The sequence below is a fragment of the Polypterus senegalus genome, chromosome 1 (assembly GCF_016835505.1).
Source record: "Polypterus senegalus isolate Bchr_013 chromosome 1, ASM1683550v1, whole genome shotgun sequence".
Lineage (NCBI taxonomy): Eukaryota > Metazoa > Chordata > Cladistia > Polypteriformes > Polypteridae > Polypterus > Polypterus senegalus.
The window spans coordinates 127,902,894-127,974,982 of NC_053154.1; the positions used below are offsets into that span (position 1 = coordinate 127,902,894).

The 72,089-nt window shown below is 37.2% G+C and overlaps 1 protein-coding gene across 1 annotated transcript; it reads left to right on the forward strand.

Annotated features, from left to right (window-relative positions):
- Positions 1 to 12,923: 12,923 nt before the first annotated feature.
- On the forward strand, positions 12,924 to 47,232 carry LOC120535958 (probable G-protein coupled receptor 149). Its single transcript, XM_039764232.1, has 5 exons — positions 12,924 to 14,128; positions 14,558 to 14,750; positions 15,869 to 16,332; positions 21,053 to 21,620; positions 46,550 to 47,232. Exons 1-5 carry the CDS (start codon positions 13,157 to 13,159, stop codon positions 46,675 to 46,677), a joined length of 2,325 nt encoding a protein of 774 aa, XP_039620166.1. The 5' UTR covers positions 12,924 to 13,156; the 3' UTR covers positions 46,678 to 47,232.
- Positions 47,233 to 72,089: the final 24,857 nt, after the last annotated feature.

Consider the following 72,089-nt stretch of genomic DNA (forward strand, 5'->3'; position numbering starts at 1 on the left):
TGTGTATGAGTATTGTGGAGAGGAGGGTGCTTTGTACACTGTGTAGTCAAAATAAAAATTATATTTGGACTTTTATCTGGTGTCTGGCGTCTATCCTGAGGGTTCAAGGGGACGACAGCGCTCCCTATCTGTCACAATATATGATATGGTTTGCATATTTGCAGCTGGAGATTCACAAAGGTGAGAAAATGAATCACGTATCATAAAGTAGTTTTTATTCTTGAGCTTTCAGCCCCTGCCAGGGGCCTTCATCAGAGGATAATGCTTAGACTTACAAGAATCAAAGGCAATATACAGAAAACATTACGTATGGAGGGCGGGGAGGTGGCTAAGTCAGTGTGATCAGGAAGGGGGGTATTGGATGTAAACTTTTATTTATTATGAACATGTTCTTCTTAAGTTTGCATATACTGGGTTTATATCCAAATGTCTGTTGATGGCGTTTTCGTTTGATATAAACATACCCTTTTAAAGCATACTGTATTTCATTGTAATTTACTAATTATTATTTTTATTTACAGTATGCTACATCAACATGGCTGCACAGTAGTTGGCAATGCTGCTTCACAGCTGCAGAAGACTTTGGTCTTCCTTTTTATGTAGCGTTTACACATTTTTTCTTTGTCTTTGTGATTTTTTTCTAGGTACTTCAGTTTTCCTTCAAATCCCTAAGAAATGTAGACTATGTTTATAATCATTTCTTATCTGCAAGGCTCAAACCACCATCAATGAACTTGGTGTTGTCTCTCCAAACTTGTAATGGACAAAAAGCTTCAGGAAATGGATGGATGGGTGGATGGATATTTTAACAGAGATGGGAAGTGAACCTCATTAAAAAGGGATGCATTAATGTCAACAATCTTTCACTGAAGAGTGATAGCATCTTCCAGATCTGCTAGAGTCTGCCTTACTTTCAGATGTCTATGCAAACTGTTTCTTTACTCAGTAAAATGTCGGAAAACCTATGCAGGCCACATACAACCTAAGCAAGGGGAATTATATCTCACAGGTCGTCTGGAAATACATTTTTTGTTAGTCTGGCTGACTTTATGTTACATTAATTGGGACTATCATGAAATTAATGTCTGCATTATTCTTCATCTGGCACTTGATCTTAGACCAAGAGGATGGGTTTCCAAGGTTGTGGTTTTGTTCCATTTGGTCATTGTGTTTGTGAAGTGAGACTGGTTCTCATACTGTTGGTGTTAATTTTAGTCAGTTCATTGTGAATATGGGAAACCAACAAGTGGATAACCAGGTGAAAGCCTGGCTTTTTTGATACCTAAAGGTTGCATCCTTGCTCTTTGTACTCTTTGTACTTTGCCGCAACAATTTTAAGTAAAGATGGAATCAGAATCACAGTATAAAGCTAAGCTTATAACTGGGATCCGACGGCATCTCCTTAGTGTGCGTTCAGTCGCACCCCCTTCACAATGCGAGCAGTGTTATACGTCCTGCAAGAAAGAGATGCAACCATGCCCGGAGCTGGAAATAAAGTATTGTTTTTACAAAAGTTTTAAAATACAGTAAAAGTGAAAATAATGCATATGTAACAATTCCCATGTAACTAACAATCTTTTTTAATTGTATTTCCGGTAAACAAAACTCGGGGATAGGCGAGTGAAGCAAGCAGGCGGTGGAGCTCCCTAGTATATATACATATATATATATATATATATATATATATATATATATATATATATATATATATATATATATACTGTATATATATATATACTGTATATATATATATATATATATATATATATATATATATATATATATATATATTGTGGCCCCGGAGGGCGTGAGGAGGGCTTGTGCCTCCTCCAGACCGCGAGGCGTCCGTCCTAGTTCTGTTGGGGCCACGGGTTGAGGGCATGGAAGCCCTTCCCTGTAGGGGCCCGTGGTCACCGCCAGGCGGCGCCCGATGCCGGTTTATCCGTGCGGTTGCCGGTCGGGCAGGAGCCCGGCCGGGACGCCTTGGAGGACCGGAGGAGGGCGAGTGCCTCCTCCAGACAGAGTGGGGCGTCCGTCCCGGTTAGGCAAGGGGCCTCGGGTACAGGGCTTTGAAGCCCAGCCCTGTAGGGACCGTGGCCACCGCCAGCGGCGCCCGTGCCTAATTATCCGGGAGCCCGGCACTTCCGCCACACCAGGAAGTGCCGGGGAAGACTTGTGTGGCGCCGGAGAGCTGCCAGGAAGGCAGCCGACACTTCCGCCACGCTGGGGCGTGGCCAAGGAGCAGATGGCGGAAGCACCTGGGGCTCATCCGGGAGCCTTATTTAAGGGGCCGCCTCCCTCCAGTCATTGGTGGAAGTCGGGAGGCAGAAGGACTGAGCTGGAGAGCGGACAGGAGGCGGCCAGGACAAAGGCACAGAGACTGTGGGCCCTGGACTTTGGGGAAATCACTGCAAGAGGCTCTGGGGTTCGTGAGAGCACGTGACATTTTATATGATTGTAAATAGTGTAAATAAACGGTGTGTGGGTGCAAAAATGATGTCCGTCTGTCTGTGCCGGGGCCAGGTTTCACAATATATATATATATATATATATATATAACCTAGTGGCTATACTGGGTAGTCTTAATGAGGACTCCGACAGCATTTCAACAACACAGTATGTCCTCCGTATCCACAGGGATTGGTTCCAAGACCCATCTGTGGATACCAAAATCCACACATGCTCAAGTCTACTCAAGTCATGTAACCTATGCACATCCTCCTGATAACTATAAATTATTTCTAGATTACTTATAACACCTAATACAATCTAAATACTATGCAAATAGTTGTAATACTGTATTGTTTAGGGAATAATGACTTTGGGAAGCAACATGCCACCTTTCAAAAGATTTTTATTTTCTTGTTGAGAGATAGCATTTTACATTCCCTCTTAGACTTTGAGGGATAGCATTGATCACTTAATTGCTTTTTAGAGCTATTTTTTCACCAAAACAATTGGTTCCAACAATGTGAAGTGTAAAGATGGAAACCGTATCCCACCTTGGCAATTGGTAGTGCTCAGAACCCAAAGCAGGACTGGTGAGCCAGAGACTACTTTTATTTTATAAAGGTGGAGAATGATGGAGAATGGGGTTGATTGATCTACATGGGTGTTTCGTATGACCATAGCAAGCTAACTGAAGAGCAGTGTGATGGCTCAGCAAATGGCTGTATAGGAGGTTAAGTTTACTCCTGTGAGCTATTTTATTCATCTTCTATGGCTGGAGGCTACAACAGGGTATGCCTACAGATCACTTCATTCGCATGGTTTTAGCGTAGTACTTGGTACACAGCAAATTCATGTTTTTCTTTTTAGAACTTTCTGGATTTTTTAAAAATATTTTTGCTTCATGGTTGGTTGAATCTGCTGATGCAGAACCCACAATTATGCAGTACTAAGTATATATAAAAATATTTCACAGAAGTGGTAAAGAGATCTTTCAATCGGCATCTCAGAAGTGGAACTTAGCCATGCATAGAATACACTCTAGTTCTATATGCACCAAGATTTTCATAATTCAATTAACAGCCTTTCATCAATTACATTTTTGTCATTTAAAACTAACTAAAATGTAGCCAGGGCAAATTCCAACCTGTGAGCGCTGCCAGCTAGCTCCAGTTTCACTGGCTATATATTCTGGGAATGCACTAGATTAACATAATTTTGGACAATAATCTTTACATTCTTCTCAGACAGTCTTGATATCACAATCATTGTTAATGGCAATATTTGGTGCATTCCTGGATGGAGTTAAAGTGCATAGAGAAATTGATTGTAATAGCCAATACCACACTACTAATGTGCACAATGGAAGAATCCCAACCCACCCTCTCTACCCTCTAACTCGGTGATTAAGTGATATTCTGTATTATTTCAAATCACAAAAAAAAAGTAATTCTTTTTTTAAAGAATTTCTCCATATCTTTTTTACATGTCAAGAATTGATTAATATTATTTTAGACTAGATTTTTTTTTTACTTATATCTCTCTTGTTTTTCTCTTTCTCATAGGGGGGTGAATCTTGTTTTGCATTTTTTCCATTGTATTTCTATTTTTCCTTTGTTTTCTCTGTATGGATTTTGAACTAAATGGTTGTATATTGTGACAGATACGGGGCAGTATCGCTTCCTTAAACCCCAGTCCACGACTCCAGATACCAGGTAAAAGTCCACAAATTGACTTTATTCAAATGCCGCAGTGCACAAAACACCCTCTCCTCCACTATATTCATACAAATCACAAATACTACAATAATACACAATCCTCCGAGTCCCAGACATGTTGCCACCCTTCCACCCAGCTCAGCTCACCATCTGGGAGCTCCCACAGTCCTTTTCTATACCCTGACCCGGAAGTGTTCCCAATCCCCAGTCCATGTGATCCTGTATCACTTCCGGATCAGGAAAAAGTTATTTTCTTCACCCTGGAAGCCCGTCGCTCTTCCTTTGACGAACTTCCGGGTCATAGGGCACAAATAAGTCTTTGGTCCTCCCTGCAGCTCCCTCTTGCGGCCCCTGTGGTATCCAGCAGGGTCTTGTATAAAAACTACATAGTCCATGAGTCCCTGCTGGTCTTTGGGGCACCTCCATACTGCAGGGAGGGCTCCATCTATTGGTATTGGCTGGGATGACAAGCTGGCCACATCTCACAATATGTTATTTTATTATTGTAATAAATATTTTGTAATGTATTGGTTTTTGAAAATAAAATATTTAAAAAGAAAAAGAAGAAGAATGGTGTGTCCGAACCTTCGCTGGCTGTGCTAAAAATCTAGCGGGTTTGTTGTGTCTCGTGTCGCAAGTTCAGTGACGCAGTAATAACGATTTTCTCTGGCCAATCAGTGACCAGCAGAGTTTACACGTCACGTTTTGGTAACGGTTCGGCGCGCTTGGAACCTCGGCTGAGGTGATACTAAAAAAAGGACCAGGTACCAGGTACTGTTCCCAGTGGAAAACCCCCCAAATGTGAGCTGAACTGAACCGTGTCGTGCCGTACTATGCAGTGGAAAAGCGCCATAAGTGCTATGACTGCAACACAGCAATTGCAGAGCTGCTTCTATTCCAGCCTCTCAAGGAATTTCTGTCCTCCTAGGATAGGTCTCGACCACCTGTGGCATGTGGTATACTATTATTTCCACAGAACACCTGGTTAACTCTCACAGCACACTGGATGAAAAACACTGGAAAAATGTCACATACAGGTATTGTGATAGTTGTTCATCATTGTTGTAGTCATAGCATATTTCAAGTTTCCTCCAGTTAATACTTGGATGTTTCCTAAGCAAACAATCTATTCTCTGTAAAATCAATGTGATCCTTTTCTTTTAAATGTTATGTAGCAGTAAACATTTTTAGCCATTGTTTTATATTTTATTACATTTCATGCTCTGTACATGCTCTCAACTTTCCTTGCAATATGATAAAACAGGAATGGTTGCAAGAAAGGGTTACAAATTAAGTATGCAATAAAAGCAAATGATGAGCAATAAAACAATAAAATGTCATTTAAAAGCTAATCTGAAAAATATTTTAAAATAAATTCTAAAATAGATACCCTACTCATCTTAGATTTGGGAGATAATTCCACTGCAGCAAGGCCCACATATAAAAGATTTATTGCCTTAAGTAAAGCCAGAAAACCCTGAGGGGATGTTCTCTTTCAACTTTATGGTTATAAAAACTCTGCAAATCTGTGAAGAGCTTTAAAGTGAGAAGAACCTATTTGATATAATTTATAAAGACAAAAGAAGGCAAGAATGGGAATGATTTGCATTATTTTGCTAATCTTTATTAAAAAAGCTTGTTTCTGCAAATTTCCTAATAACCTGAAGAAGATGACACATGGCTGATCAGTTTATGCAAGGATGCAATGAGATGCAGTAATTCAGACTAGAGAAGATAAATGTTTGAATTAACTTTTTCGATTCTCCTTAGGCTAGGAATTGTCATATTTTAACCACGTTTCTCGACTTCATATAACATGATTGGACTCACTTTCTAACACAAACCTCAAAGCTTAGGCTAGGATCAAAAACTACCCCCAGGATTTTAGAGGATGATTCAGACAGTTCTAAAAGTTAATTTACTTGGTTACCTTGGTTTTTAATTCGGTATAATTAATTCTGATTTTTCATTATTTAACTGTTGAATTTTCAGGATATACAAAAATTGAGATCTTTTATACTATTATGTGAAGTACATAACTCATTAAATTATTTTCATTTATAGGGTAGGAAGGGCGTTGCTGCCCACTTTAACACTACTAGTTTCAAAATGAACTCCTTTGAAGCCTTACAGCATGTATTTAGATATATGATTGCATTTGTCTGCAGATTTTTAATGTATTTTTAGAGGATATGCAGGTGGTGAGTGTAACAGAGCAAGATTTAAAGGACAGAAAGATATGGAAAAAGATGATCCGCTGTGGCAAACCCTAATAGGAGCAACTGAAAGAAGAAGAAGAAAAGGGTATTCTTAGTATGGAAACCTACACATTCAAGAGTAACTGTTAAGTAATAGCTGCACTTTTACATTTAAATTAAATTGAATTTAATTTAAAAGGGCATGGACCATTAATTATTAAAAAAGTAAATAAAATTACAAAAGACACACATTCTTTACAATTAAAATAACTATTATAAGACTAATATCAATGGACAGCACAACATTGAGAATGGTGTAAGTAACAGCATGGACCACAGACATATTTTCCAAAAGTGAAAAAATCAATAAGATGGGTAAATTCAACAGCAGAACAATTTGAAGGATGGTCAATATGAAAGTAAAAATCAACAAACTGCAATTCTGGGATTTCCTCACTGAAGGAGCTGGTGGAAGGTATTTGGCACAGAGTTGCTTGGTAAGGTTATTTCAGTGTGTTGCCACAGTGATCCACACCAGGAATAGCTTGAATGTTTATGAGGATGGTCTTACTGACCTTTCATAGTAGTTTTCCCCAACCACCATTGACAAAAAGTCTTCAAGAAAGCATTAATTAATATTCAGCAGACTATACAATGAAGCATACACAAATGTTGACTAAGCATCTAATTTTAAGTTTGTTAGGAGAAATGGCAGCTGCAATTTGACACATTTTGTACAAAAACCAGCAAAGAAACATTTTACTTGTTTGTTAACATTTTTATGATGCCGCTCTGTAGCTAGCATCATCACAAGAGCCCTATTCAAGTTCAGAGGTGTGGTACACTTGTCCACATTGCCATGTACATGCACAAAGGGGACAGTTTAAAGGTTCTGGTGATGGTCATTTTCCACCACTCCAGGGTCTGGCACTCTTTTCCTCCATCTGCAGACGTCAGTGATGGAAAAATTGTCAATCTTGTGGATTCTGGAGGTCTGGACCTGCCCCTTCCAGCCAGAAACCAGAAACCGCCATCTTGATCAATCAGAATCAGACTCCTGTCTGAAAAGTTACGCTGTTTAATGTAAATATCATTATGCATATTTTTCTACAGCTGGAAAGGGATATGTGCGTTACACAATTAGAAAACCCAGATGAAGGGATGAAACAAGTATACAATTTAAAGTTTAATTTATCCACTAAGCCAGTGGTTCTCAATCTGTGTGGCGGGCACCCCTAGGGGCGCTCGAAGTAACAAAAAGGGAGGCATAAAGATGTGAAAAAAAGAAAACAAGAATCGAAAGTATGAAAAATGCATCTATTGAAACCAAAACAAATTAACTTAAACTACATTCTGATACTAGAAAAATGAATATAGAGTTAGATAAATGTCGATAAAGGTTAAGTAGGTATAATAAAATATGCATCTATGATATATCATTAATTAAAAAAGAACAAATTGGTATTAGTGGGCTCCTTGCAAAAAAATGTTAGGGGAGCAAATTAAAACTGTTATGAAAACTCGGGTCGCAAATACTTAAAGGCTGAGAAATGCTGCACTAAGCATTTCTCTATAGGGGGTTTCCTCTACAAGGTAATATAATTTGGAAACTTGTTTCTTTTACATTAAATGACATAGATGCCCTTTCTCTAAAATCTTCACATTGTTCTTATGGCTTTCAGAAATTGTTTGCTAGTATTGCATTACCTGTCATCATCCAAAGACAAGCCGGTAGACTGACTGTCAATTTTAAACTGACTCAGCTTGTGTGAGTGACTCTATAAGTGTATCTGGGATGGCACATATGTCACATCCGAGACTACCTGCCTTATGTCCATTGTTGCCAAGGTAATATCCAGCATCCCAAAAACACTCAGTTGAAAACATTTTAATGTAAGTGTAATGAATTGTGTGAAATGATAAAAACAAGATGACAACAAGATATTAAGTGGATGTACAATATTTGGGAAAAATATATAGTCACTTCATTTTCTGGTTATTACAGTACAAACACTTTGGTTTCATAGTAAAACCAACTATTTTATAAAAAGAGGATGTTAAATGAATATGCTGATCAGACGTTGAGTCATTTTGTAACATGTATATGACCTATTGGCAAGGTCAAGTAGGCCTGGCACTAGCATGGTCCACTGGGAGAAAACTGAGGATGAACAACCTGGACATGTTGAATGGTCTTTCAGGTGGTTTGTTTTTTTCTGGGAATTCTCCAGGAGGAGCAGATGGAGGAAGCTACTTCATGTATAGTAGCCTAGTAAACACACTTTAATGTGTTGCCACAGTGACCCTAAACAGGAAAAGATTGATGTATATGATGACGATTTTACACACCTTTTGTAGTAATCTTCACTACAGCACATCCGCATCCCCGGCTCTTTATATTCTCCTGGGGACCTCCTTACAAAAGCTCTAATTACCTTCCTTTGAACCGCAAGACCTCCTATTAATGACAGTCCTCCTATTTAGATCCACTTTCCTTTCTCCAATGGTTTCTGCTATATGCAATCTATAAATGCTTTGGTGTGCCAGCCACTGTTGTATTATGTCATTTGTTGTATAAAACAGAGCAAAAGTCTTGCAGGTAAATGCATACTCATAAGGATTTTTACAAAACAAATTTGGAAAAGGTCATTGCAATGGCATACTAATCGGTGCTACTGCCTCATAGTTTCAGGGTCTTCAATTCCAATTTCTGTACATTTCTACTAGGGATCATAGGAATTTCCTCTACTTCAACTTATACACTTTCAGGTTGGTCATTTGGCAACTACTGAGTATGACTGGCATTGACTGTGAATCTGTGCCCCTCAATGAAGAAATGGCCTGCACAGGGCTGGTTTTAACTTTGTAGTTGATGCTGCTGGCATATCCCCCTGGATTTTATAACCCTGGTTTGGAAAAGAGCTTTGTGAATGTTGACATTGTATGAGGTACCAACCTGCCTCAATCAAAAGAAGTTCTAATAATTTGATTGTTGACTCAAAATTAGATTATGTGTGAGAAGGTGAGCACATGAGTGCACCATGCAGGGCAGGTTTCAATGCTGTTTTTAGTGTTTTGGATTAAAAAAAGAGTTTAGGATTAGGAAGAAGGTGACAGTCTTCTGCTGATAATACCAAGGTGTAATCTTCCAGTAGTTTACTCCTTTTCAGTCATTTAACAACAGCTCCACCAATCCATCTATCAGTTCCCTGAACCTTGTAATTTAGTTTTGTACTTGTAAGAGTTTAATTTCACCAAAGAAGTATGCAGTGCAAGGCATTAACCAGTCCTGGATGGGGTGCCAGTCTATCACAAAGTGCATCCATTTATAACAGGCTAATTTAGAAATCTGAATATCTTTGGAATACAAGAGAAAAACCTGGTGAAAAACATACAAACTGGATACAGCCAGTGACCAGCTGCCAGAGTCCGAAGGCTGTGTACAGCAGCAGTGGTTACTACTGCGGCACTCCGGTGTAAATGTTGAAAAATGGAAAGGTCTGCTCTGCTAATATGTAATGACTAAAAAATATATAATTTTATAAGTGGTGGTGCAGCCAGCAGTGGCTTGCACTGCTGACTCATGGATCCAGCCTCTGGGGTTTTGTGCTATGCTGTCTGCGAGGTGTTTTTACATTTTCCCTCATGTCCACATGGGTTTTTCACCAGTTATTCTGTTTTTTTTAAATGGCAGTTCTACATTGGCTCCTTGTATGTGTGTGTGTGGGCACTGCCATGCAATAGATTGCCATCCATACAGGGCAGGTTCCTTCTTTCCTCCCAAAGCTACTGCCAAGGCTCCTCTCACCACCCACTACACTCTTAAAGTTAATGGTCCTTTATGGGAGCTTTCCTGGGTTGTGTGGTTCCTCATTGAACCATTACTTCACAAACAACCATTTCATTCTATGAAGGGATCTTTGGATAGGAAATTACTTCTTTGGGCTTTGATAGGCACACAAAACTGAAATATTTAATGCATAGTGGGCTATCTAGCAGGATATTAACAGATCAAGAAAACCTAGACTTAGCATTACTATGAAGGAGGAGGAGAGGCATGTATAACACATCGCTGCACCCACCACACAACAAACCACCTGGATTTGGACACAACTGCAGTGGGTGACACCTCAGCACCATATTGGAAGAGTGTGAGGTTTTTTATGGTGGCTGGAGTGCCAAACCTGTAAGTTGGAGGACCTGGAGGATATGCAGCAGCAGTTCTTTTAAAATCAGAAACCCATTGGTATTTCAAAAATCTCTTATAATCTATTCATGGCTGTTTATGTAACTTGTTAAATACAGTATCTAAATGTATGAAGGTTCTTTCGGTAACCTGATAGTTGTTTTGGGAACCAAAAATAGTCTTAAGATGGCATTTCAGGGGGTGCTACTAAAAGAAGGGCTGTGTTGTGATTCACCAAACTTAAGTGAGGTGCGTGATCCAACTTTATTGTGTTTCAGTCGGTGCCTTGCAGTGTGCGTCATTTGTAGGTCATTTGTTATTTAGTGCTCCTGTTCTATGATATGAAAAGCATCAAGTACTTTGCTTGCAATGGTCACTTTCAAATGAGCCATATAAATGGGCAATCTAGCAAGTTCCTTGCTTCAGGCTTAGCGGTTGTAAGGGTGAAGAAATTTTTTTAACAGAATGGAATTTGTACTTTGCAATGATCTATAGAGAAGGTTGAGGTCTGGTATTGATTTCTGTGCAAGCATTGATGGTGAAATGTCACTGATTTGGAGGTGTGATCAACCTTTTTGCCAGGGTTGGACAAGTCAGGCTGTTTAAACTGTTTTGGATCAGCAGTGCAGGTGTTATCAGTGGACAAAGCTTGTTGGCAGTGTGTCATTACTTATTTTGGCATACTGGCACCCGACGTTTTATAGGGATCTCCAATTCTTCAGACCCCTTGATTGTTGTATGTCACTTCCTCAGAGCACTTAATACTTCACGGGATACCCCAAAACCTCCAGATCGTCAATCGAGTGTCAACATTTTACAGGGGATACATTTCAAGATTATTGACATTTATAAAGCTAAATTGCTCAATTTATATTTACATTTTATGCATGGAGTTAAAAGCTATTTTTTAATTCAATTTGTTCACCTAAAGTACTATGGATCAATAAAAATCAGTTCTTTGACTTCTTCATCTTCAGATGACATGTGGCTGTTATAAGGGGTGTGAACATGAATCAGACATTTTCTAGGGGTGTGGGACATAGAAAAGGTTGGGAACCACAGCTCTGTATCATCCTTCTGGAGAATCTTTAACACTTATTCTTAAGCAGATATGTGAATCTTAAATTGTAAATGGGGTATTAAAACATATGATTTTTGTCTTAGTAATGTCATATAGTTTAAAAGCTATAGAAATAACTAAAATAAATATATAACTTCATCATTACTATCATAATTTGTATATGATGGACATTCTTTCAGTTGTGGATACCTGAAGAGACGAAGGAGATGTTATAGGAGCATTTACTGACAGAGCGCTTTGCCGCACCCACCACATGAGAAACCACCTCAGGATCCCTGATTAGGACCCAAGTGCAGCCACCTCAGCACCAGATGCAATGGAACAGTGCGAGGTTTTTTTTGTGGTGGCTGGAGTGCCAATTCTGCCACAAAGACACCTGAAGAACTGAAGTAAATCCCATTTTACCAGTCTTGTTCCTTTATCAAAGTGTGCACTGACTTCTGGTTTATTATAGGAATATGTGATAGGTGGCGCAAAGAAACCCATGGTGGTCGGACATGCAAGCACTCATTTCACTGTACTCGACACATTTACTACTACTGCTACTACCACCATAACCAGATGAAGAAATCTTTGTGTGAAAACGTACACTACACGACTTAGTATTCTGCAGTGTGAAGCTCAAATAATACAAATAAAAAAACTTTAACTGTTCATCCTTAAGCTATAATCCTGGATCAACTGAAAACGCAACGCGCAAACCTAGAAGAGAGTTAGCTACTCTGAGAAGGTTTTTAATGTATTTTCCTTATTCCGCCTGTTTTATTATTCGGAATAATCAGCGACCATGAACTGAATAAAGCGAGTTAGAAAACAAACGAACCTACACTCCAAACACTACGTACGGCGACAGGGTATTTTATCATTACTATTTGTACACAGAGGATCTATCGTTAATCAAGCAAAATGATTTAGTGAACAAAAGACAAAACTCGTCTGCGGCAGTTTACATGACACGACTGTCAACAGTATCTCTCGCCTGTTCTCTCAGATTAAACTGGAGACTGGGGGCGGGAACGTCGAGATTTCATTCCGCCTCCTCCCATTTGCAGCTTCAGGCACAGGGCAGCGGCAGATCGCGATCCCATTCATTATTCAATCTGTGATGTAAATCCAAAGAAGCATCCGCTCCCCTTTCTTGCTCTTCTCTGTATTCGCGTGTGGCTAAGACGATAATCCCAATGATATGTTTCAAATTCTAGAGGTCTTCTTCCTTTACTACCTTCTTTTTTTCTTTTCTTTTTAAACAGGAGAGCTTCTTTGACACAAAGGCATCCGATTCATACTCGGCGATGAATCCTTTTTCCATTGCCCGGTATCAGCTGGGTACCTTGCCATCAAGCGAAGTGGAAAGGAAGATGAAAGCTTGTTCTGTAAAACCGAACTCCATAACACGCTCTCCGTAGGGGGCGAACTTAGCTGCACTGCCAGAAAGCCAAAGGCTCAACTTGTGGGACACTAACGTGAGGGCGGTTGGCTGAAGCAAACGGTGCAGAAGAAGGAGAGGGGAAAACAACTTAAAAATATGTCTGCAACATCCAGTTCTGTGTTTTTGAACAAAACTACATTTTTTACGGAAATCTACGAAAGAATGGAATCAAATGATGCCCAAAGGCAGAGCAGCGTACTTTTGTTTTGCGTGTCATTTATTATCGTCTTACTAACTTTGGTGGGCAGCATCTATCAGTTATTATCTTTGCTGAGAATTCGGACTAAAAGCTCTCTGTCTCTCATCGTGGCTGCGCTGTCCATCGATGACCTTATTAGTGTGGTGCCAGTATCGGTTTTTATGTTTATGCAGTGGAAGGAGAATCATCAGACAAATACACTGTGCACTTCATCTGCACTTTTGTTCCTCTTCCAAGGATTATCTAGCAATTTAAAGGCAGGTTTGATTGCAGCGTACACTTTCTATGTGACCAAATTTTTCGGAGCTTTTCAAGCGGCCAGGCGGCCGCTTAGGATCCTGTGGGCCGTCATTGCGATATGGATTATTAGTCTTACTGTCAGCATCTTACCTTTATGTGGCTGGGGCTCATTCACTCCAAAGTCCTGGGGTTGCTTCCCAGACAGCCTCAGTTCCTACGTTTTACTCATTTTTGTTTTGTACGCCTTCAGCTTCTGCCTTGTGGCTATTTTTTCAGTCCCTCTCTCATATCGGCTGCTGTGTTCGGACGACCAGCAGAAAGCCTTTGATCCCAGTTATTGTGAGATGACCGGAGTTCCGACGTCTGATGGGGTCACGCCGATTAGCAATGTGTCGATTTTTTCTAGGGAAGACAGCACTGAAAAAAGTTTCAGGAAGGAGAAGGAGATTTTCAGCCTTGAACCTGGACTGTTAAAGAGCAACATCGAGAATCATGCACGTCCGGGGACAGATGCCGCCAGGCTTCAAAGAAATGATCACATCATGACCAAGTCTCCTGTTTTCTTTGCACAAAAGAGATTTGCCTTGATTCTGTGCATGGCCAGAATAATTTTATGGATGCCCATGATGGTAAGCAATCATACTGGGTGCGAATGCACGCAGCGCCTCGGAATTCTAGGTTTTTGTTCTGTCTTAACTGAAAAAGTCAGCTGAGTTTTATTGACTATATTTTTACCAATGGAATTGTAATTTTTTAAGCCACTTTAACTGAACCTAATTTAAAATCAAAGACATAGTTAATTACACAATATAACGTAGACAGATGCAAAATATAATGATGTTATCTCTTGGTTCCACTTTATTGCTTTAATGTGGCATTTTGTGTCTGCAGGCTGGACTCACTAACATTTTTGCCCCCAAATGAAATATCTATTAGCAATATTTTCATCCAGAGACTTGCCACCTTTTCCAGGTCAGCATTGTCGTTGAGTCGAGCTCTTACTGTTATGTAACTAAATCAATGAGTGCTTTGCATTATTTCTTAATGCTGTTTTGCAGATACAGTTGCTGGTTGGTCATGTCATTCATTTCAGCAGCTCCTCCTTCGAGACGCTGAGTTTTGTTCTGACTCTGCTGTCTGCGGCGGTCACGCCCGTGTTTGTTCTGTCTGAGCGTTGGATCCACCTGCCCTGTGGCTGCTTTATTAACTGCAAGAGGACAGCATACACAATGTCTCCAGACTCAGCTCGGGGTAAGATTCCGGCAGTCAAGGCTTTGCGCTCGGTTTCTCTGACGAACATTCAATTCCCCCTTTCTCCTCAGGCTGTATGAGTTAAAGTAAGGTCAGGTTTTGTGTACCGCACACTAGGAAAACTAATGGCGAAGACCCCATAACGTACAACCACTACAAACCCCCATCCTGCCACCCAACATGAGCTTTACTGTATGATTTCAGCAGAATGTGTTTGCAAAATGAATAAACGTAACGATGCAACTATTTGATTCACTTATGTCAACAGGTTGCACACACAGATGGTACAATTTATGAAAATAAATGTCACCGATAAACAAACCCACGCTGTTTATTAAGATTAGCTGATTTTATTTTTAAGTAGTTTTGACACTGAATGTGAATTAACTAATAACTACTTACTATGCTACAATGTTTTTGTAATATATTCGTTACAAGTCTGAATTTACACATATTCAATACTCCTACTTTATTTGTTATACATATGCATAAAGTGGCAGTGACGGTCGAAACCCAAATGAAGCCCAATTGGCTGTTGCAGGAATAGGATGATAAATGTCCCTCAGTGTCCGGAGCCCGCACCCCTTAACTTACCTAAACGGCGCCTTTCGTTGTCCGGTGCTCAAAGTCAGTACATTGAAGGTGTGCGCAGGGTCTGACCCCCTTGGTGTCCGGAGTTCGAGCCCTTCAACTTACCTAAAAGGCGCTCCTCACATGACGATAGCCGCCGTTGTCACCCAATGGGCTGACTTGCTTTGTAAGGTGGGATAAAGGAAATTCAATTAGTACTTTAGCCACATTACTAAGAAATCCGCCTTAAATGTCTACACCTTTTCATGCATAATCTGGAACACGCTTCAATGTCTGCAATATAGGGTTCAGTTTTCATTTTATTGCCTCAAGTGCAAACAATACTGTATGTGTTTCTTTATATTGATCAGCTTATATATTTTGAAATTATTTTTAATATATATCATTTTGTACCCCCCACCTCTGCCATGCACAGATATATTCACAAATAAACACGGATTGTTTTTTATTTTCATTTAAATTTAAATGTTCAAACATTCTGTCCAAAATATCCGCTTTCTTATCGCATTCTCTATCTTGCCTTTCAGTGAAAAAGCGAGGATTTCAGTTCAATCTGTCATTCCAGCAAGGGCATGGGATTTATAAAATAACTGAACCAAATAATTTCAGGGCTGAAAAATGTCCGCCCTACTTTAATCTTACGAACCATAACTCAGAGAAGCAAAAATCTTATCAAATCGAGGCCTGTCGACTGTCCAGACAAGGCAGCCTTGAATTCAGAACCACGGCTTTGAAAGACAGCTCCTTACAGACAGACTTTCAGAAAAGTCTAACAGTGGAGGCGAAACCTGAACGCGTGAGAGAAAGGGCTGGTGGATCTCACAGCTTTCACTTTAGCATGACTGGATCATCAGTCAAAGAAGAAAACAGCCTGGAGGACTCTCCTGTATTTGAGGGTCCAGACAGGAGATTGTCCCACGAAGAGTGTCGAAAACTGGAACTCACAGACTGGGAATGGTGTCGAAGTAAATCGGAAAGAACTCCTCGACAGGTAACGCTTTTAGCTAGTACTCTTTCATTAGGATGTTATACCTGAGGTCTTGGTCAAAACAAAACCTAACTGCAAATGTCAGAAAATGCATCAATGCACCGGTTTTTTTTTAATAATATCTGCTTAAATCATGTCATTAAACTTTGTTGTCCGTCTTCATTTTTCTTGTGTTGGGCATCTTAATTAAAAATTGATATTTTTTATTGTGCAATTATTCTTAATTATTATTAAGTACTTGTATTTTTGGTCAAATTTAACGTTACTCATAACATCTATATATCTGTGTATTAAGGTATACATAACATTTACTGTAATTATAATTGTATTGATAATGTGTTACTCTTAAGTACATCGATTTTTTTCTCCATTTAAGATAAAGCATACTGAAATGTCAACTACATGTTTACTTAATTTATTGAACATGAACCATGATAAGGACAAAGATATGACTTTTTATATACAACACATTATAATGTCCTTATTATGATTAAGATGAAATATAATACGTAAAATACACATTTGTAAATTATAATAGTAAAATAATTTGGAATCATGTCATAAGTGTAACATGTTTAGAGTGTTAAAAAGAAGTCTTATATTCCAAATCAAAATGAAGTAAAGGTCCTCCCTATCTCTTTTGCTTTCTGAAAGTGATTTCTACTTTAGGTATAACTATACTATTAAAGATATATAATGGTTATTTTCATGCTGAAATGGAAAGAAGGTTAAGGACACAGTGTTTCGGCTGTACATACCCATACAAGCATATAGATAGATAGATAGATAGATAGATAGATAGATAGATAGATAGATAGATAGATAGATAGATAGATAGATAGATAGATAGATAGATAGATAGATAGATAGATAGATTGTAATTGCTGTGGAACTGCTTTATTCAAAAAAGTGTATTTTCTTCCATCACTTTACAAAAGTCACATAGACTGCAACATTCTTCCATTTTCTTGGCTTATAGTTGATTCAGTAGGCCTCAATCCAAAAGCAAAAAATTACTCCAACTTGTACATGGGGATCAGTTGGAAAGACCTGATGAAATTAATACAGTGTGGTTAGTTGGGGGTTTTATTTTGTGTTAGATCACAGTATTTTTTTAAACTTTTTTTTTTTTTTGCAACTGTATAGGCAATGTAGCCATATTCAATATGAGCTGAGCATATTGCAGTGGGGTTTTATTATTTCCCTGAAGCCCACAAGATGAAAAGATGGCTGAATTGATGGCAATTTAATCACATGATATTCAACTCCAAGGTTATATCATGGATGTAGCAGAAAGTCAAGAGTGAAATTCTAGCCTAATGGTTAAATCAAAGCTGTGCTACTGCACAGTTTGTTTTGCAGTCTTTTTGGACCTATCTTTCCATAGGTAACAGGGAGATTTTAGATTCAAGTGACTCTTAGCCCAAAATATCCACTACATTAATATTGAGTTGCTGTATTAAAACCAGGTGGCACAGTGGCAGCACTGCTGCCTCGCAGTAAGGAGACCTGCGTTCGCTTCCTGGGTCCTCACTGCATGGAGTTTGCATGTTCTCCCCATGTCTGCGTGGGTTTCCTCCCACAGTCCAAAGACATGCTGAGGGTTTGTTCCTGCCTTGTGCCCTGTGTTGGATGGAATTGGCTCCACCAATGACCCTGTATTAGGATATAGTGGGTTGGATGGATGTATTACAACCTGCCCATTCCAGTTTTCTGTGACGAAGGTTCAAAAGAATATAATTGTTAATTAAAGTTTGTTTAGATTTGCTTGATGTTTTGGTTGAGGGCAGTGGTACAATAGTATACAGTAAATGTTTATAACTTATGTGTGATATGTCATTATGTACCCAGAATCAGCTTTAATTTCATTAGCACTTCATTAGATTAGAAATACTTCAGCACCCAAAACTTTCAATGAAAGTATTTTTATTCCATCAGTCCATTTGTTGGATTTGCTTTCAAATTAACAGTCATAGGGAACCAATTCCAGTATTATCAGGTACAAGGCAGCAGTCATCCTTGGATGGGGCAGCAGAGCATCATGTGGCACACTTACACACAGACACACTAACTTACACACACATTCACTTACAACAAGACTGTTTAGAGTTGTAAATTAGCCTAACTCAGAATTTTATACTTATTTAATCGGTACACAACAAAAATAGACAGATCTTGGGCCGAGATCCTTCACCCGCTTGCTCTCTGTGTGATTTGTGTGCATTCTTCCCATGTCTGCTTGGATTTTCCTGAAGTACTCCAGGTTTCCTCTTGAATCCCAAAAAACATACAGGTTATGTTAGTTGGCAATTCTAGACTGGCACTCCCAAAGGAATGCATTTTAGGTCAACAGGTGACTCTAAATTTGTCTCTGTAAATTTCCTGCCATAGGCTGCTATTCCACTTTCAATTGTTTCCCTCCTGTCCAGTACTACCAAGACAGGTTTGACTGCAGTTTATTAAAATAGCAAGATTTCATGATATTTTAACATTTGTTTTTAAAAGATATTTTTAGTTTTTCTGTTACAGTGTGGACAAATACAGTAACTGGTTTCACATGTGTTGATAGAACAATATATTTGACACAATTAATGGAAACTGTGTGCACTTACTGTATATTTGAGGAAGAAAATTATCATAATATGTCTTCAGAAGTATACGCTAAATAGAGTTTCTGTTTAGCATGAGAATAGTCTTCACTCATCTCATGGTGATAGTCTACTTCTATCAGTGTAGCATTCTGATTTTGAAGTTTGTCAGAAATAACAAACTGTTAAAAAGCATACAAAGTTAAAAATTACATAGAAAATAAACATTATTTACTACAACCTGAGACAAAGTGAAATACTGAATGCTTGTTTTTAGGACTGTATGACAGTAATAATTTTAAAACCCAGTCTGTCCTGTGTTTTTTTTTTTTCATATTGAACTTGCAGAATTGAGTATTTCTTTCTTATTCTCTTTCTGTCACCCTCACTCATCCAAACTTAAGCTCCATCCTGTTCCTCCCAACTCCAGCTCGACTAATGGAGTGAGGTGGCCTCCAGGTGCTTCATGATGATCTTCTGACGGCACTTCCTGGTGTGGCGGAAGTGCCGCATGAGCACCCGCACACTGGGTGTGCCTGGAATCTCTTCCGGCAGCACCTCCGGTTGTGGTGTAAGTGCTGCAGTCCAGGGCTCCATAATCCTCCAGGCACCCCCTGGTGGTGGCCATGGGTCCCAGCATGGTTGAGCTTCTAAGCTCTGAACCTTTAGCCCCCATGCAGACCAGGGCGACGGTCCTCTCATTGCCCAGTGGAGGTATTGTCCCTCTCCCGGTCTTTCCAGGCATCCTGGCTGGGCAGGGTCTCCGGCCATCCGCCACACCAGGTACCACTGGTTTCCACCCACATTACAAGAACAAGTTATTTAGGTTGTATGGAATCTCTAAATCAGCCCATTGTGTGTGTGTGTGCTGTCCATAGTTTGTTGCTGCAATATGCCCAATGCTGCTGGCATACGTTCTTGCCCTCTCACTAACCCCATAACCCTGAATTTAATTATGCAGGTTAAAAAAATCTGTTTTGTTCTCACTTTTCTGATCATATCCTAATTGTTGTTTTCTGGTGTAACCATATGAAGATGAGAACAGATCAATAACTTTATACTTATAAGTTTCATATTCTGATTTTTCTATTTAATTATTGCATGTCTACATTTCATGTTTTGCTTAGAGTACTTTTTAGATTGCTCTGTTTCCTTTTAGCTTTGAGCATTTTACCTTATTAAGTTGTCGGCAAGATTTTAGCCTAATAATCACTATGTATTTGAAACAATATATGATATCTCTATTAGTCTTAAAATGATCACTGCATATAAGGATATTTTAAAAATAACTACCCGTTGATAAAAAGCCCTTATCACCCAGAATTATCAAAATAAATGTCACATATGACAACAATCAAATTGTGAGCAGTTCTTAAAATAATACATCCAGGAAAAAATAATACAGTTTGAATATAACAGATAAACCAACACCTCTGTTTTAAAAGACTGACTGTAAAATTAGGTAAGATGGCTGTGGTTCAATAGGACAGAATTAGAAAAAGGTCCTCACAAAAGGTACTTCAAGAATTGCTCTGAATAGCTTACAGTTTAATATGCTTTCACTGCTGCTCTGTAGCTAAGTACAGTATATCTATTATGCGCTCTGTGTGCAATCTTTAAAAAAATAAAAATCATTTTCCTCCTTGATATACAGTAGGTGTGCCATAGACAGTATGCAGAAGGGATATTCACATGGCATATATCCTTCAAATTTAAAAGCAAATAGCATGACTTTCATTTGTTGAATTTGAATACAACATTTGAAAGTTACCTTTACATTTATTTATGTATTTGTCATACTCTAATTTACTGTATATGACAGACTGAGAAGCCATTTTCTAAAAGACTAATACAATATGGAAAACAATACATGGATAGACAGGCATAAGTATTCTGAAGAGAACTATAGACAAGAAAAATAATAAAGCATACAGAGAGATTTGCAGCTAGCTGGAAAGACAATAGATAGATAGATAGATAGATAGATAGATAGATAGATAGATAGATAGATAGATAGATAGATAAGGACTAATTTAGCTGTTATGAAAACAATAATGTGTAATAATGTTATATAAATGCTTCAGTTTTATTTACTTTTTTTTTTTTGCATTGATTTGTTTGCTTGTTTTTTACAGAGATCCACTGGAGGATTAGCTATACCTCTTTGTGCATTCCAAGGGACAGTATCACTTCATGCACCAACTGGCAAAACTTTGTCTCTTTCCACCTATGAAGTCAGTAGTGATGGACAGAAAATTACTCCAACGGCTAAAAAAATTGAGGTTTACCGTTCCAAGAGCGTGGGCCATGAGCCAAACATTGATGAGACTCCAAATGGCGCTATGGACACAAACGTAAAAATCCATTTAGAAGTACTTGAAATCTGCGACAATGAAGAAGCCATGGACACAGTGTCTATAGTTAGTAATATAAGCCAATCCTCAACCCACGCCAGATCACCTTCTTTGCGTTATTCTAGAAGAGAAAATAGATTTGTCTCCTGTGACTTGGGTGAAACTGCTTCATATTCTCTTTTTATCCCCACAAACAATCCTGATACTGATATCAATATATCAATTCCTGACACTGTGGAGGCTCACAGACAGAACAGTAAAAAGCAGCACCGGGATAAGTCTGGTTACCAAGAGGAAATACAATTACTTAATGAGGCTTACAGAAAACAGGAAGAAGACTCGAATAAATGTAGGCAAGAGGTCATTTGAAAAGCACTATAGCACTGCATGCACCAGAGCAACATTGTTTAGATCTATTTGTGACCCATCAGTTCAATAGCTTTTTCATCATTGAATATTAACTGCTAATGGGCCTAGTTATCCTCCATAAAATTGTACACATTGTTCACTTTGTTCAGGTGGTTCACAGGTAGCCTGAAATACTTTAATAAGAGGTTAATATTTTTAAATATGTACAGTATGTGAAAAAGAAAATTTGATTCCATTAGGTTTATTTTCACCGTTTCAACATTTAACCTTTTTTAAGTTGTCTGCACATGTGTAGTCTGTTTAAATAACACTTATAAATAATAAGAATTTTTATGAATTTCATCTCTCATTCCAAACAGAAGCTCAACAACAAACAAAGAACTCTATTGCAGGCCTTAGGCTGTGCATCATTTCTTAGTTAAGTTCTGTCATAATTTCTGTAATCAATGTTACAGTTGTCACTATGTTCTTAGAGCCAGTTGCAAGTATTAATACAGCTTACACATCATGTCTAAGGTTTGTTTCAGCGTGGTGCCCAATGCTGCTAGAACAAAGGTTAGATGGGAAAATTAATGAATAGCACACAGTACTGGTGTCACTGTGGATAATTTTGTGTCTTCACGGTTCTAGGTTTGATTCAGTGCCTGTGTGGAGTTTACACAGAGTAAGTTTGTAAGTTTTCCTCCCTTCTCCCAAAGAAGCCGCTAATTCTAAACCGTGTTCAGTGTTCATGCATGTGTAAATGTGCTATACATCTTGTTGGTTCCTGCCTTTTGCCTTGTGCTGCTAAGAAACAACTCCCTGTGACCATAAACTGGAGAATTAGGTTAGAAAACTGATGGAAGGTAAAACATGTACAGTATAACACATCTATAAACAACTAACATAATCATTTAGAAACATTTCAAGCACCATTCATCTAAAATTATTCATTTAATAATAACTGTTTAATTATTGTTTTACTCTTCTCCCCCTTGCCTTTCATGATTCTTTAACAGACTAAGCAGGTTAAAAAAATGGGTGGCTTTTTGTTTGATTAACTTTTAGTTTTCATTGTAAAAATGCTTGCAAAGAATTTAAGGAGTCTACATTCCAAAACAAAATGAATACAAGAAGGCATAGGTCATCCATAGTTAAACCCGATATAAAAATACCAGCAGATAGTGAAGAACAGTATACCCAAAAGTAGATCAGAAAACAACCAAGACAGATTTGGATGAACATATTTTAAATATCTAAACATAAAATATTAATACAAATTAATATTAATACTTTAAAAAAGGAAAATAATATTTTTACATCTATAATATAAAAAATCCTGAGACGAGACAAGACTTTTTTCAAGATAATTTTTCAAGTCCCACGAATCAAGACTTTGGCCATGAGATTTTTTCCAAGTCACTCCCTCTTCTCAACCATATTCAAGCATACAAATGGTATTCTCACCCCTTATTTATGTGTATGCTTTTGACAGAAACAGTTCTTGCTCTCTCAGCTCTTATAAATTTTAACGTTTTCCTCACTTTAAGTTCCCAATTAAAGAAGACGTATTATGTCCAAATCTTATTGAAGAATTTCATCATGAAGTGTTATCAACAAAAGAAGTGTGTACACGGGCAATCCTAGCACCTAGAAATGATGAAGTCAAATGAATTTACACCAAAAATGTCGATCGGTAACACGGCAAATTGATTAAATGTGTATCAATAGACTATGCTGAAACAATTGTTAATGTATTAAAACGTTAACAGTTTCCCATTAGAATAGCTTTTGCAAAGACAATGAACAAATCTTATAGACAAACATTTGAAAAAGTTGTTTTATTTATTAGAAAGAAATTAAATTCAATCATGGGCAGTTATACATTGTGTTCTCACAATGTAAGTCCAAACACAGAATCAAAATTCAATGCGATATTGACAAAAATTTAATTACTTTTTACTGAATTTTTACAGTAAGACTGTAAGCTTAAAAAGCATTTGCTTGTTCATTTCAAAGCCAAACAGAACAAATTTGTATTACACAGCAAATAACTAACGCAACATAAAACATAATTTACTTTGAAATTATTATGTTTTACTATATTTTTAATATAGTTAATTACTCGCTGTAATGTAAAATAGTTAGTTCTATTATGCATATGTAGCAATTCCAATGAAAATAACAATTTAATTTACAATTTAAATTGTACAACAACATCCCCATACGCGAGCGGTAGAACTGCAAAGAGGCAAGCGCGTAGCATAGGCCCAGGGGTTGGCAAGCGTAGTGAGCAGAGTGCAAAGCTTTTTTTAAATTAAAAGGTCATATGTTTGAGCAAAAGTTGTATTGACAGTAGTGTGATTGAGATTAACTATCCTTGGCTCTTTGTAACCTTAAGCTTGATATTATTTATTTATATTTTTGAGAGCTTTGGTAAAATATTTATTTAATTTTGAGGATGAATAAAGTATAATCTATCTATCTATCTATCTATCTATCTATCTATCTATCTATCTATCTATCTATCTATCTATCTGATCTGCCTGTGTGCTCAGTCTAATCATGTACAGCAGATCATGCTTTAGCAAATATATCAGAAGAGCTTTGGAATGGTTGTTGACATGTAAGAAACTGTAATTGTGTGTTGGTGCGTATGTGTATACTGAATAATAATGGAAAATTTCTTCTCTCCATGGAAACACTAAGTAAATTATTTTTAGAAAAGTTTAAAAAGAAAAATGTTTAGCCACAAATGGATGGTGTGTTTGCTTGCTTTTGCTTGACCTAAGGTAAACATGAAATATAGATATTTTATATTTATTAGCAAAACAGGTCTGTAGAGGATGGCTACAAGGCCCCAGGAAATTTATTCATGATACTACTGTTTAAAATTTCTTGCTTTTAAATTATTATATATGATCGATTGAGTTCAACAATATTAAAAAAACATGAATATGTTCTTGGCAGAAAGCATAACATTTACTAAGCTGTTTAATATCTGATTATCTTTCTTTAAATGTTGGTTGAATTTTTTTGTCCAGCAGATTTTGGAAAACTAATATAAAGCCATATAATATTTTTTCCCAATTGTCCATTTGTGGAAATGTCTATATGTGGGACTATAACAAATGCACATAACAGAAAAAGTACCATTTACTTTTAGCCTTGATTGCATAGTTGTGGAATTTAAGTTAATCAGTTAATAAATGTATCAGTTTACTAAAAGATTTCAAAAAGGTATGGGAACCCTAGAGCGAAATAACACTGTAAGGCCATCCATCCAGTTATTTCACTTGATTTTTCCCAATCAGACTTGCAGAGCACTAGAGTCTTTTCCAGGAAGCTTGAAAAGGCCAAAAGAAGGAATCCATCTGGGTAAGTCAATTTCACTCACTTATACACTTTATCTTATTAGATCAATGTAGGGTCACCATCATGTCTCTGGAGAGAAAGACGAAGGAGAAAATGCAAACTGTACCCAGATGTCACCTGTGATTTGAATCAAAATAACATTTAAGGCATTATTAAGCTCCATGCCATTATGCTGTCTGCTTTTTACTAGCAGTTCCTTAACTATTTTCCTACCTGCATATACTGTACTGCAATTTTATAGTAATTACCACAGTATTTCATTAATGTTTCAGGGAGCAAAAGAGAAAAAAAATACTTATTGTTTGAGACACCACAGATGGAAAAACACCTTTTCTTGAGCTGGTTTCTGTCTTGTGTGGCATGTTGCTAGGATAATCAAGGGCCCTTACAATCTTGTACGTTGTATTAAGCTAGTTAGACAATGGATGGAAGTGCAAATGGATGTGATTCAGTCTAGTGTTAGGTGAATAGCAAATTGAAAATCAAAGTAGATAAGAATACATCATAATAATTATGTGTGAACGAGGATAAAATTGGAAATAATTTCATGGAAGCCTGGGAGAGAAAATCTGGGACCTGGCCAATGCTATATTTTTTCTGTTTCTGTTTTTGTCAATGTAAATAACAGTTTCTGCGTAAATATGCTTATTTTTTTCTATGTTATTGAATTTATTAAAAGCAAGTAACATCCCATATAAGCATATCAAACTTGACAAAACTAAACATCTTTAAATTGTCAATGTTAATTTCTTTCTATTTCCTTACATATAGTCTTTTGGCTACATGAGTTCTTACATCAGTGATACCAAAGCAGAAATGTAGCAAACAAGCAGAAATTTTAGCTGGTAAATGATTATTATCACTAAACAAATGTGGAGACGGCCACTCTATGGCACTTTGGATATGATTGAGCTGAACTGACAGCATTTGCCAGGAAAAATAATATTATACAAAACAAAACTAAATCCACAGGACACTACAATAATCTCCAAGGCTTTGTTAAAATAACAAGTACATAATTTTCAGTAAACATAATTTTCATACCATTGTGCCCTTCGTAAACATTAGTACGCTGTATATAATGTTGCCCCCTGCCATCTCTTAAGTTGGATAAGGCCATGCTGTAACATAAAGGCTGCAGAGGTATTTTTGAATAAATTAGGTTATTTAAACCTAAGTACTTAAAATATTCAATCTGTCTATTTTTCTAAATCCCATACTTTATTACGAGCCTTGTTTCTTCTCCTATTCAGTGTAGGAAATGTGAGAATTTAATTTAGTTAATTTATTATCAGTTTTAATTTCAGCAGTGTCAGTAATTACTTGAATAATTTGATAAGGCTCCTAGTTTACTTACTTTGCCCACTGCACACCCCACCTACAGTACCTGGAAAAGGGTCTCTCTTTGAACTGCATTTCCCAAGGTATCTTCCATTTTTTCCCTAAAGGGTTTTTTTGGGAGTTTTTCCTTGTCTTCTTAGAGAGTCAAGGCTGGGGGGCTGTCAAGAAGCAGGGCCTGTTAAAGTCCATTTCGGCACTTCCTGTGTGATTTTGGGCTATATAAAAATAAACTGTATTGTATCGTATTGTACTTTACCTTTCTCTGTTGTAGGAGGTGGGCTCTACCTGTTAGATTTATAGAAAGGTAACCAAAGCACACTCATTTTAACAAACAGTATAATATAATTTGTTGATAAACACAAGGATTATAGAAATATGATAAAAGCATATATATTGACTTTAATGACAGACGAAACAGGCAAAGATATAATGCAGATAAACAATTTTACAATACCAAGTCTTTAAGGATGATATCCAATGTTGTGTGGGGTTGTTGCTGTTGTTACTCTGGGATCAAGTGGAGCATTCATCTTGCATTGTACTGCACGGTTTCACTTTGCAACATGGTCATTTGTTTGTGGTGTGCTGAGCTTTTTCTCGGTTAGGTTGTTTGCTGTGTCCTCTTTAACTTCACGGGGAAAAGCATTACTCTTTCTGGCATAAGAGTGTAAATGCTAAATTATTCTTCTTAAAATAATATCTGTTTTTCAGTCTGCTCAGACTGGGTTCATTTACTGGCACAAGGCTTGGCTTGGCAGAGTGGTTCTCAGCACTCAGCTCATCAAAGAGAGAGTTGCTCATCAAGCTTTATGTTTCAGAGAGCAGTCTTTTTAGAGTGTGTAATAGGTTATTTTGGAGAGTGTTGACAGATTTTTCTCTCAGAGAGATGAGTGTAGCTAGTTTTTGAAGGAAATTCACTCATTGAGTTATACTGTATATTGTTCAGATTTGGTGTCCATTTGTTACCTTCTGGTCTGAGCGAGCTCACAGAGATCTCAGTTACACCTTTATTATTAGATGATGTACAGGACTAAGATTGGAATGGACTGCAGTTCAGTCACTTTCTGGAATGCAAGTGGGGGTCTGGTACAGCTAGATGTCAGCATCTCTGTTAAATCTATTGTCTTAACAGAGCCTGCATGCTACCAAAGCCTAGCAGAATAGGTTATGCCCAGTCTGTCCTACACCAATACAGCACAGACTGTATAAAATGTTGGCTCATCTACAAGGTTAATTTGCCACACTGGTTAACAGTACTAACTCACTATCAGTCTGAACAGAATTTAACTAATCTCTGTCTTTCTCTCCAATGTGTTTCAGTTTCTCCATGCATACCTATAGGTGAAGAGTGTTTTAGGCTTGTTCCTGTCATGTACTTGGCAGGATGGGCCCTGACTCCCTTGTAATAAAAGGCAATTAACACCTTAAATCACAATTTAAGGTGTCTTTGGGAACTACTGATATAGCACATGTTATGATATATTCCATCCCTACAAGCTCTTGGAACATTTAAAAGCAGTTGACAAAGAGTTCCTGGCTTACAGCTGCATATCTCGTAATAAATGATCACATATATTTGGAGTGGTGGTACAGTGGTTAAGGCAACTGCTCCAGAAGTTAGACTCATATCCCAGCCCAGTAACTGTGTTTGTGGGGAGATTGCAAATGATCCCCATTAATGTAGATTGTTTCCTTTGGCTTTCCTCCACATCCTAAAGAAGAGTGCATGTAAAAAGGGTTATTCAATGGACTAGCTGCCCCTGCAGGGTTGGCTCCTGCATTACACCCAATACTGCAAGGTCACAATGAGCCTTCCACCAACCCCAAACTGGGTCAAGCAAGTCTGATAGGAGACATGACCAAAAAACGTGGGACAAACTGGTGCCGGAAAATGAGCATGGTGACAAATGCGTGAGGCGACAAATGTGCACAGCTTGACATTAATTTTATTTACTGGAATGGTATTTTTAATAATATAAACACTATACATATAAAACAAATAAAGAATCACTATTAAACCCATGTAGATAAAACCATACCTGTACTATTCTATGCCTCACAAGTATAAAAATGGCACCCGTCCATATGTCAGTATTAACTTTGGCAGGTGGTGATTAAGATGAACATATCATGACCTGGAAATAGTGGTGGCTGGTATGGCAAAAAAATCCATGTCAAGTTATAAGTGAAAATTCGGATTTGCTTTTGTTGATGCTGACATATAATGTATTTGTGTATACCTTTCAAAATTAAATGTGATTTTTTTAAACACATAATATATGTGTCAGTCATTAGTATGCACACAAGCACACCTATTTGTCTATCAAAACACTTTTTAAAGAAGTGCTACTCAAATGGATTCAATAGTGGGTATTTTTTCAAAAAAACTAGCTGCTGACCTGCAGTGCTCCCCTGAGCAACCAATTGGATTGTATATTTATGTCACATGATTTACACAGTAGAAACTCTTAGAAGGGCCTGGCACCACTAAATGACAGTTCCACTACCTGAGAGACAGTCCTACTACATAACATGCCTAATCGTCAATCATCCATATCGATGAGTCAGATAACCCAATCCTAATCTTAACCATAGTGTAAGGATGCTTTAAGAGAATAAAAAAGACTGGGCATATTGCATAACATCACATGTAATGCAAAGACTGCTAAACGTCATAAGATATGTGCAATTTGATTGGCTCCTCAATGGATCGGAGCTCTAGAAGTCTGCAGCAAGGCTCTGTTGATATTTTCTCTTTCTCTCCCTGCTGGAAATTACACAGCATTTGGGGCAACATACTTAAAGGGATAGGCTCATTTACTATGTGCAGTCAAGTTATGGATACAGTCCACACTTCTTTAATATAGTCCTGCATTGTTCCTGATGCTTCCCACAACTCTTATCAGGATAAGTGTGTTTGAAAACGAATTTACTGACATAAAATCACATTTCCTGTTTCTTTTTCTGATATGACATGCTTTACATTTAAGAGTATTCATGAGCTTCTTAAAAGCAGCAGCAAAAAACCTAAACCTAATAAAATGTTAACATGCATGGGATTCAAGGGATTTTCCATCAATTGTACACTACGCAACTGTATCAAAATTCAGACGGTTTCATCCGTCTTTATGTAAAGAAAAAAGAACTGCTGTCCAGCATTAGTGGCATTTTGACACCTTATTTACTTTGGTTATGTAGGTGTAGGGCTGAGTTGCTAACATTTTTATATTCTTTTGTCTGTTTATTTAATGTTTGAGCTGGGAAGGAATGTTACACGAATATGACATGAGATGTTAAAAATGCAGAAAGACAATAACTGAAATTTTCATAAGACATTTTTTGCTTTTGATTCCCTGATGCCAATTACTCTGTCACAGAACTATTAGCCTACTCGTCCTCATTTTACACAGGGAAGGTCATTTATCTGGTCAGATTTTCAGATTGCTGTAACATAAGACTGCATGCTAAAAAGCAAGGACGACCTGGCATGCACTTGCCTGATAAAGCCATCAACTGACTGCTACACAGATTAGGTGTCCTTGTTCTTGTGCAAACTCATTCACCATGGATTTCTATACAGAGGGATCTATTACTTCTTTGCCATAATTGCTGTGATAAATAAAAGGTGTGTTTGGCACCACTGTACTGTTATAATTAATTTATTAACCATATACTTCCAAATGGATTTTCCAGTGTTAAAGAATATGCTTATAACGTTAATGCAATGATAAGCATCTGATATAAAATAGTTGTTTATATTCTGTGAAAGCTGTCTGTGTTTTTCTATTGCCACAACAGAGTTATGTAAAAGCCAACAATAAGATCATTTTATTAAAAAATCTGAGACCAATTCTGATTTTTTATTAGATAAAATGTTTACTTTAACAAGCATGGAAGTGATCTTTACACTGCTTGTGATTTCAAACTGAATATTTAAAGTGTACAATTAAATACACAGAATGTTCTGTTTAAATGCTTCATAAAAATGATGACTTATTAAATCTGAAAGTATGACTAAACTAACCATTAAAAAAGATTCCCAGTTATTTTGGTATTATATACAGTATGTGTGAGGTGGGCTAAAACTTTAATAGAACTAATGAATACGAACACATTATCAAAGACAAATCTTTACTAGTTTGTGGGGTAAAAACATATATTTTGTGTATGTGTGTGTGTGTGCTCCATAGTGTAAATGTGAATGTGTCTTCTTCTTTTTCATTGATGTTTTAAAGGTTTCAGCTCTAATAGCCTTTTAGAGGCTGTCCAGGAAAAATGCTATACAAATACCTGGATTGTAGATCTTGAAATGACATACTCTTTTACTGGTCCTTGACAAAATTTGAAGAGGTGTTTCACATGCCACCTTTAGGTGAAATTGTTTTCTGTTTATACAATTTGAATTTTTGATTACTGCAAGGCTCTGCTCTCATATAGTGTTAGATTATGTCTCTCTGGAACGTTACATTTCCTGAGTTACAGTTGCAGAATAATAAATTTGGGAATCTCTGTCATACTGACAGATTCAGTAAATATAAGATATATTCTTCTACGTTATTCAAGAATTAAGAACAAATTATCTGGTGTAAATGAAAAGAAGGCTAATTCAAGAAATGCTGTGAAATGAGGAACAGGCCTAAGCATTTGACATCTTCTTAAACACCTTTTACTGGAGAGTCACAGTATGACTGGCCTGAATAAAGGCCTTCTATCAGTGTGTTTCTTCAGTCTAGAGAATAGTAAATACACTATCTATTATGTTTAACCATTACCATGAAATACATGATTGAAGGGGCACAGCAAAGTAGCAGAAGCATCATTTATTCAAAGCTTAGTCAGAATTTTATGGAAAGGCCTGTCTTTGTAGATTTCCAGTGATGTTATACTGTGAAATGATTAAATTAAATTCACAGTAACTTCCATTGAAATTGTTTTGCAATTCCTATGAGACACACAGTCATCTAAAGTCTTTCTTCTGACAGCCTCTGGAAACTCTGTTGAGCTTAGCATGATAGGTTACCACAGAAAGCACCACTTGGATGAAGTGTCTCATTTTTAGATGAAGCCAGGCCAGATGTAGTTCATTTGACAGCCTGAGCAGTGGAGTGTGTATGCCTGATGATCCCAAATAAGGGCGAAACATGTGCCACATACTCTTTGCATTATTTGACAGTAAACTATGTAACATTTTATGATCTGCTTCTTCTTGCAACTGAAGTGGGCCCTGTGGCGGATGTTTGCCGACTGGTAGACCAACCACATGCATTACCTGGTAGGTAACCACTCATACAATCAGATCGGGACTCAGAACACGGATGCTATGAATATAGTTACTCCGATCTACAGGCTGTTAAATAAATGAACTACACGCCGTGGCACAGTGTAGAGGGACTTCGTCACTGATGTCCGAGGTTCGACCCCTGCAAGGGGAGCAGTGGAGTGTGTACGCCTGATGAGCCCAAATAAGGGCAAAACACATGTTGCATACTCTTTGCATTATTTGACAGTAAACTATACTATATATATATATATATATATATATATATATATATATATATATATATATATATATATATATATATATGTGTGTGTGTGTATGTGTGTGTGTGACAGCTAACAGATAAAGTGTTGGAGTACCAAAGGTAAACCTGTTTAGTGTCCAGTAATAAAAAAGAAAACACAAAATGGTAAAAAAAAAAAAACTTGCCTCTAGTGATGTGTTGGCTCTTCACAGCCATTTAGAATAGATTTCCAGTCAGAGGTCTAGTTCTGTTTGGCATTGGACTACCTATGCTTGTAAGATATTGTGGTAGAGAGGCAGAAGAGGTAGGGGCTGATTTACTGAAAGGAGAAATGATGTCAGTAGTCTTCCAGAGAGTTCTCCTCCATTATAAGTGAAAGTTAAGGTTGTGTCAGTTTTGCAGGACCCAAAAACCATGTAACACACCCAATGCTAACATGCTTCAAAATATACATACTAATATATATATATAAATAATATAATATATTAATAATATATATAAATAATATATATGTATATAAATACATAACTCAAACAAAAGTGCATTTTTACTAAATACTGTTTTGAATCCAGCCCTGCAAGCATGTCCTCTAACTTAGAGTGAAAACGGGGGGGTTGGTGGCAGAACTGGCACTCCAGCCACCGTAAAAATCCTCATTCTGTTCCAGTGTGGTGCTGAAGTGTCCTGTGCTGCTCTCGGGTCCCAATCCAGGTGGTTCATCGTGTGATGGATGTGGCAACACTCCCAACTTCTCCCCTATATGTGTCCTGTATTTGCTGTAAAAATATTCTACAATGGTCTAAGATTGATTTGTTTTAAATATTTTTAGAGTGTCTGACCCTACCAAAGAAACAGTGATGTCAGCCTTAGTGGCACACTGATGTATGAACCTGATATCTGGACATATCTGGACTGAGCCTTTTTAAGAAACCATGGCTTGAGTTAGAATCATAATTTGAATTTCCTATATTTTGTGCAAACTATGATCAATTTACAATTGATCAGACCCCAAAAAAGATACTGTAATTCTGGAAGCCCGTGCACTCAAAATTAATATTTGTAACTGAGAAGCTACAAAGCTCAAATGTCATGTGTACGGAAGCCAGTAAATATTGTAGGTTTTAATATACATCTGTTGTTTTTTTGGTGTGCACTAATGAATTTTCCACAACAGATAATGTTTAATGCAATGGCATGGAGTAATTTAAGTAGACAGATAACATTTTCTATCAAAGCTGCCTTCGGGGCATTGCTGGCGGAAATAAGAGTTTATCATAAACAAGTCTGTTCATATTGGAAAGGTGTATCATTTGGCATGGCAGGTGTGAATATTCAATTAAAGAGTAAAGTTTAATTAAATTCAATTGCTTTGTTGATTAATAGTATTAGGTAGTCAAATCCAGCACTGTTTTAATAAAGGCATACCTCACAGCTCACTTACATCTTACCTTTCATAGACAATATCAGCCTTCTTTCTTACATCTTCTTTAAAAAATATGTTTATTTCCTAGCAAAAAGACGGTAAACCCATAGACCAGGGACACCCATATTAGTAAGCGTCTCACAGAACAGAAACATATTTACGTGCAGTAAGGTAGTGAAAGCTCATCTTTTAGTGCTTCTCAACATTTAGGAATTTACCAAGCATGTTACAGTGTAAGCCATGGGAGCAACTGTACTGTCTCAGCATTGAAGATAGAAATACTATATGTTTAACAGAAAAATGCAAGAATATTGATTTGTAGCCTACTTCTAATTTTTAGTTGGAAAGCTGATTTTGAATTTCATATTCACACCATGTCCTTAAAATCATTAGCAGAATCAACAGAAAGTTTTCTACAGCTACATACAAAATCTAATCATCCATCCTTTTTTGAAAACCATGCTGCCAATATATGTTCATGGAGTAATTTAAACATAAGTAATTGAAAAGAAGGCATAAAGACTCTGCTAATGATTTTAAGGATATGTTGAGAATATTAAATCAAAATCAGCATTCCAACTAGATACTGTATTAGAAGTAAGCTATGAGTCAATATTCTTCCCTTTGGTTCTTATATTAGTGTGATATGCTAGTCAGTTTTAAATCTTCACTGAACAGGGTTTAAATCCATTGTCAATCTGACATTTGCTTGGTTCTTTCTGGTACACAAGTTACCTCTACCTGGTTTTAATTCAGGTAAGTTTGAGCTTAAATTTACCCAGACGTGGAAAGGCAATTGTACAGGATTGTTTTTTATGTTCAAAAGGGTCTGCTCACTGTGACCCTTTAATTGAGTGAATGCTTTATGAAATTTTGATGAATGAATGAGTATCAGAAGACATCCATCTTTTCATTTTCCCAGCTTGCTTTGTCCTAGTCTGCACCATAAAGACCTGGTTCAAGGTGGGGACCAGCTACAGAGGACACAGTAGTCTATGACACACACCCATATTGTCACGTAATGCTGAATTAGATTACTGTTCCCAGTCAACCTAACAACATGTGTTTAAATTGTGTCTGTGAGCCAAATAGATAATAGGTATAATATTGGGAGAACATTATATAATTCACAATACAATACAATTTATTTTTGTATAGCCCAAAATCACACAAGGAGTGCCGCAATGGGCTTTATCAGGCCCTGCATTTTTGACAGTCCCCCAGCCTTGACTCTCTAAGAAGGCAAGGAAAAACTCCCAAAAAAAAACCCTTGTAGGGAAAAAATGGAAGAAACCTTGGGAAAGGCAGTTCAAAGAGAGACCCCTTTCCAGGTAGGTTGGGTGTGCAGTGGGTGTCAAAAAGAAGGGGGTCAATACAATACAATACACCAAACAGAACACTAGTAATCTTTAATACAATATAATAGTAAAATTCCACGTATAAGGCAATCCACCAGCTAAACAAACTTAGCTTCAACTGCGTAATTTTGAATTTCCAACTTCTAAAGCAACATATTCACCACTTTTTCCTTTTTTTACAATTCAGTCGACCCCTTGACATACGACCGGCCTGACATGCGAACAACTTGATTTACGACTAAAATTTTTGTTTTGATTTACGACTAACATCTTGCGTTACGACCCAAATGTGGTCACGTGTATCCACTTGTGCGATTGTAAACAAACAGCTGAGAGCGTTCGTAAGCGTCAGTCGGAGCCCAAATACATGTGTTTGTGGATGTAATTTCGGTCAGTGCAATGATTTATCTATATATATAATTCACTAAGACCATGGCAAGCAAGACGCATAATTGCTAAGGAAGGAAGAGAAGGTAACGAAGGTAAAGAAAGCAATTGTTAAGGGATGTTAGCTAGCGGGCTGGCGTGCCACATGATGATGTCATCAAGCTGAGTCAGCACCGCCTTGCTTTGGAATGTATTATTACAGCAGTTTACAACACGGCCAGCTTTGAGCTGAGTGCTTGACTACTGTCATTATTAACTTGAGAAACAGCAATCACAATCGAAACGAAGAAGGAAATTGTGTGGAAATATGAGAGTGGCATTCGTGACTGATCTCGCTAATATGTACAGCATTTTCAAATCCATCATCTCGACAATTTTACAAAGAAAAGATTTGCATAAGGAGGCTCCTTCTAAACAATAACCACCTTCCGTTTCATTCTCCTCCTCCTCCCTTCCTGCTGCCCAAAGATGTCAAATTAAATGGTGAGTACAGTATGAAATTGTTGTTTCTGGTAGGCTAGGCACTTTTTATAACTTTTTGGTTAGTACATTAGATAAATTATTGGGTTTTTGGTAAATTATGCACATTATACAACCCTTTTGTATTATGAAAAGGTTAAGTAAGTGTTGCTGTGGGAGGTTCGGAGCGCATTATGGGTATTTCCATTATTTCTTATGGGAAAAATAGTCTTGACTTACAACCAACTTGAGTTACAACCACCCCTCGCGAACAAATTGAGTTTGTAAGTCAAGGGTCCACTGTACTTATAAATACTGTACAATAAAACTATAATTGATTATTGATAAAAAATGAACAGTCACTTTAAAGGTTGTTGTGGTGACTTCAATTTTTCTGTGGAAATGTAGTTCAATTAGGGTTATGTTTGCATAGCACTCTTCACTGAGTGCAGGCTCAGAGTGCGTAAGAAATTCACAGGTAAAATGCAACCACAGACTTTACAAATAACACATTTACATATTGCATACACATAAAATATAGATTTATTTAAACACACAATAAAACACAGCAGTTCCAAATGGATTAATATAAATGGAACCTAACAATATTTGTTTATTAACATAACTGTTGAACTATGGTGAGTTGACTGTGGAGGAGAGGAAAAGAAAAACTTTAGTCAGCAGCATCTCTGGAGAAAAAACCTCTGGGAAGTCCATGGTCAGTTATAACACACAAAGTCAGACAGTGTTGTGGTCCTGGAGACCCTGGCCAACTGACCACCCACCTCCTTTTAGCATTCTGCTGTAGAGTCTGTACTGGTCCTTCTAATTTGACTACAGAATCTTTCTAGAAGATATCAGAAAATAGAAATTATTGCTAATTTTATATCCATTTGCTTATAGTCAAGTTGACTTATTTTTGGGCTCTGTTTGATATATTTACATGATATTTATCTGTTATTGTTCTGTTAGACTTGAGTGCAGAATTTGACACCATAGACCACAGTATTCTTATAAATTGCCCTAGACAGTTGGTGGGCCTTTCTGGAAATGTCTTAAATTGATTTCAGTCTTAATTAACAGGTAGAATATATTTTGTTAGTTGTGGTGATTGCACTTCGGAGATCCATAATATTGTTCATGGTCTATTCTGGGTCCGCTGCTTTTTTTCAATCTACATGCTTCGATTAGGTCAGATTATATCAAAGTACAAGGTGAGTTACCACAGCTATGCAGATAACACACAGCTTTATTTACCACTAGCGCCTAATGACCCCGATGCTCTTGGATCTCTGAAGTATTTAGAATGGATGCGTTGTAACTTTCTCAAACTAAATAAGGAAAAAACAGAAATCTTAGTGACTGGCAAACATGGACATAGTTGAGGACATTAGAAATAAACTCCATATCTTACATTTTAAAATCAAGGTGGAGATAAAGAATTTATGGGTAATCATTGACTCTGATCTAATCTTTAAACCGCATGTTAACCAGATTACGAGGACTGCATTTTTTTATTTAAGGAAAATAGCAAAAGTTAGAACTCTTATAACTTTACAAGTTGCTGAAGAATTAGTGCACACTTTTATTTTAGTCGACTAGATTGCTGTAATGCACTCCTAACAGGATTACCTACGAAAGACAATTAATGCAGGATGCAGCTGCCAGTATCTTAACTAGAAAAAGAAAATCTGAGCACATCTCACTAGTTTTAATGCTTTTACATTCGTTACCTGTGTCACTCAGAACTGCCCTTAAAATACTATTAATGGTGTATAAGGCCTTAAATAATCTTGCCCTTTCCTTTATTTTGGAATGCCTGTTCCACATACACTGCAAGTTGTAACCTTAGATCTCCGATTGGAGGTCTGCTTATAATTCTGCTTATTATAAGAGCCAAACTTAAAAAAAGTGATGAGGTGGCCTTTGGTTTTTAGGCACCTAAAATATTATATTACTTTACGTATAGAATTCTGCCAGGGTAATGGAACATGTGGAAAAAAATGTGGAACATTTTAAAAAACTGTTTTAATATGGCTTTTTTGTAGCTATATTTCAGTTGTATTCCTAAAAGGCTGTATGGGTATAGAATTATCACATTCTTCAGGGATCTGCAATCTGTACTGATCCTTACTAGTCTTTGTTGTCTATGTCACCACCACCTGACCAAGGCATCATGAAGCCCCCTTAGATGCTAGAATGAAGTGGGTGGGTTGTAGGAGGGGTCTAACCTGTTCCCAAGACCAATTTGATCAAATCCTGTCATGTGAAGCACGAAAGCTAAAAGGTATGATTTAGTAATATTTATGTTAGGTAAAATGCCCAGTGGGGACTGGGTGGTCTTTTGGCCCTGGAACCCTTACAGATTTTTTTTTTTTTTTCTCCAGTCTAACTTGAGTTTTTTTTGTTTGGCTTTTTCTGTCCTCCCAACCATCTGACCTTACCTAGTTTTGTTGTCACTTAATTCTTAATAGTATTGCTTTTCTTTATTGTTTTTTCTTTTCTTGTATCTTTCTCTTTGTCATCTTGTAAAGCACTTTGAGCTACATTGTTGTATGAAAATGAGCTATATAAATAAATATTGTTGTTGCTGTTGTTGATAGAAACAGTAACCATTGAATGAAGGTTAGGTTGTTTACTCAAGTAACTTGTATGAGTGAAGCATATTCTACAAAAGATATTTTGCTCTTAGACTAAGGGTTGAATTTTGTCACAAAACAAAACAAAAAGCACCACTTAAGATGATCCATCAGATTTATAGCCTTTCAAGATTCCTGTCGTCAGATTTACCTTCAAAGTAATTGAATGATGTTCTGCTGCTGAGTGGCCTGTAATTTAATCTTTTTAAAGCAGTAATAGCCAATCTGTTCATTTTTACTTTTAAGATTTTCATGACATGCATAAAATATTTTGTAATGTCTACAAGAAATTGCATAATTTAATTGAAGGTACATTTTACTGTACTGCCCATCTTAGCCACTTATCTTATTTAGAGTATTGTGACCAGTGCCTCTCCAGGCAGCACTGGGTTTGTGGTGTGCACCAGCATATCACAAGTGACACTCCTATACGGACTTGCACTGGGCCAATTTGAAGTTTCTAGTTAACCTAATATGCACATCTTTGACAAATTTGAGAGCAACTGGAGGAAAATCATGCATTCACGTGGCTACGTGACATAAGCAGGATTTGGTCTCAGAGCTGGGTGGCCACATCACTAACCACTTTCCAGTTTCCACTTTTCATTTTTAATCCCTAAGATGTGTTATGTATAGAGGCCTAATGTCAAAGTGCTGGAAATTTTATTATTCTTATTTATTCTGTTAATAAAAGCATTTATACATGTTTCTGCTGCTTAAAAGTAGTTTTGCAAACTCCATGTTTGGTTCTTATTATAAAATCAGATCATTTACTTCTGCAAGTTATGTAACTGTAATTATGTAAAAACAATCAGGTTTGGAATAAGGGAATTTTTCCCAGAGTCAAAGTTGTGACTAGTTTCTTCATTATTCAGTCGTTCTAAGTTTTTTCTTGTGAATGGCTCTATATGTTCCTTTAAGTGAATCAGTGCTTTTTTAAGTGATTTTGACATTTTCATCCTATTTTGCTCCTTATTGGTTTAAAATCATGACATATACTATGTGCTTGGTTATAATAAAAACATTGTGCTTATTTACACACGTTTTTAATTATTAAGTCTGTTGATGCCTTTTTGTGCGATAGGTTGTAGAAAAGCCTAAGCTCTCCTACTGCCAGACACCTACAATGAAGAACTGTATACAAACAGCGAACATTAAAAAGCCCACACACCACTTACTGCACCTTTTCATATCCACCCACGCTCACTGCTTAGCAAGGCACTAAGCAGTTCATATATGTATCTGTTTATCCATCTATCGATCTATCTATCTATTGTAAGAGGGGAATCAGCAGGAATTGCAGTTGTAATGATAGAGCTATGTACACTACTGCCATAGTGCAGGAGAGGAATCAGGCTGTAAGATGCCCAGGTGGCAGGTTCATTGTCAGTAACATCATTGACAGTGACAATAGGCGAGTGTTGATGGAAAACATGCCTGAAGTCCTCCATGCCATTAGGTGAAAGCCATTTTTATTAAATTCTGTACTAAATACATATTCAATGACATATAGTATGTCTCCCTGCCTCGGTATGATTAGCAGGTGTCAGGGAGGATGCCTAGTTCTTTACAAGAAAAGACCCATTATTTAATGGTCCAGGAATGAATAGGCATTTGGGCTGCTATGTTATTGTCGGTTAGGATGACCCCAGAAGTTTTGTAGCCTTTTCTTTACCCCAGAAGCTGCAATACCTGGTAGAAAGGAAGTCATTTATACACCAACAGAGATTTAAGGTCTATCTATCTATCTATCTATCTATCTATCTATCTATCTATCTATCTATCTATCTATCTATCTATCTATCTATCTATCTATCTATCTATCTATCTATCTATCTATCTATTGTCACAAACTCAGCAATGAGCCACAAAAGGGTTTTGGGCAGCCACCAGTATACTATTTCCCTGGAGCAAATTTAGAAAATAATTGTAGTGAAGTGTACAGGTTGGAGTCCAGAACAGAACTGATTTGAGATGGTCAAAATGGCGGTTTTAAAGGCAAGCAGAGGAAGTGGTGTCATCAGGGCTGGAACCAGAAATAGGCCTCGTCAGGGCCGGGATCGGAAGTGATGTTTTCAGGACCAGGCGTAATTTTCCATAACTGGTCTTCAGAGAAATGAGATAAAAAGTCAGTGCACTGGGCCACCCCCTATTCTGGCATGAAATTACTCTCGTTTAGGCTCTTTAGCTGCCTCCCATGCATATGTGTATGACACTATCTATCTAAAATGCAGGTAAATTGCACTGGCAATTACTTTTCAGATTAACTCTTTTGCAAAATAATTAGTGAAATAAGTGGTGTTCATAGTACTTGCTCTATAATTATGACCATATTGAAGCTAAATAATACTATCTTTGTGCCAGTTTCTGCCATTCATTTCAGTTTATTTTTGTGATCAGTTAGGATTTAAAATGTAATTCACAGGACTTAGGCTACCCATTTGTAAAAATGTTTTCTCTTCATGTGGTTTCCTTGGTAAATAAATGGTGGGTGGTAAACTGTCCATTGATAAGTGTCCTCAAACCTTTAAATGATTGAAGAACGATTTTCATAAGGAATGTAGATGTATTCTGTGGAGGGCAAAAGCAGCAGAACAGGCAGCACCCAAAACTTTAACCAAGATTTGAACCAAAAATCAGAGTCAAAAGAATACGGTATAATTCCAGGCTAAAATAATCAAAGAACACTCCGAAAATCACTTAGCTTAGGTGCCACAAAATCCAAAATTCTGTCCCTTGATATAATTGCGCTTATCAAGCGGGGTCATTTTTGCTAAATCGCTTGTAATTTGACCTCTCCAAATTAGAATCATTGCTGTTATTGAACTATCTGGAGTATAAACACATGTTTGGTCTCTTTGTAAAGGTAACATTCTCTAGTTTCACCCTTAGTAGAATCACTGTAGGTGTGACTGATCAAAAGTTATGCACATTAGAACTCACAGAAAAAATGATTTTTTTTGTTCTCGCCTAAGTTTTCTTGTGAAAATAAAGGCCTCTATAGCTGCAGTATGTAGGTGGGGACAGAAACACACTATGTACCAACAGAATAACTTGTTGACTACTCACATTTCAAATTTGAAAAAAATACCTGTAAAAATGACATTTTTACACCAGTTTTTATGTGGGCATGTCCAGGTGCTTTTTAGAGGGACTTATGGTTTATGCATTATCCACATTTTGGAACGTATGCAAAAAGTGCAATAACTTTTGAATGCTTCAACCCACATATATCAATGAGGGCTCTACTGAAAGCTTACACCTAAAGGAATCTATATCTACCCACAGTGTCACTCTATTAGTTATGGAAATTCATATTCCATAATAAAAATAATAAAAAATACACATTTCAATATAAAAATAGTCAAAACAAGTCTTATGGGCCAAAAAAATATATATATTTTATTTTTTAATTTTTTTTTAATAAAATGCACACCAACTATATACATTTTTTACAAACTGTTACAACACAGCTCAGTGTTTTTCCATGTGCCACTGATTGTAGCAATCCCTAGCAGGCAGAAAGCACAAGGGCATGTCACATGTCGCTCTCTGCCTCAGACTTCTCCTGGTCCAATTCATCACTGTCACGCCGTGTACATCCCTCTACTACTTCATCGAGAGTGTATTTACGTTTATCTGTACGTTTATCCATATTTAAAATGCGAAAAAACTTGGTGAAATCACAATAAACAACCACACATCAAGTCTGCAGACTGGCACAAATGCCAGCTTCGCGCAGCTCCGATCGGTTTTGTTTACAAGTTGGCATGGCAAGTTACATATCGGCGTGCTCAGCTGCTCATTGGCTGTAAGTTTGGAGTGCCACTCACAGCGTCCAATCAAACTGGTAAATTCTATCAGGGTTTGGAGTTGTGCGTCATCGTTCAGCTGTCTGTGACACTCGTTGGCTATACGAGGTGCCAATCACCCCCCAGACCCCTCGTAATTGGCCAACTTAGGTGTCAATCAGAAGCTAACACTTCCGTGTAACATGCTTTAGCAGGGTTATTGCCGACAGAAACAAATTACGTCTGATATGACCAATAGAGATGAAAAAAAATGTCAGAGCTAGTTTCAAGTTAAGAAACGTTTTCTGGAGTTTTTGTCCCTTTGAGGATCTATCGTGTGTTTTGGACCTAATCGTTTTACTGGATTATATTCCCTGGAGCCTTACGGACAGAATGAGATCAATACTGCTCGGAAATATTGATGTTTGACTTGCAGAGAGCCTTCAAAGGTAGTCAAAGGTAGGAAAAGTCAACTCTTAAAAGTATTTACTTCTCTGTAAAAAAGGATTTAGTGTCAGTGCTGTGGTTGTTGTGTGTCAAAATGGTTTATATCATCGGAAAGACGAGACTCTGAATTTTCATTTGATGTGTAGTATGTCGAGGTGCATGACAGAGGGGCATGCACACATAGCTGTGACATGGCTGTGACGTCGTCCAATCGTAGTTATGGACCGGACCAGTACGTGTGCATGTTAAGAGGCTTAGATACTGATGCACTGATGATGTCATCTGGTGTAACTTCTGGCAACTGCTAATTAACAACCACTCATTGTGACACAGCAACACCCCTACAAAACAGTAGCAACCATGTCAGAATAAAATGGTGTAGCGGCAAAAACACACAAAATGTTCATAATGCAAAATTATGTCAAAACAAAAGTAAAATTGAATGTGATAATTACCAGAATACAGGAAAGAAAATTAAAAATCTTATTGAAGAGGACAGAAATTTTCCAAAACCATTTACCTCAGTATATAACATGTCCTCAATATTAAGTTTCCTGTGACATAGAAAATAAAAAAGAAATCTTATTGCTAACAATAATGTTTTATCCCTTAGAACAGGAGTGCCCACAGTTTTTTGGCTTGTGAGCTACTTGTAAAATGACCAGGTCGAAATGATCTACCTACATTAAAAATGAGATATATATACAGTAATCCCTCGCTATATCGCACTTTGACTTTCTCAGCTTCACTCTATCGTGGATTTTATGTAAGCATATCTAGATATATAATGCAGATTTTTCGCTGCTTCACGGGTTCTGCGGACAATGGGTCTTTTTACTTCCTGTACATGCTTCCTCAGTTGGTTTGCCCAGCTGATTTCATACAAGAAACACTATTGGCGGATGACTGAGAAGCTAACCAATCAGGGCACGCAATTAAGTACCTATGTACTGAATGGCTCAGCGACGGAGTGCTGAATTCGATTCCGCGGCGTTAACCAGGAAGTCTCATCTCGCTCATTCAGCATCAACGTGTTTCGCTGTGTAAAGAGTTAGCTTTTGTGCTCTTTTGTGTTTACCTTTGTGCATAGCTAAGCCCTTCATTATGGCTCCAAAACAATCTGCTCCTGTTACTGCTTCAGGGGCCGTGCCAAAGCGCCAACGGTAAGATGTTAATGATTGCCGAAAAGGTAAACATTTTGGATATGTTGAAGGAAGGGAAAAGCTACACCGCTGTAGGACGCCATTACTGCATCAATGAGGCTACGATTCTTTTTATTTAAAAAGTAGGAAAGGATGTTGAAATACTGATCAGATAAAGGGGATTAGCAGAGAAGGACTGGAACAGAAAATCTCATTCTATGCAGATGATATGGTACTGTATATATCGGACCCATAAAATTCTGTGCCTGCAGTCTTAACAGCACTCACAGAATTTCAAAAGCTCTCTGGTCTCAGAATTAATCTGAATAAAAGTGTACTCTTTCCAGTGAATTCTCAAGCATATAATATTAGATTAGTTACCCTACCTTTTATCATTGCAGAACAGTTTTAATACCTCGGGGTAAACATCACAAGTAAACATAAAGCTCTTTATCAACAAAATTTCGCCGTCTGCATGGAAAAAATTAAACATGACTTGCATAGATGGTCAACCCTTCATCTCACACTAGCTGGAAGAATTAACACTGTTAAGATGAATATTCTTCCTAAGCTCCTTTTTTTATTTCAAACATTCCAATATACATTAATAAATCATTCTTTAGGCAATTAGATTCAACAATAACCTCATTTATTTGGAATTCAAAACATCCACGCATCAAAAGAGCGACCCTACAAAGACAAAAGGCAGAAGGCGGCATGGCTTTACCTAACTTCCAGTTTTATTACTGGGCAGCAAATATACAAGAACCAGGACACAAAAAGAAGAACATACACAGGCTTGGACCACAATAGAAGTAAAATCTTGCAGTACTTCTTTGTATTTTTTGCTCTGTGCTCCAATAAACACACGTTATACTAATATACTAATAACCCAATTGCGCTCCACTCACTTAGAATCTGGAACCAATGTAGAAAGCATTTTAAGATGGAGAAGCTTCTATCTGTGGCACCTCTGCAAGAGAACCATCTCTTTCAACCTTCACAAACATATGCAGTTTTTAATATCTGGAAAAAATTGGAATTAACTTGCTTAGAGATCTTTATATAGACAACGTCTTTGCATCCTATGAACAATTACATTCCAAATTTAACATTCCAGCTGCACATTTCTTTCACTATCTTCAAATCAGGAACTTTGTTAAACAGAACCTTCCAGATTTTCCTCATCTTGCACCCTCATCCATGCTGGAAAAAATATTGCTCAATCTTAAGGACTTAGACTCCATATCTACAATATATAAAATCATTTTACAATCCCTCCCTTTCAAAGATCCAAGAGGACACTGGGAAAAAGATCTCTCAATTAATATATCAGAAAAGGAGTGGAAAGTAGCAATGCAGAGAATTCATTCGAGCTCCATATGCACAAAGCATACAATTATACAACTCAAAATTATATATCGAGCATATCTGTCTCGACTAAAACTCTCCAAAATGTTTCCAGGGCATGATCCAACCTGTGAACGTTGCAACCAAGTCCAGCCTCACTGGGTCACATGTTGTGGGCCTGCACCAAATTAACATTATTCTGGACAAAAATTTTTAATTACCTCTCAGACAGCCTTGGACTTACAATCCCTCCTAACCCATTAACAGCTGTGTTTGGGGTTCTTCCAGAGGGGCTTAAAGTGGAGAAAGACAAACAAATTGTGATTGCATTCACTACACTTTTGGCATGCAGACTTATTCTGATAAACTGGAAGAACCCAAACTCTCCTCTTTTAAGTCAGTGGGAAACTGATGTGTTATATTATTTGAAATTGGAAAAAATCAAATACTCAGTTAGAGGATCTGTACAGACTTTTTTCAAAACATGGCAGGATCTAATCAGTAATATTTTAAAATAAGTTCATGAAGCACAGAGAATTTATTAATGTAGGTAAGTTTACAAGCCTTAAATTTTACGCCGTTTAGCTTGCTCTCTCTCTCTCAGGGGTTTGGATTGATCTGTTCTTAACTTAATTTTTCTTTATGTAAAAACTTTATTGCTTTGTATGGATTCCAATAAAATTAATAAAATAAAAAAAATAAAAAAAAAATCCTGCAAGTAGTTTATGTTTGCAATAAAATGAACTCAACAAAATGATTTCTGAAATATATAATATCATATGTACGTTAAGGAAATAAGCATTAAATCTATTCACAATGTGTTAAAAAAAAAAAAAAGTAGGAAAGGAATATAAGATCTACAGCCACAGTGTCCTTTTAAACAGGGTGCAAAACGAATTGTAAGTGGATGTAATAAGGTAGTAGTCTGGATGGAATCTGCTTTTGGGATTTGGATTGAAGACTGAAGGAAGAAGAACAACGGCGGTGCTACACAGTCGCCTGAAGAGTCTCCTTTAGAAGGGCTGTAACACTCTCCTTTGTTGTGCATTAAAACTAAACTCATTGTTATCGGACAAGTCATCGTGTCATTGTTGGTGAGTAACCATAATTAATTTTCTACTTACAGTACTTAGCACATGTACGTACGTTTAGTGTCACTGTACACACATTTACTGTATACAATTTTTCTTGCATTGAATCTTACCTAATACTCGTATCTAAGAGAATACAAAAGGTTTATGCTGTATAACTGTGCAGGAAATATTTATAAACAGTGTGGGAGAGTTTATAAGGGCTTAAAATATATAAAAATAACCATACAAAAATATAGTTTCTACTTCGCAGATTTTCACCTATCGTGGGGGGGTCTGGGACGCAACCTCCGCGATCGAGGAGGGATTACTGTATATATATATATATATATATATATATATATATATATATATATATATATATTCTGAGTATACTTTACATGTCAATCAAGTGGCAAATGCCATAGGGAGGATATATGATAGACTCAAATTAAAAGTGGGCATTGGGCACCCCTGCCTTAGAAGGTTAAAACCTAATATTTTAAGCACAATTTTCCATCACACTAATATGCTGAGACGATTGAGGGACTCAGATGGTATTATTTCTCACTCAAACCAAGGGTTGGCACTGTCATCTGATCCTTTCTCCTTTTGTCTCTCTGCAGACCAGCCGAAAAGCATTCCTCCCATTGATGCCTACCCACTGATGACGTCACTTCTGACTCTTTCTGATGATGTCATATCATCCAGAACCCACCTACAGAAGACATCATTTCCTGTTGCGGTGCCCTGATCCATCCTCTTCCTGTTTCAGCCAAATATATAACCCACTTTGACCCTGTTAGTTCAGTTCTGTTTTGAACTCTGTTCTGTAAAGATGTGTTTGATTTCTGCTTTGATTTTTTCAGTATACAGGGTGGCCATCCCAAAAACCTGTTTATGCAAATTACCAAGAGTCAAAGCACACTGAGAAAATCTGTGCAGACATGTGGAGATTCCACACAGACTTTGAACTAAGGTAACATTAGTAACCCCTGCATTATACTTCTTAATTCTTTTATATTTAAATATTTTAATTTTAAAATGTGCATATCACTTTTACAGCAGCATCTGAGCTTTGAAAATGAAGTAAGGGGAGATGCAGGCAGTTAGCACATCAAAGACAAGTTTCTAAAGAACGGCTAGCAGTATTCTGCAGTGAAACTTCAGACTGCTGAGTAGATACCAACCAATGCTGAAGAAAAAAGATAGAGTATAACAAAATCCTTTTGCGCAACATATATAACAGAAATTTAGTCAGAACTAACACTTTGAAACTATCTAGGAAATAAAATTGCTCAAATGTGTAAATGCATCCTAAAACATCATCATAATGACTTATTCAGTATAAAAACTACTGTATCATGACATTGGACACATTGTATCATATACACTGAAATTAACCGTATATTGTTAATTAGTTTAAGGCAACTGATTGTAATTAACCTGTAACATTATAATGGTCTACAGAATAGCCAAACTATTCCAAATACAATAGCTGCTTTACCGTTTTTACTCTCACTGCACCTTCTTCTTTCAGCTGCTCCCGTTAGAGGTTGCCACAGTGGATCATCTTTTTCCATATTACTCTCACTGCACCACTCGGAGTATTTATATGACTGTATCTGAGTGTGGAATCACAACTCTACAGCAGCTGATCAGAAAGAGAATTATCGGTACGCAGCATCAAGCACATGCTGCCTCAGCTATGCTGCCTATTTGAACTGCGACAAATGCTTCGGAGCCTTTCCTGTACAGTCCTCGTGGTTCAGAAACAGTTTCATCCCAAGAACTATAAACACAATCAATCAGTCCATCAAGTGCTCCTTGTAGAATAGCTTGTACTTATAAGTACAATTACCTCACTGTAAACTTGCAATACATTTATAATACTGCACAACCTAAGCCACTTTATAAAGCGTGTATTTACATATGATGACGATATTATTTTTAAGATGAAATACAGCAAAATATGTTTATTACATTATACAGATAAAATGTTAACTTCATTTAAATAATCTGTATTGTTAATAATTAAACATATGAGGACACGGTGTCACAGCACTAGCAAGGAGCTGGCACTCCGTTCACAGATTGTTCCTTCCTCGCATTGTATTCTTGCTGGGGCTGGCACGACACTGGATGAATAGAATAATTTAACATGTACTACAAAGATATTTCAATGTTCCTTAAAAGTTTTGAAGAATCTGCGTTCTTAGCTTACAAATGGCTATTGGGTATTTGGAGAAAGGAACAAAGAAAAGGAAGGACAGGAAATGGGGGTTAGTACGTTTGAAAGAGACAGTACTGCTGAAATAAATTATTTTATCGAAGGGCGCGCACAGCGCAGCAAGCATCTTGCAGGAGGCAGGAACAATCTCTGGCTCCGGCTCCTCACTATCATTGCGCCACCATGTTCCCATGTTTAATACATGCTTTAATTCCTATCATCATGAAAATGATATCAAGTATACATCTCAGTATTTTAATTATTCAGAGAGCTGTAATATCACAAATGTAATGGATTCTGTGTCCAGTCGCAGGAAAAGAAAGCTTGTTTAAGAAGCACTTAGTGATTCACACACAGAGCACATAGAAGAACAAATACAAAAAAAATGCATTTAATGTGCTACTTTAGTTACGATGGCATTTGAGAAACTAGTAAATTACAGTGAACGATTTTAAGATGAAGTTTATGATGTTCTACTTTAATGACAAAAACAAACTACATAATTAAGGTGGAAATTTCGAGATTAAAGTTGACATTTCAAGCTTTTTTCCCACTGTGTCCCTATTTTTTTTTCTATTCTCTGTACCCTAATAAGCTTTCATATGACACTCAGACGGTGGGCTACAACTCACCTTTTCATGGCAACTTTGATATCTGACAACTTCTTTTTTATTTTAGGCACTGTGCAACTTTGTGAACTTGAGCTTTGGGCTTTTCCGACACTCTGTGCTACTCGATCAACTTCCTTTTGTTGTTTAAACCAACAAATAGTATGTTTTTCCTTGCCTCCACTTGGTATTAGCTGAAATTCTTCTGTTTCCCCCTGTGCTTTTGCCATTTCCTTTTCATAGATCACTGAGCTTATTCAAAGAGACGTATTTCTGTGAGGAGTTTGGGAGTGGCAGTAGGCACGTGCACGTGGATTTATTTAGCAAAAGAATGTGGAAGTTGGCGAATTCACAGATTTATGCATCTGGATTTTTTTGTGCGTACGAACATTTCCGCTTTTGTCCGTACGCCATGTTTTAGTGTGAATTCTATGCATGAAGTTATATATGAGGCCCCAGGTGTCCTACCTTTTGTGAAAGTTACACATATTTGAATGACACAGGATGAATTTTTTGTATCTATTTTCCAAACTTGCTGAACTCATTACAGGACTGCAGTGAGCTAAAGTCTATTCCGGTAACATTGTGTATAAAATGGGAAGCAACCCTGAACAGAATGCACAGCACATGGCCACATGCCCTTAAACAAATTAAGTTTAGAGTTACCTGTCATCCTAAAATTGTGGTTTTATTTATTATTAGTGTAACTGGAGAAAACCCATGCAGATACTGGGAGAATATATAAACTCTACACGACCTGTGACTGGGCTAGAAATTAAATGCTGGCCTCCCGAGCTGTGAGAGAGCAGCACCAACCTTGGTGCTATCATGCTGCCCTTACCAAAAAAAATGAAATTCAAACTGTGCTCTGCATTTGTCAAGAGTCAGATCAAATTACTCACATATATCATATGTAAGAAGTGATTTCCTACAGGAATGATGATGGAATCATAAAAAACAAAATTCATCATTATTTTGAAAGCCCATGTGAGTTAATCTGATTCATAGTATACATACTAGCTTATGTGGAGAGAGGAAGTTTCTCCTCCATTTACTAAGACAAATGTATAAGAGTAAATTGTTATTGTCATTTTTTATTCAGGCTTCAGTTTTTTCCATGACAAAAATCAGATAAGGGTGACACAAAAGTTAGCCCTGATGCTTCTCAGATCCAGAAGCTTGGATTTGTTTAAAAACCATGTGGAGTTTAAACATTTTCCATTGGGTTTTTAAAAAATGGGCTTTTTCCCTGGTACATCATTAGTCATTCCAAAGACGGATACTGATACATTTCTTCATTTACAGTCTATTATGCAAGAATGATCAAAAATTACAGATGTGCACTGTTTATAATGTGTATTGTGAATGCCACAATGGGCATCCCTACCAGAGAAGGGGATGGTTCCTTACCCAGACAGGAGGATCTGAACAGGCAGATGAGCATCCTGCCCAAGAGAAAGGAAGGAGCCAGACCTGGAAGTGACAGCCCACTGGAAGTAGAAGATATTGCTGAGGACTTTTTATGCCCCCAGAACAGGAGATGGCAGCAGCCTTCCATTTTGGCACCCATTTGGGAACCAGCAGGGAATCTGGTGAGATATAGTCCAGCAATACAGCCCTGTTGGGGATCATGGGTGCCACAAGGGGGCACTGTTCACGAGATGCACTCCCTAAAATGATACTTCCATATGACCCAGAAATACTTCCATTGGGCAGTGGCCCTGGCACCGGACGTACTCCTGGGTCCATAATAAAAAGGACCACACTCCCTTGTTCATGTGAGTCGGAGCTGGGAGGACATAGAACAGCACTTAACTGGAGGAGGGCAATGAGATGGTGAGAGGAATTGGGAAGAAGTATTGTGTTTTGTGAAGAGAGACAACATGTCTTTGTGTTTTTGTTACTCTGTGGAGATGAATTTAATAAACCTTCCATTATTTGAACCAGGGATTCACTGTGTGTTTGTGTTCAGGGGTTTTGGGGCTCACTGATACCCAGCCATCCATCTTAGTATATAGTTTTAATAAGCATGTTACACTGTATAACTTTTTTTTAAACACAGAACATAATAAATGAATATAAAATGCCATTGATGCATTGAATTTCAAATGTGAAAGGCTATTGTATTCTGGCTTCTTTGAGGAAAGGCATTCAATGAACCTAAAACTTTGATTTCCCCAATCTTGACCTGTATTGTCCACTGAAGCATGTACACAACCTTCAGTGAAAATGCAGGTTTTGTGTTTAGTGTATGAAAAGATTCTAACCAATGTTTCTTCCTTTCAGTGCATACTCTCATCAATAACAATTTGTAGAAGACTCTCTATATATTGTAAATATAAACTAAATTTCATTATAACACCTGAAGTTTACAAATCACTATACAAACCAACAACCAGAATAACAATATTTATTTACATAGCATATTTTCAAATATGAAAGCAGATCAAAGGGCTTTACAATATTAATAGCTAAACAAACTATACTTACAAAAAGAAAGAACAGTACAAAAAGCAAAGAGCAGTTATTTATAACAGTAGGCACTGTGAGATTAATTGTAAACTATGGTCAGATGGCCAAGGAGGACAGGAAAATAAACACTCATGTTGGCAAGGTTGTCAAGAAAATTGACTGTTGGGGTTACAATGCCAAAAGTCCAAGCAGACCTCCCTGGGCATCCTACAGTAAATGACTGTGTCATTTTAAACAGGATACTCTGGTGCAGCTCTTTTCATCTTCCCAGCATCTCAGGTGGCAGCAGCATACTTATACCAGGGTACATAGTGCCACCACAGAGAGTACCAGAAACAAAGAAATTACACAAAAGTAGTGATTAGTGACTACCATATAAAACAGCAAATACAATTACATTACGTTAAAAGGACCAATTTCCTCCTTCCCTCAATATAAATGATTGTAAGTGATGCTAGAAATTTCTTAAACAAAATGTATAGATTTTGAACTTTTAATACATAAAAGTAGCTCAATGTGCTTCACAATAGGAATAGTTAAACAGAGTTACAAAGAGAAAGTAAAAATTAAACAAAGGGATATAAAAACAACCAAAATACTAAAGAATGGTTACTTATGAAAGGTTATATAAAACAAGAGGAGTGAAAAACAGAATGTCCAACCTAATAACAAAAGCTATGTATGGTCTGATGGCCAAGAAGAAGAGGACAGCAAAAACTGGTAGGCTGGGTGATGGAGATAATAAACATTCAGGGGTTCTAAGAGTAAAAGAATACAGAAATGTGTCACATTTAAAAGGATACTCTTCATCTTTCCAGCATCAAAGTTGGCTGCAGCATACGTTGGCCAGGTGGCAGTAAGTGACAGAATAAAAGAAAACCCACAAAAGTAGTGATTAGTAGTCTATAAAAGAGCAAATACAATTGCATTTCATGATAAGGACCAATGGACATCTCCCTTCACTATGAGGGAATACTATCTATCCATCCATTATCCAACCCGCTATATCCTAACTGCAGGGAAACGGGGGTCTGCTGGAGCCAATCCCAGCCAACACAGGGCGCAAGGCAGTAAACAAACCCCGGGCAGGGCACCAGCCCACTGCAGGAGGGAATACTAAAAATGGTCATTATTTCTTAAGTGATCAAGAAAAACCCAAATAAAGAGGTGGGTCTTCACCAATTTTTTGAAGTGTTCAGCTGTACTAGCCTTTAAAATCTCCAATGATAAAGTATTACAGATTTTTGGTGCATAAAAATTTTTATGCTTTACCCTTGGAATACCGAGCAGACCAGTAATAGAGGATCTAAGATTATTATTAAGAATATAGGGTGAAAAAAACTCCAAAATATAAAAAGGTACTAGATCAGTCAGAGCCATATACACATTTAGGAGTATTTTTAAATTCAAACTAAACTGAACTATGACTCAAAGAGATAGCGGATCGGACTAAAGTACATGAATTAATCTAAAGCATGAATAAAAAAAATGATTTTTCCGTCATTAAATGCTTCTGTATATACCTGCAAAGACTTTAATTGGTGAGGTTTTCAGAGGTGAAACAATAAAGCAGAAAATTTAATTGGCTCAATCAACAACAATATTTATTTCTATAGCACATTTTCATACAGAGAATGTGGCTCTAATTGTGTTGCAATATGTCAAAGAAATAGTTGCAAGAAAAGAAAAACAAATAAAATCAGGCAAGAATAACAATGAATAAGTAATAAAAAAAATCAATACAAGCCTAAATAACATAGATATATAATTAGTAGAAAAGTATGGTCATTATATTTAATATCATATTCTAAGCCTCTAAAAGTGAGTATAATGATAAGGTCTGATGGCTGGGAAGACATAAAAAACACAGTTAAACTAAAAAAAGAAAACAAAATCTGCAGACGTTCAAGAGGGGCTAAAAGTCAACCCAGAGGACCCTACTCGGCATTCTACCTAACATAAATGTCTTTAAGTTATTCCTCATTGTTTCCAGGCTTTGTCCCAGATGATTCGCCACAGTTGGTCTCGTAGACAGCTGGGGCACTTGGCTTCATTCGAGCAGCACAGATGGCTGCACAGTGCCTCGATCAGGTAGCAGTGGCACACAATGCCACATCAGAAAGACTAGAAAAGAAAAAAGAGAACAGTAGAGATTAGTGAAGATTGCAAATATCTGAAGAATAGGATAATTCTATGCATGTATGATGACAACTAAGAAAGAAAGACAAATTAAATAAATGCATTTTCTATGCCTTTGAATGATCATGAGCCAATCATTGATAACCAAAATAAAAATTTAAACATGTAAAGAGAAAGAATACTACAGATGCTTTCTCATATGTACAGTAAATACAGTACACAGGTTCAAAATACATTAAGATAGAATTCTCATTGTATATTTATTACTAAAGGAAATTAGTCTCAAAATGAATGGTGGAAAAGCAACACACTCCATAAAATTGGCCAATATAAAGTGGGATGATGAACTTATTCTCTACATGTTGTAAGGTATGGCCGGCAGTTTATCCCAGCCAGGATGCCCCAGTAACGGAAGAATGGGGGAAGGCAGCTTATCAGGGACACTGCCTCCCCCAGGACGATAGATGGCAGCTTCCCTGGACTGCAGCGGTGCCCAGGATGCCCGCAAGGCACTATGGGACTTGGAGTTCGGCAACACAGCCCTGCTGGGTACTGTGGATGCCACCAGGAGACGCTGCAGGAAAACTGGAGAGTCCCTACTGTTTGCATAGCCCGGAAGTACTCTAAAGTCATGGGGATGGAAGCACAGAAGTACTTCCGGGCTGAAGAAAACCTCAAGTCCTCCATCTGACCCGGAAGTGTTGGCAAGTCACAGGGACGGGAGAACAGAAGCATTTCCGGGTCAAGGACTATATAAAGACTACTGAAGACCCAGCAAGTGAGTCGGGAGGTGTGTGACAGAGCTTGCTGGGAGGAGTGGAGGAGAAAATATTGTGCTTATTGTGTGAGTATTATTGTTATTATTAATTGTTTATTGTGGTGGAGGTGCTTTGGGCACTGTATAAGAAAGAAAAAGATTAAACAACTTCTTGGTGCTTTTAACTCGTGTTGTCAGTGACTGTGTGTTGGGTTAAGCGCTGGTATAGTGCCATCTAGTGTTATAATATATATTTATAATGATCTGCAAAAACTTAGGCATACACGCCCACTGTCATCAATTAAGAAATCTGCAAGTATTTCAGATGTAGGAGCAAAACAAGAGTTTCAGGGAAGAAACCCATGAGCCATGGGAAAAACTCTACACTGACAGTGACTGGGCATGAGATTTAAATCTAGCTAACCAGGGTGCTTCTATGCCAACCCTGTAATACAAATAGATAAAATGAATTTATACATATATCACACATTACTCTTTAAAGCATAACATGATAACAGGAGTCTTGCATGCATATGTTGTATACGAGGTGTGGCAGAAAAGTAATGAGACTGATTTTTTATTTACCAAAGTTTTTATTTTTTTCAAACATCAATGTTATCCACTTCAAAGTAGTTCCCTTGGGCAGCTACACACCGATGGAGACGTTGTTCCCACTGTTGGTAGCAGCGCTGGAAGTCTTCAACCGGTATGGTCTTCAGCATGTCCGTTACACTCTTTTGGATGTTTTTTAAAGTCCCGAAATGACGTCCTTTGAGGACATTTTTCAGTTTAGGAAAAAGGAAAAAGTCACATGGACTGAGGTCAGGTGAATAAGGGGGCTGGGGAACCACAGGAATGCCTTTTGAAGTCAAAAATTCTGTTATGGAGAGGACAGTTTTTCGGCACCATTTTGGCACAGACCTTTCGCATATGCAAATGTTCAGTCAAAATTTGATGAACGGTAAATCTGTTCAAATTTAATTGTTCACTCAACATTCTTAATGTTAAATGACGGTCTGATCTCACAAGAGTGTTCACACGTTCGATGTTTTCATTGGTTTTCGAAGTTGAAGTCCTCCCTGAACGGTGTTCATCTTCAACGTGTTTTCTGCCTTCCAAAAATGATTTGTACCAGCGAAAAACTTGAGCTCAGGATAAAGAATGTTCCCCATAGGCCTGTTTTAACTTTTCAAACGTCACACTTGCCGTTTAATGGCACAACGTTGCTCCAAATTCCGCTGTTCCATTTTGCATGACGCACAACCAAAAACACAATTTCGCTAATAGCAGTCACAAAAATCACGTATTTAACGAAAGGAGTTGAAACTCACACTGAGCTATGGGAGGGTACTGATACACATGCTCTATCAAGGACAGCAGCGCAGCGTTGCCAGATCGCTTGCAGTGTTGCCAGTCTCATTACTTTTCTGCCACACCTCGTATATTTAAAAAAAATCACTTAATTCTAGACAGTTGTAATTCTGTAACACTTCAGATGGGATAAAGAAAGTTTTTCCAGACTGAAAATTCTACCTAGGTTATTCTCCCAGGATTAAAAGAGAAAAGTGTAGAACTATAAGAAAAGACTAAGATAATTCTGACTGTTCAACCCTTACAGCTGTACCACAGTTGGTTCAACGTCAGCCTGCTTTCTATAATTAGGTCTGCTAGAATTAATTGTTCTTTACTCATGACTTATAATTTTTTAATATTATGACATTTACTTCATAATTTAAAGTTTACTATGCAGCATATAATTTGTACAATATAGTGAACTTTTATATTTTTATCTATCCATCCATCCATTTTCCAACCCGCTGAATCAGAACACAGGGTCATGGGGGTCTGCAGGAACCAATCCTGGGCAGGGTGCCAACCCACTGCAGGACACACACAAACACACCAGGGCCAATTTAGAATCACCAATCCACCTAACCTGCATGTCTTTGGACTGTGGGAGGAAACCGGAGCACCCGGAGGAAACCCACGCAGAGAACATGCAAACTCCACAGAGGGAGGACCCAGGAAGCGAACCCTGGTCTCCTAAATGTAAGGCAGCAGCGCCACCATGCCACCCCATATTTTTATCTAGTAGTATAATATATTTATGTATGGCAGACTTCATTATTTACAGTAAAAATCAAATATATGTGTGTGTATTTTTCCAAACAAAATGTTTTAAATGAAAGAACAAATAAGGCAATGATTCTTTAGACTTAACTGCTGGTCTAAGCGCTTTTACTGTGCTGCAAATATCCACTAGGGACACGCCCTTAATTTCAAAGTAATTCATGTGTGTAGCGGAAAGATGAATAATTCAAAGAGCAGGAGGCTGTTCTAGCTCTAACTGTTACATTTGCCCTAAGACATCTCTTTTGGATACTGCTGAAAAAGAAATAAAAGTGACTCCACTACATATTTAAACTGAAATACCCATATGACATGGTAAACAAAATAGTTTATGAATGCTGAGATTTGCCCAGTTGTAAAAGGTTGTTGTAGACAACAGCCACAACCAAATAGCACAGGGTAGAGTTAAATACTGCTGGAAACCACAGAGTTTAAGAGATAGCGGGCAAGAGAGACAGACAGATAAACAGTCAGAGAACCTGACAGACCTTCAGATCAATAGACAGAGAGAGGCATGCAAAATAGTTTAGGAATGTTAGAGTGTACTAGAAATTCCTTTGTTTGGATCCCCAGAGTGAGAAAGAAAGAGAGACAATGAGAATGGCACCATGGAAAGACAGAAGAATGACCGAGTCCATTATATTTGAAAGTGAGAGAGAGAGACAAGTGGCTACTGAAGGCTTTTAACAGGTGTCCCTATAGTTGCTGAAGCTTGAATCAGGTTGTCCACTTAAGGGTGATGCCAGTGAAGACTTAAATTTAAGTCTATGACTGGAAAAAGTGGGCCGGACCATCCTTTAATGGTACGGTTCGCTGGGAGCAGCCTCAAAGACACTGTTTTCTAAGAATTATTTAGACCTCCATGGTCCTGGGACACAAGGGGATGCTGAAGGGACTCATAGCCTTGTGTACTTGTAAATAATAAAGATCTACCCTGAATATGAAAGTGATTCTGAGTTTAACTAATAGTGACCTTAGTTGGAGGATCTGGTTAATGGCAACTTAGAACATTGCTTCTATGGGTCCAGAGAGTTGTAGTGAGGGGCTCAGTTTCCAAAAGGAAATGGGGTCAATGCTGAAAGAATGAGGCAACAAAAAACAAATGAGTAATGGGCAAATGAGTAAGTCATCCTACAGTATGTGATTGATAGGGTTTGAAAACATGTGATGGCAACATCCATCGGAGCAGCTAGGATTTTATTCAAACTGTCTGGTGTGCTGTACTTTTGAGTTCTGCTTTTGTTCATCTTTCCATTTTGTACTTTACATAAAAGGACAAAAGTATCTATTTTGACAGATCTGATGTCCTTTACATTTTTCTGGGATGACAGGAGCTATTCCTTTTCATCAGACAATGAAAACACTACAGTATATATATTTTTCAGTATATTGTATTGCACAACCCAATACATTTTTTCAGAGTATTACACATTTTCATGTAATTTATGAAATAAATGTATTTATCAATACATAATTTTTCATTTGGTGGTGTGCATACTAGGACTCAATCAAGTGAATGTCACCTTATTTATAACACTGATATAAAATTATTTGCAAAAGGTGATTTTGTTGTAAAGCTGCATGAATGGTGCATGGCAATGCATAATAATAAATTCATAAATGTATAATTTAGGTACATGCTAGATGAACAAGTTCAAATCAATGAAAAGGATATCCTTATTTAATATTGAGCCACCAGATTCACAAAATTGATGCGGTTAACTTAAAGGAAATGAAGGTTGTATTTATCTAGCTAACCATTAGCAACTAATAAATTATTCATCCCTGAATACTATATGCATGCACTGTAGTAGTGTATTTCAAATCAAGTGGTAAATGTATGACCTCAAGAGAAAATTCTGTGTATGAATTAAAAGTCAGCATGCCCATGAGGAACATTAAAAAAGGTGGCTCAGTGAAGCATTATGCTCCATGTGTGTGAATCCATTAGCTTGATTTCAGGAAAAGCATTTAGCAAAATGACACTAAGAAACAATAAACAAAAGAGGTGAATGTGTGTTTGGTGAAATCTATCTATCTATCTATCTATCTATCTATCTATCTATCATGTAGATACATACGCATGACTGAAAATGTGCTGAAATAAAAAAAGGATTTAATTTATTATGTACATATAATAGTACATGAATGGATATGCATGTTTTCACATGCTTCTCTACATACAGTTGAATACAATTTTAATAAGTGAATCATTTAAAGATCTTCCAGAATTTTAAACAACTTTTAATTCATTATTAATGAATGTAGCTAAATGCTAATTTAAATGATGTATCTTCTCATGGTGGTTATTTACTATTCTTTGCTGCAAGAAGTGGGAAAAATTATTTCCTTATTGTGCATTTCACTTACTGACAATTTATTTTCATCTTCACATAAATGTTGTTATGTAGTTCTTTATTGGTTCTTTGTAGGCTTCAACTTAGAGGATTCATTGATCTTGTGACAATGTGGTGTATACACTTTCTTTCAGACATCAAGGGTGGAATGCACAGCATTTTATGTACTATTGCATTTTGGTGTGTTTACTATTTCATTTTCATGATAATTTACTGCTGCCACCTCAGGGCTGTCACATTTTACAAGAAAATAACAAAACAAATAATGCTGGAGGGAGGATGAATTACAAAAATAATCCCCTCAATTTGCCACAATTAATTGATAATCAGCTCACTATTGAGGTTAAAGAGTAGAATAGCATGGCATTCAAATTCCAATGCATCCATCAATTCAACCATTACACTAATTACTGATGAGTACTGTATATTGAACAGAGATCCGAGGTATTTATTTCCACCTACTTCACAATTAATACTGTTTTTAAACAGTAATATTTTTTTTTCGTTTCAAGATTACTACATCTTACCAATTTTGTTTCTTTTCACAATATTCATGGTGGCACAGTAGTCTGCCTTAAGAGTGGCTGTATCATCATCATCATAGACTTGGCATCAGACTTTTTCTGTTCCAATGATATTATAATCCTTTGTCTACAAAATGATTCTTTTCAGAATGTGGCTCCTCTCACACTGTTAGAATTTAGAATCCTCTCACTCTAAAAACAAAGAAATGAATGTAACCATTTACAACTAGCTTTTTGAGTTATGTTAAAAATAAGTAGATCAAACACACTTCAATGAATAAGGTGATTTAGCTTTTCCTTTACATTTAAAAGTATTTTTCATTACAATGCACTTAATATTTAACAATATGAATCCAAGTTTTTAACTTGGCTTCATAAAAAATCTTAGTTGGTCCAAAATATTTTTTCTCAGTAACAAAATGTGTTTTGAGCATCATCCATTTGATAATCCCACTTATCCAGTGCAGGGGGCAGCTGGAGACCATCCCAACAAGCAACACCTGGGCAGGGTGCCAGCCAATTGCTGGGTGATCACACATACACACAGGCCAATTTAGTAAAACCAATCTACTCAACATGCATGTCTTTCAAGTGTAGGAAGAAATCCACACAGACACAGGGAAAACATACAAGATCCATTCAGGGAACACCTAGGAAGTGAAAACTGGTTTTGTTATTGTGAGGCAGCAGTGCTACCACTGTGTTACTGTGCTGCCCCTCCTCCAATCAAGTGTTGCCTCTCTTCCTCTCAGCTCCGACTCACCTGGCCAAGGGAGTGCAGTCCCTTTTATTAAGGACCCGGGAGTACTTACAGTGCCAGGCCATTGCCGGATGGAAGCACTTCTGGGTCATACAGAAGTCCATCACAAGAGGGAGCTTGTCTCCCTGTAGCACCCTCTTGTGGCACCCAGTGACACCAGCAGGGCTGCTCTGCTGGATTACATCTCTCTGCATGCCCTGCATGCTTTCCACTGGGCACCGATATCCAGGGCTGCTGCCATCTAGCATGCTGGGGGAGCAAAAAGCCCCCAGCAATATTATTTCCTTTCAATGGGTTGTCCATTCATCCCTTCTGGTTATTCCTTCTGGGTATGCTCCCTTTCTCCTCCCTGGCCGAGATGCTTATCTGTCCATTAAGAGTCTCCAGGTCCAGGCAAGGAACCATCCCCTCTCCTGGCCGGGATGCCCATCTAGCCCATGTGACATCTACAATATATATATATATATTACATATATTGCATATACATTATATTTCATATTTTACTGTATCCATCTATTTTCTGAGGCCACCTGTTCCAGCACAGAGGTGTAAGTATCCAAAACACCAGACTAGAGTTCAAGACAAGGAATAGGTTTGAAGTGAATGACAATCTATTGCAGGGTACCCTCATTGACACACTCATTGTTTATCCAGCCTAATTTGTTGTTGCCAATTTACTAGAGACTGAGAACAGAACAAACCCACGTGAACATGCATACTCCACACAGACGATACTCAAGCTAAATTTCAAACTAGAGGCCACGTAGTGTGAAGTGGCTATGCACAAATGAAAACAAGTATGACTGAGTTGAGGAGAATAAATGTGAATTTAACAGAAACAACAATAACAACAACAGCATTTATTTATATAGCACATTTTCATACAAACAGTGTAGCTCAAGGTGCTTTACATGATGAAGAAAGAGAAAAAAGGCAAAATAAATAAGAATTAAAATTAGGGAACACTAATTAACATAGAATAAAAAAAAACTCCAGACAGCTGGAGAAAAAAATAAAATCTGCAGAGGTTCCAGGCTACGAGACCCCCTCTAGGCATCCTACCTAATATAATAGAAACCAAACAGCTTTTTTCTGCAAGAAATCAAATGTAGACTTAGCTCTAGTTAATTGTCATGTTGTGAACTTGAGCCAAACAGATGCAGTTCCAAGATATTATGTCCTTGGTGAGGATGAACTCAACAGTACACCTGTAGAAGTCAGTGAGAACAGATGGAGAAATCTGAAGTTCCCTTAGATGTCTCAGAAAGTAAAGGCATTGGCAAGCCTCTGACATGACAATTAAGTAGCATGTAGCATTATCTTACCAGTTGAACATTTCTTAATATATGTAAACATTTTTTGAAAATCAGAGTTGTAAAATGCATAGATAATGCATGTTTCTTCACTAATAATAGAAACAAAAACTTATCTTTGTAAAAATTACATTATAGTTGCTGTTCACAAAAGTAGTCCATATACATCAGAAAGAATTCTTAACAAGTGTGAACACACAAACAGGAAAAAAATAGCTAACACAGTAGGACATAGCCAAAATAAACTAAAACAAAATTAAATAAAAATACCAAAATAAATTTAGAGAAATTAAAAGCAAATATCACATACAACTAAACACAATCCCTTATAAAAATACAACTCATGTAAAGATAATTAAACATGCAGTGTTGCTATATAACAGAAGCAATAGAAGTAGAGCACAATGAAGAAATGTTTCTAAGAGGCATTATACATTGCCAGGAGGAATTCTGCCACCTAATAATTACAAATGCCACAATCTATTCCCTTCAGCTACAGTCTTTTCTAACCACCAGCACAATTGTGCATTAATATATTTGGCCCCTGGCTCCCTGAAACGATACATTACTCAGAATCTAATCCAGTTACAGTCAAATGGAGCTGACAGTTTTGTAGAACTATAAATTAGCCAAGGTCTTCAAAATCAAAACAAAATCACAACAGGAATAATAATTAGAAACACACTGTTCTAAATTATAACCTAACTGCTACTTTCAATATATTTAATATGTATGGAATACTGGATGTAAAGGCCAGATCAGTTGTTTGTTACAACTAATTTTACATGTTACTATTCAAATAAATAAAACCATTTTCATAAGAAGAAGAACAACCTAAAATATTTGAAACCTTACAGATATTAAAATATCATATATAACTGTTGGGGTTTCAAAATTACATAACTTTACAGTGATTCAGTGTGAACCTGCTATGGGTGTTTTGACAAGTACTTTACATACAATACTACTATAGAAGAATTCTACTGCCAAATGTCGGGTAGGAACTCTTTTCGGTAAGTGTATGGCTTCCGTTCTACTATATTTTACTTGTACAATGACAAACATCAACACTGATGTTTTACATTCTCCAATCGTCTCTGGTTTCGTTCTACATATTACAGAATTGCACATTATTTTAAAGGGCACCTTTAATTTGACTAGGCTAGTGTATATGCGAAAATTTGGTTAGATTAGTATGAGCATTTATGCCTGTGTATGTAAGGCCATATGTAAGGGTGTCTTGCAATGGTGTAGTACTCTGCATTGCACTTGATGTCAGAGAAACACTTTCTATAATCAAAGCTGAGATAATTATAAGAAGATTTTGGATTTTGTATACCATTACGTAAGGTAAGACAGAATAAAAAGTATTCAATATATACTGCTCAAAAAAAAAATAAAGGAACACTTTTTAATCAGAGTATAGCATCAAGTCAATGAAAATTCTGGGATATTGATCTGGTAATTAAGTAGCAGAGGGGGTTGTTAATCAGTTTCAGCTGCTTTGGTTTTAATGAAATTAACAACAGGTGCACTAGAGGGGCAACAGTGACACAACCCCCAAAACAGGAATGGTTTAACAGGTGGAGGCTACTGACATTTTCCCTCCTTATCTTTTCTGACTGTTTTTTCACTCGTTTGCATTTGGCTATGGTCAGTGTCACTACTAGCAGCATGAGGCGATACCTGGACCCTACAGCCATTGCCAGAAGGTTTGCTGTGTCTCCCAGCACAGTCTCAAGGGCATGAAGGAGATTCCAGGAGACAGGCAGTTAATCAGGGAGAGCTGGACAGGGCCGTAGACGGCCCTTTACCCGTCAGCAGTACCTGTATCTGCTCCTTTTGGCAATGAGGAACAGGATGAACACTGCCAGAGCCCTACAAAATGAACTCCAGCAGGCCACTGGTGTGAATGTCTCTGACCAAACAAATAGAAACAGACTTCATGAGGGTGGACTGAGGGCCTGACAACCTCTAGTGGGCCCCGTGCTCACTTCCCGGCACCGTGGAGCTTGATTTTCATTTTCCATAAAATACCAGAATTGGCAGGTCCACCACTGGTCCCCTGTGCTTTTCACAGATGAGAGCAGGTTCAACCTGAGCACATGTGACAGATGTGAAAGGGTCTGGAGAAGCCGTGGAAAACGTTACGCTGCCTGTAACATTGTTCAGCACGACCGGTTTGGTGGTGGGTCAGTGATGGTCTGGGGAGGCATATCCATGGAGGGACGCACAGTTGGTCTTGGGTTCCTCCTGGTACACGACAATGCCTGGCCTCATTTGGTGACAGTATACAGGCAGTTCCTGGAGGATGAAGGAATTGATGCCTAACCTAAATCCAATAGTACACCTCTGGGACATTATGTTTCGGTTCATCTGACGCTGCCAGGTTGCACCTCAAATTGTCCAGGAGCTCAGTGATGCCCTGGTTAGGAGCATATACTAAGCATGTGGGGGGCATACAAACTACTGAGTACGATTTTGAGTTGCTGCAATGATTTTCGGGTTGTCTTTGAATTCAGCCATCTGTAGGTTGATAATTTTAATTTCCATCAAATAACGTGGCATCCTTTCATTCCTAACACATTACCCAGTCCATATAAGTATAGATATGCAGCATGATTTTTTCCCATTGAGATCTGATGTGTTTTCAAAGTGTTCCTTTAATTTTTTTGAGCAGTATATATTCAAATAACCAGTTTCTACTGTTGGGTTATGTGTAATAGATCTAAGCATTAACATGCAAAAATGGTCCAAAGGCTGCTATCACAAGAGTGTTGCTGATAATCCAGAAAGCTAAAGCTGTAATTAAATTTGCATGTTCCCCACATGCACATGTGTCTTAAGTACACACAAATTGACTGAATGTTTAGCAGCAGCAGAGAGGATTACCTGGGGCCTCATGTATAACGCCGTGCGTAGAACTTGCACTGTAACATGGCCACATTTCCACTTTAATCACGTAGTTTATTTTGTCATTAAAGTAGAACATCATAAACTTCATCTTAAAATCGTTTAATTAACCAGTTTCTCAAATCACATCATAATTAAAGTAGCACGTTAAATGCTTTGTTTTGTATTTGATCTTCTATGTGCTCTATGTGTGTGAATCACTACTTGCTTCTTAAACCGGCTCTCTTCCTCCAACTGGACACAGAATCCATTACATTCGTGATATTACAGCTCTCTGAATAACTAAAATACTGAGATGCATACGTGATATCATTTTTATGATGATAGGTGTTAAAGCACGTTATTAAACATGAGTTTCACGGTGCAGTGATTGTGTGCAACCTTCGATGAAATAATTTATTGCAGCAGTACTCAGGGGCGGCTCTAGGCTTGTGGTGGCACTGGGCAGAGGAAGAATCTGTGGCTCCTTCACCCGCCAATGTCAGTAAGGTAGCTTATGCACGGTGGATGGCCACGTCCGTTGCAGACACTACATAGCCGCTTCATGCTCATGACACAAGCATTTAACTTTTGCCGAAATTTGTTGCTGCGTTTTTAGCTGTGTTGTTATTTTCTCTTTCTGTTTTATATTTAATATATATTGACGTAGCCGCCACTGAAGTCCTTGCTTTTCTTTCCCCAAATACCCTATCACCACACAATCAGCTCTGTAATAGAAGTTAAGCCATCTGTAAGCTTAGAGCACTGATTCTTCAAAACGTTTAAGGAACATTGAAATATCTTTGTAGTACATGTTTAATTATTCTATCCTTCACAACACTCCCAGTGTAGAATACAGATTATTTAAATCAAGTTAGAGTTTTATCTGTATAATATAATAAACATATTTCACCTTAAAAATGATATCGTCATTATATGTAAATATGCGCTTTATAAAGTGGATCAGGTTGTGCAATTTTATAACTGTAGTGCAAGTTTACAGTGAGGTGATTGTACTTATAAGTACAAACAGTTCTACAAGGAGCAATTGATTGAGTGCGTTTATAGTTCTTGGGATGAAACTGTTACTGAACCGCGAGGTCCATACAGGAAAAGCTTTGAAACATTTTGCCGTGGGCTTGAAGCTGTATACCGATAATTCTCATTCCGATCAGCTGCTGCTGTGATTCACACTCAGATACAGTGATAGAAATACTCCGAGTGGTGCAGTGAGAGTAATATGGAAAAAGATGATCCGCTGTGGCAACTCCTAACGGGAGGAGCTGAAAGAAGAAGAAGAAGAAGGTGCAGTGAGAGTAACAACGCTAAAGCAGTTATGGTATTTGGAATACTATGGCTATTCCCTGGACCATTATATTGTTATGAGTTAATTACAATCAGATGCGTTACACTAATAAACAATATGCGGTTAGTTTCAGTGTGTTTATAAAGCCGCGTCAGGAAAATAAGGTGTAACCACACAGGAACAGTAGCATTGCTTTGACGCTGAGTGCCGCCAGTCTACAAAACCGAGCGGAGAACTTGCGTACGACAAGGTATGAGGTACCGTGGAAAAGTGCGTTGCTTTACGCCAAGTGTAGGTTTTATACATCGTGATTTGAATGTGGAAAAGTTCTTATGCAACATTTCTGTGCGTATACACTGTTTATACATGAGGCCCCTGATGATTTACCAGGAGCAGGAAGTTAATACAAAACATTTGAAAAAAAAAAACTGCTAGAATAGAAAGCTGACACCTGACTAGGAGGAGGAGGAGGCTGGGATCACACGCTGATTACAGTGTGTTGCTGCACCCACCTGACTAGACAAAAAAAAAAAACGGTGGACAGAATTGTGTTGACCAGCCAATGGTGAAAACCCAAATGCAACTGCCTCGCTGAAGTTTACTGGGAGCACAAGCAGATACTGATGAAGTCCACAATAACCCCGAGTTTGAGCTGTTCTCTGCCTGTTGAGAGCACATTTACATGTTGTGTATCTTGTAGTAGGTACACCTTAGGATTTCCAGTTGACAGTATAAATAGCTTAACCAAGTTGATTAAGAGTTGGTGGAAGAAAATCATGCTCTGGGAGATATTGAGAACCTGATAAAGATTAAACAAACTGAAAATTGAATTCATTTGTTCATTCATATCTGATTTGGTGTCAGTCTCTCCAGGTCTCACTGTATTCTGTGCATGATCAAAATCAATTCCTGCCTTGCTCCCACTGCTGCCAGGGCAGGCTCTGGGTCCTGATATAAATCTGAATTGGATTAAACAGCTTTACTAATATTATGTTGCATGCATGTGACTACAAACATGGACACAGTAGAGTCAGCTAACTGACCACCTTATAACACATATACTCACCACTGTCTCAATACTAGTCCATTGCAGAACATTCTCTAGATAGAAACTCGCACTTAGAATGTCAACTGTGCTTCAGTAATAAATGTGTTTTTTATTTAAACATGCACTGATATACAGTACATAACAGTCTGTTTTGAAGATAAATTTTAGGCAGCTTAATTAACATGTTTTGCATATAATAAGCAGACATCAAATGATTTATTTTTAAATTATGAACTACATTATCCACAAATTATACTTCAACAAAATGACAAGTATCTTAATGGTGCATTTTCAAGTGTCTTTTACACTCTGCCATATTTTCAGCTTTATACTTGTTAGAAATTTTCAAACTGACATCTCTGCCCACACTCTTTTTGCTGCTCTCCATACGTTCAGTCTCATTGTGCATTCATTGTCGGTCTACTTAAAGAGGGAAACGCTAATTAAGTGCAGAGAAAATAGTCTGAACATGCCTAATGATTCTAAAAGTTGCATATTAATGAGCCAAGTTAAGAATGTATTTTTATGTTAAAAAAATGTACATGAACAGATAACTGCCTTATATATTGCTTTTCTTCTTTATCAGGACCAACATGGAATGTAACTTTGGGTCTGTTTTGAAACCTTTTTTTTTTTTTTTCTACCCCGGTGGTGATACTTTTGCATGTGTGCAGTTCTTCAGGTGCACATACAAAGCTAACAAGGGTCTATCACTTTCTGCTTTAGTCTGTGGTGGAACAACACATTCAACAGTGCCCGCGTGCTTATAGATAGATAGATAGATAGATAGATAGATAGATAGATAGATAGATAGATAGATAGATAGATAGATAGATAGATAGATAGATAGATAGATAGATAGATATGTATTTGTCTCCAGGAGACATTTTGGCATTTTACAGACGGTCTTTGATAAATTGAGAATGGTGAAATACTGTCCATGCATATCTCTACTTTTTCAGCAGTGTTCAGTGCAACAACTGATATAAAGTGAGACTGAGAACACAGCAGTGCTATTGGCAGTTTGAACTCTTATAAGCACAGCCATTAGTGCCATATTATAGAATGTAATAGAAGAAAATGTGTTTTTATCTTGTTACATTACTCAGATATATTGGTGTATGTCTGTACCATTTTAGACAGTTGTTTTCTTATCTGTTAAACTTTGTCAAGTAGAAATTACTAACCCAAACCAAAGAGTACAATATAATTAGGTTTGAGTAAGCCAATAAAGAGCCAATGTTCAATTGCCTGAATTTATGAAAATGTAAGGCATGTCAAATGTAGACTAAAGGGTCATATATATTATATAGCTCAATCAGGGTCCACAAGAAAATCATGGGAAGTTAATGTCACCCCTTTTCTGGATTTTTATCCCCCTCTTGACGCTCAGCCTTTCTCTTAAGATGAACATCATGATTTAAATGAATATGGAATGAAAAGATACAAATTATTTGTTCTAGTAATTTTATGCAGAGTAGAACACATGAGACACACAGCTAGAAAAAACTGGACATTATTCAGTGGTAAAACACCATTATCCCACTAAGAAATAACAGGAAAAAGGAGCAGGATAATTTGCGGTCAGGTTAAGATTGTGATTTAAAAAGTAGATTCAATTAAAACAACAACAGACATCCATCTGTCCACTCATTTTCAGAGAGATGTTTATTCTTAGTAGGATAACACAAAGATAACAGAGAAAAGTTTTACTTAAATGACCAGAAAAGCAAATATTCATAACCAGGAAAACAATTAAACACTATTTTCAAATACAGAGTCAAAAACACAGGACTGCACTCAAAAATACATAGATTGACATGGTACTGCATGCCAAAACTGGAGACATCTGATTTAAGTCATGTTTACTACAAAAAGAGCTCCTCTGAGTCTTTTAATTTCCAATCAAAACTTGAATGGTGTTGTTAAAGAGACGGACGGCCCAAAATTATCTGGGTGCCTCAGGATTGGATAAAAAAGAAGTTGACTGATTCTTAATGTAAGATTGCTTCTTGATTGTGTGTACTGTAAAAGATATATGTTCAAGGAAACCAGGACCTAATGGTTTCCTGTCAACTGACAGTATGTTTGATTTAAAATTAATAATCATTTAGGTAAATGTAATGTTTCCTTTAAGCCAGAAATGCTAAAGTTCTTTGTAGACGCAGAATTAATTATTGAAGGCACATCCATGTCATTTGCTAGTGTGGCAAACAGCAGTAAGTTTATACAAAGTTTTTCATTACTTAGACCCTGTTTCTGTTAGATTTGCATCATTATTTTTACATGCTGTTGCATTATTTCTGTTGGTATTGTTTATTGTTTATTAATTATGATCTGTTATTTAATATCCATATGTAATGATTTGTTCCATTATGTTCCTTGTACTTTCTAGGTGGAGCCCCAAGAGGCAGGGCCACCCTGACACCACTGCTGAATGACTGCCCTCAGTCTTTATCTTAAGAGGGTAAAAGCAGATCCTTCAGTGATCCATTTAAGTTCTTTTAAATGTGTTTAAAGTGAGTTTTGGATTTCCTAGTTTATTGGGGTTTTTGTTTCTGTTCTTGGTTTTTGCTTTTTTTTTTTTAAATGTCTTAATAAATACTCTCATTTATAAAGCTTCTGCTCTGTGACGGGTCTTTTCTAGTCAAAGGTTTTATGGTTCCGTTCTCTAGAAGGGCATTTATGTGTACTTTATAGTTTTGGGGCACTGAAGAGATTGTTTTGGAACTGTGAAAGCCAGTATCTTATTTTCAGCCTAAGTAGGCTAATGCCTGTCTGTGGAGTGGGGAGGCCAAACTCCTTGGGGTGAGGCCAGTTCTAGGCTGGGAAGGCTTGGCCTGACTTGGCTTGTGGAGCTTTTAGAATGTCTCACAACCTCTTTTTTATTTAAAGGCATACACATTATAACAATGCAAATATCATAGTAAACACATATCACCTTGGGGGTTACTCATATTTGGAGTTCCGAGTTCCTGGTCTGAGAAAGAGGGTGACAGATTAAATAAAGGACCAACCAGGAACAAAATTAAATCCTATTGTAAAGCCAAAATCCAAACCCAAAAGCATAATCAAAAATATGTATCTCAAAAGTCTTTTACCAGGAAGAAAAATAAACACACAATATAGTTTTGTTATACTGCATTTCCAAAAATTTGCATTGCAAGATGAAGTTTGGGAATGACTTTTTTTCCTATGCTCTTGGAAGTATTTAGTGTTGCCCAACAACATCATAACAAAACTCGACAAAATGCTTGTGAAATAGAATTCAAAATGATGTTCAAAAGAATGGCTCAAAATAATCTATACTGTATATATAAAAGTCAATGTATGTGTAATATGTATGTATGTTCCAGCATCACTTTTGAGTGGCTGGAGTGATTTTCATGAAACTTGGTACACATGTTTCTCATTGGTAGACTAAAAATACTGTAGTGTGAAATCAACCCTGACCCCACCCCCTTCTGGGTAGGGTGGGGGGTGAACTTGCGGTCTTGTATGCATGTTATAATCCACAAGAGGGTGAACTGGAGGTGACTGCCAGCATTCTTTATGTTTGAGCACCACCACGCCCCTGTTGCTTTTGAAATTAAATAGAGTTGGCCGGCTCCAAGCATCAACTGGATGATAACATACATACAATACCGCAAAACAAGCACATTAGTAAATCTTCATTGTTTGTTAATTTTTTAAAGTTGTGTTTTTTTTTATTATATTTTTCTCATATAATTAAAAAAACAAAAAACACTTTATTTTCCTCCCTGGCAACGCCGGGTATTTCAGAAAGTTACAAATACAGTATTTTTTATATATAGTCACATTAAAAGAAAATTAAAAAGTAAAAAAGTAAAATCATGCAGAACAAAATAAAAAAATAATATCAATCATAACAGTTCTGTGCAACCATAGCTTCTCTGAAAAAAAATCTACTGTGGATGGATGGCATTTTCATCTCAAGGTGCACTTAGACATTCATACTTTCCAATTTAATTAATAGTAACCAGTCAATTTAACCAGCCTTCTCTGCGGAGGTAAATAACCATAAGGAGGGCTCAGAAGTGATCGTATTTTGGTGGCCCAACTTTTTGAGGCCTCACCAACAAAGGACAAGGAACACATGCACATTTAATGTGACAGTACACAATTACCAACTATAAACAAAATTGAGAGGAATAACATCAAAATATTAAAAATAATACAAAAACAACAAAAACAACAATGAAACATAAACATGTGCCAGAACCTTCAGGGAAAAAACATGAAAATATGGGAAAAATATGTAAACCTAATACAGAAAGTGACCAGGCCTAGTTTTGAAACTGTGAAGCTCTGGGGCAATATCTCTAACTACTGTGCTATCATATTGGGCCACAGAGAAAGTCAAGAGGTTAAATCCTTATAGAGAAAAAGGTTATAAGCATAATAAATCACAGTATAACACAAAACACAAAAAGAATAGATAAACAGACTCAGTGAAGGGTGACTCCTGGTTATACGAATGTTTGTTAAATATTCAAGCAATGGAGACTAAGATGTCTTTCTATGATGACCAAGTAATTGTTGTTGCTAAGCAATTGCAAATTGGAGGTTTAACTAAAAGAGTGGTCAATTTTAAGATATGTGTCATGAATGTCAGAATATTGTTAATTTTTATTGGGTTTAATAAATTTTTCCTTTGAATAATTGGGGCCTTGATCTATACAGAAATAAGTTTCATTTTCTTTTTTGTTTTCCTCGTTATTTTATTCTACTGTCATATTTTTTTTTTTTGTGTACCAATTACTATGATGCAGGCATTCATTACTAAGGACACACAACCAAAAATCATATCTTGAGATGTCACTGGTGCAATGGTATTCAAGCTAAGACTACACGGGATTTATTAACCAGGTTTTTGGACACAAAACGAGAAACTCATCTGTATGCTTTGCTAAAAACTGTTGACTTTTTCATTGGGTCTTTTTGATTTTGATTTTTGATTAATGTTTTGGGTTTAGTCACACAATCATTTTGACTTTCTAGTCATTACAACTGCTTGTGTCCTGACTTACATTTCACCTCCTGGTTCTTCTGTGTCCTCCAAGTGTCTACCAAATTCTCTTGAGGCAGTAAGGTAGAAAACAAACCTGTTCGTCATGGGTAAACTCATGTATACACCTAAACCAACTCAACACATAGATACAATGATTAATATGATATAAAGGTTACTTACAACATAGGAGGACCTGGAGAAGACTCATGCAGGCAGGAAAAACACTAAACAGAAAGTGACAAGATTGGGAGTTAAATGTTTGTGATTAAAAGTGTCAGGTAGTATCCCTGAACAGTGTACTATCATTAGACTCAATGTATTATTGAGATTTGCTACATGTGTCCTGAAAATGTATCAAAATAACAACCTAATAATAGTAAAAACAACAGACATTTTTAACATTATTGAACATTTTAAAGATTTAGATATAATTTCCACAATTTTAGCACTGAGTGGTGTCAATGAATCATTATACTCTGAGTCAAATAATACCTCAATTGGAAAGATACAAACAAAGATGTTTAGATATACTGTACACAAAGCAAGGATATTTTACACAGACAAATAAGTCCATACTTTTATTTTTTAAATCTCAATT

Excerpts from the sequence above, each read along its gene's own strand:
- LOC120535958 (XM_039764232.1), top strand. The coding sequence starts at position 13,157 with ATGTCTGCAACATCCAGTTCTGTGTTTTTGAACAAAACTACATTTTTT. Across the intron at positions 14,129-14,557 it reads TTTTATGGATGCCCATGATG|ATACAGTTGCTGGTTGGTCA; the intron begins GTAAGCAATCAT and ends GCTGTTTTGCAG. Across the intron at positions 16,333-21,052 it reads CGGAAAGAACTCCTCGACAG|AGATCCACTGGAGGATTAGC; the intron begins GTAACGCTTTTA and ends TGTTTTTTACAG.